The following is a 72,089-nucleotide window of genomic DNA, read 5'->3' as shown; positions in this document are numbered from 1 at the left end:
ATCAGAGACTAGATATTAGATATATCCATTTAGAAGTAGAATTGTTTGGCTTACAGTCACCTGATGACTGATATATGAAAATCATGTGTTTGGCTTAGCAAGGGAATTTCACTTGGGAGACTATATTCCTCTAATTTTTATTAAGTATCATATCCAGTGAAAATAGAAACATTGTAATTATGTGATCATGCAGTTTCCTTATAAAAACACTATGTTTCAGACAGTATTAAGAGGACATGATAACCAATCTGCAGGACATAGGAGCATAGCCTACTAGTAGAATGTTTTTCAAACCCATTGTCAACAAAATTTACTAGACATGGCAAAAGAGGGGGGTAAAGAAGAAAAGAAACAATCACAACCAAAAAGGTCTGTTGGCAAACACTTTTAGATTGCCATTTGAATAGACATTTTCTTACAATTAGAAAGAAATGAATTTAAATAAGCACGTCATTTCTTTCCCTGTAGACATCTCCATTGATTCATTTCTCGGGGTTACTAGCCAACAGCATTTCAATTGCGTTGTGCACTGTAGCATCTACAGTGCAGAACATGATAATTTGTATTATGAATGATAAAAGAAAAACTTTGAAAGAATTAAATTTATTTATTTATTTTTGAGACAGAGTCTCACTTTGTCACCTAGGCTCAAGTGCAGTGGCACGATCTTGGCTCACTGCAACCTCCACCTCCCAGGTTCAAGCAATCTTTTTGACTCCCAAGTAGCTGGAATTACAGGTGTGCACCACCACGCTCAGCTAGTTTTTGTATTTTTAGTAAAGACCTGGTTTCACCATGTTGGCCAGGCTGGTCTCAAACTCCTGACCTCAGGCTATCTGCCCACCTCAGCCTCCCAAAGTGGTGGGATTACAGGCATAAGCCACTGTGCCTGGCCAACTGAATTAAATTTTAAGGAGTTTAATTGAGCAATGAAAAATTGACGAATCAAGCAGTCTCCAGAATCACAGTAGATTCCCAGAGACGGCAGCACAGCCACTAGGTGGAAGAAGATTTATAGACAAAAAAAGGGAAATAATGCACAGAAATTGAAAGTGAGATACAGAATAGCTGGATTGGTTACAGCTTGGCATTTGCCTTATTTGAACACAGTTTGAACATCAGCAGTGTATGAATGGTTGAAGTATGGCCACTGGGATTGGCCAAGACTTAGCTATTGTTACAGCTGCATACTCCTAAGTTAAGTTTTTGATCTTCTCTATGTCAATGAAAAGTGTCCAACTGTATGTTGGAAGTAAATGCTTAGTGCCGCAAAGTGAAAATAGCACACAGGCAAAAGTTTTCTCAGCAAGGCAATTTACTTCTATAGAAGGGTGCATCTCATGATGGAGCAATGGTGAGAGCACACTGGACAAGGGAGGGGAAGGGGATCTTATTCCTAATGCAGCTAGTCCCTAGTGCTGTATCTTTCCCCTACTGGCTAGGGTTGGACCACACAGTCTAAGCTAATTCCGATTGGCTATTTTAAAGAGAGTGAGGGTATGAGCTGGAGTGACAGAGTGAGTAGTTTGGCAGGAAGGACAGTTACAGAGCAGGTGACTAAGGATGTCTAAAGACAGAGCAGGTGACTAAGGATGACTAAGGACAGAGTAGGTGATAGGGGCTAGAAGAGGATTGTTTACTGAAACTAGGGGCAAGGAGGCATAAAGAACGAGAATGTTAAACTTTAAAATGGAGAACAAAGAACAGGGAAGCTGAACATACTAACATATTGGTTCTTTGAAGAGGAACTCGGAACTCATTTTATTTAAGAATTTTTCCCCTCTAGGATTTCAAAGGGAGTTAACAGGCTAAAACCTTGAAGAGAAATTTTACTGTATCCTACAGTCTAAAATATTTGAAGAGATTTATTCTGAGCCAAATATGAGTGACCACAGTCCATGTCACAGCCCTCAGGAGCTCCTGAGAACATGTGCCCAAAGTGGTCAGGGCACAGCTTGGTTTTATACATTTTAGAGAAGCGTGAGACATCAATTAAACACATTTAAGAAATATATTGGTTTGGTCCAGAAAGGCAGGACAACTCAAAGCAGGGGCTTCCCATTTGTAGGTAAGCTTAAACATTTTCTGGTTGACAATTGGTTGAGTTTGTCTAAAGACCTGGGATCCATAGAAAGAAAATGTTCAGGTTAAGATAAGAGATTGTGGAGACAAGGTTCTTTTGAAGTCATATAGTGGCTGCCCTTAGAGACAATAGATGACAAATGTTTCCTATTCAGATCTTTAAAAGGTGCTAGACTCTTAGTTAATCTCTTTAGGATTGGGAGGGGCTGGAAGAAAAAGATCTAGCTATGTTGATAGAGATTCTTTATAGATGTAAATTTTCCCTACAAAGGTCAGCTTTGCAGGGCCATTTCAAGATATGGCAAATAAACATGTTTGGGAGGTAAAATATTTTTACTTTCTTCTTTGTCACATAATGTTATGCCAGAGTCAGACTGGAAAGTAAGTCATGATATATAAGGTTCAATAAAACCCATCTGATAATTTATGGTTTGTAGGACATGACTCTCCAGACCCCTTAGATGGGAATTTGGGCACGATAAAGAAATCAGAGCTTAGTTCTCCAGTCCTATTAAGCCAGGTTGCAGTTTGTCCACAAGGACTCAAATATAGAGGTATGGAGTCATTCTCAGGCCATATTTAGTTTGCTTTAACACTAAATTACGAAGAAAAATACAAATCGAATTAAGCTGCAGTTCTGCCTTTCACAGTAGTAGAAAACAGTAGAACATCAGGTTTGAAATGTGAGATTTGATTTTGGTCAAGTATTCTAAGGCCAAAGAGAAGCAAGTAGCTAACAATGATATAATTTTCTGAGACACATTTGGAAGTTTCAGAAAAGCTATAAAGATTGATTCATCTTGGGGAAATGAAATAGGGTGAGGATGGAAAAGAGAGAGATTTTAATTGTGTATTGGTGTTTACAAATGTTGACCCAGATTTAGAACTTTGAAAAACAGAGTTAAATTATACCAGGCCAATCTCCTGAATGGCTCTGAGCAGTGAGGTACTTGAGAAGTTGCAGAACAATGTTTCCCAAGCATTTATGGTCTTTCCTACCAAACTAGGTCAGTGTTGTTTGGATATGAAGTTTATTTTTTCATGGACATTAAAAATCCTAAAGTAATCTTTAATTTCTCTCTCCATTAAATTGTAAAGGAAGAAATAAATTTAAAGTTCTAAATTGCCCAGATTATTATCTAACTTTCTGAATTTGATAGAATACAGTTAAATATATTTTAACTCTAATTCAATGAAAGATCATGATTTGAAACCCCCAAATAATAAGTGTCTACTATGCTTTGCGCTTTGCATTAATTATCTGAATTAATCCTTACTATGTCTCCATAAGATTTACTTCTATTAGAATTCCCATTTTACAAATGAGGAAATTGAGATTTTAATTTGTTCAAAGTCACTATGCTAGCAAGTGGATGATTCAGGACTCAAATTCTGATCTGTCTTACTTCTAAACATTTTAAAACACACGCTGTAACACAAACTGGGATACTCATAAACCATTTTTTAAAAAATTAAATAAATGATACTGGAACAAATTAGAGTAGAAAAAATTAGGCAACAACACAGGTTCGTGAACTTTTCTTTGAGATGTGTGTGTATGTGCACAGTGTGTGTATGTGCACAGTATGTGCATGAGTTAGAATAAAATCATGTTTCTGACTGTACCACAGTAAAAATTGAAAAATACTGCCGTCTATACCTTGAATCAAAATGATCTGTGGCAATTATAATATGCAAAAAAAGAAAAATCTTAAAGTACTATGACTGTCAGATTTGATTGGTAACTTCCTCAGATGTAGAAGCTCTGTGGGCTATTTTTTTATTTTCTCCTTCACTAGACAGGTAAGCAGATATCTCTCAGATGGTTCTCTGGATTTTACAACTCAGAATTTGATCAGCAACTCTGGTGCTCAAGCATATACGATATCTCATTTGATGCCAAGCAGCACTGTGAGTTAGAGCTCATGCAAACATTAGAGACGAGACACAACTCACATACCTTTTTGAAATATCACCCAACTAGTACAGGACAGAAATAGGAAACAAATATGGATCCAATGATGCCAACCCCTTCTCCTCACTCTCCTCACCTGCATATGGGAAGTACTCCATCTACACACAACTTTTAAATTTAGAGCAGAAAACAGGATGGTTATGATGTGTGAGTCCTTACATCACGAGTGTAGATACGTTGCTATGGCTTTTTGTACGAGTATTAAAGGTATTTCCTTCTTTTTTTTTTTGCTTGAGACGAAGTCTTGCTCTATCACTCAGGCTGGAGTACAGTGGCACGATCTCGGCTCACTGCACCCTCCACCTCCCAGGTTCAAGTGATTCTCCTGCCGCAGCCTTCCGAGTAGCTGGGATTACAAGTGCCTGCCACCACGCCCAGCTAATTTTTGTAGTTTTAGTAGAGACAGGGTTTCCCCATGTTGTCCAGGCTGGTCTCAAACTCCTCACTTCAGGTGATCTGCTCTCCTCGGTCTCCCAAAGTGCTGAGATTACAGGCATGAGCCACTGTGCCTGAACAGGTATTCCTTCTTGATTTGACAGCATCAGGAAAATAAATCCAAAGAGTCATTCAGTTTAGAGAACAATAAGTAACACAGAGTCCTGCAGTCTGGAAATTACCAATTTGTCAGGAATGAAGAATCCTTTGATATTGCTGACCTTTGGGGTAACAGGAAATGGGAAATTAAATTGGGACTATTTTAAGTAAGATGCTAATGGATAGGCCAGGAAACTTAATTTAGCAACAATATATTTTATGAGGAGGTTCAATAGCTTATTGCTCTTTACAAATCTCTTATTCCAAATTATATAAAATGTTATTTATAATTAGAATAAAAAGTTGATTCTGATGGTCACTAGTCAATGCACTCAGTAGAGGCCATCTGATAGACAGCAGACAGGACAACTCTAGAAATATTTTGATACATTGTTTAGTGCTAAATAGGCACATATGTGAAAAGAACCTACCTGTCATTTATCTGTTCACCTAGCTCAAATATAATTAGATATACAAATAAGAAATAAACGTGATCAAATACAACCACCATGTTTAGGAAAATACAAGTGAGATAAGAATGAAATACTGTATTTTGAACACTGTTGTTGGGAATGTGTTTCCAATATGTTTCCAACTATTATGGAAAATAGTGTAGAGGTTCCTCAAGAAACTAAAAATAGAATTACCATGTGTTACAGCAATTCCATTTCTGGGTGTTTAACTGAAAGATCTGAAATCAATATGTCAAAGAGATGTCAGTACTTCCATGTTCACTGTAGCACTATCCACAATAGCCAGGTTATGGAATCAAATTAAGCATCCATCAGTGGATGAGTGGATAAAGAAAATGTGATGTATATATACACCATGGAATACTATTTAGCCCTAAAAAAAGAATGAATTCTGCCATTTGCAACAACATGGATGGAATTAGAGAACATTATGCTAAATGAAATAAGCTAGGCATGTAAAGACAAATACCACATTTTCTTACTTATATGTGGAATCTAAAGCAATTGAACTCACAGAAGCAGCAAGTACAGTGGTGGTTACCAGAGATTGGGGGATGGGGAGAATAGGGAGAGTCAAAGAGTACAAAGCTTCAGTTTGGAGGAATAAGCTTGATTTTTTAAAATCAATTTCACAACGTGATGAATATAGTTAATAATTGAGTTCTGTACATTTTAATATAACAGAGTACGTTTCTAATGTTCCCATCCCAAAAAACGTTATTTAATGTGATGAATATTAATTTGATTCAGGTTTCCTCATTGTATTCAAAAGTTATGACACCAATTTTATTTAATTTTTTTTTTTTTTTTTTTTTTTTTTGAGACGGAGTCTAGCTCTGTCGCCCAGGCTGGAGTGCAGTGGCATGATCTCCGCTCACTGCAAGCTCCACCTCCTGGGTTTACGCCATTCTCTTGCCTCAGCCTCCAAGTAGCTGGGACTACAGGCGCCCGCCATCTCGCCCGGCTAGTTTTTTGTATTTTTTAGTAGAGATGGGGTTTCACTGTGTAGACCAGGATGGTCTCGATCTCCTGACCTCGTGATCCATCCGTCTTGGCCTCCCAAAGTGCTGGGATTACAGGCTTGAGCCACCACGCCCGGCCATGACACCAATTTTAACCTCATAAATGTATATGACTATAATTTGAAAATATATAATAAAAAATAATTTTTAAAGAATAAAAAAACATATTTAGCCATAACTCACAAATTCTCAAGTGCTTTTGAGATGGCTTTTCCAAAAGTACTAATATAGTATTTAGCTACTATCAGCTTCATTTCCATTTCTAGGAGCAAGTAACCAGGAGATGGAATGCTACAATGTTATTGTTGGCAAAAGTCCAGGTCTTTCAGTTGTCAGTACTCCCTGGCAATGCATGAGTTTTATGACATTAAAGAGTTAGGAAAGTATGTCTTTGTGTTATACATAAAGTGATATCAAAATTATTTACCTATCACGAACCATCTCAAAATACAGCTGTAATATAAGATAAGACAACTGGATTTAGAATCAGAAGACTACACTCAAATAAAAAGTTAAAATGTAGTAGCTGGGTAACGTTGAAAATTACTTAGGCTTCAGTTTCTTCACCTGAAAATGATAGATGATAATTCCTTTTTACAACATGTTGTAATATTTGAGAATGAATTATATAAAATTGCCGATATTTAGTCATGTTTATGTACAAAAATGATAATTTCACTTAGATCAACCTCATAGTAATAGCTACACACTTATTAAATCTTTCTTTATTATAGGTGCTTTGCTATAGTTTACATGTTATAGTAGATTACAGTGATGATATATTAGTCTGTTTTCACACTGCTATAAAGAATTTCCTTGAGAATGAGTAATTTATAAAGGAAAGACTTTCAATTGACACAGTTTTGCATGGCTGTGGAGGTCTCAGGAAACTTACAATCATCATGGAAGGGGAAGCAGGCACATTTTACATGATGGCAGGAGAGAGACAGAGAGAAAGTGAGGGGGGAAAAGCCTCTTATAAAATCATCAGATCTCATGAGAACACACTCACTATCACATAGAACAGCATGGGGGAAACCAACCACATGATCCAATCACCTCCCACCATGCTCCTCCCTCAACACCTGAGAATTACAATTTGAGACGAGATTGGGTGGAGACACAGAGCCAAACGGTATCATTCCACCCCTGGCCCCTCCAAAATCACATGTCCCTTTCACTTTTCAAAACCAATCATGCTTTCCCAACAGTCCCCCAAAGTCTTAACTCATTCCAGCATTAACTCAAAAGTCCAAGTCCAAGGTCTCATCTGAGACAAGGAAAGTCCCTTCTACCTATAAGCCCATAAAATCAAAAGCAAGTTATTTTCTTCCAAGATACAATGGGGGTACATGCGTTGGATAAATGTTCCCATTCCAAATGGGAGTAATTGGCTAAAACAAAGGGGCTGTAGACTCCATGCAAGTCCAAAACCTAGTGGGACAGTCATTAACTCTTAAAGATCCAAAATAATCTCCGACACCATGTCCCACACTCAGGTCACACTGATGCAAGGGGTGGGCTCCTAAGGACTTGGGCAACTCTGTCCCTGTGGCTTTTCAGGCTACAGCCATTGTGGCTGCTTTCACAGGCTGGCATTGAGTGCCTGCAGCTTTTCCAGGTGTATAGTGCAAAGTGTCAGGAGATCTACCATTCTGGGTTCTGGAGGATGGTGGCCCTCCTTTACAGCTCCACTAGGCAGTGCCCCAGTGGGGACTCTGTGTAGGGGCTCCACCCCAGCATTTCCCTTCTGCACTGCCCTAGCAGAGGTTCTCCATGAGGGCTCTGCCCTTGCAGCAGACTTCTCCCTGGACATCCAGGCATTTTTATACATTCTCTGAAATCTAGGCAGATATTCCCAAACTTCAATTCTTGACTTCTGTGCACCTGAACGCCCAACACCACGTGAAAGTTGTGAAGGCCTGGGGCTTGCATCCTCTGAAGCAATGCCCCAAGCTGTACCTTGGCCTCTTTCTGCCACAGCTGGAGCTGTAGTAGCTGGGATGCAGAGCACCAAGTTCGTGGGTTGCACACAGCAGTGGGGCCCTAGGACAAGGCCAGGAAAACATTTTTCCCTCCTTGGCCTTGAGGCTTGTGATGGGAAGGGCTGCCATGAAGGTCTCTGACACGCCTGGAGACATTTCCCCCATTGTCTTGGTTATTAACATTCAGCTCCTTGTTACTCATGCAAATTTCTGCAGCAGGTTTGAATTCCTCCCCCAGAAAATGGGCTTTTCTTTTCTACCGTATTTTCTGGCTTGAAATTTTCCAAACTTATGCTCTGCTTCCCTTTTAAACATAAGTTTTAATTTCAGACCATCTCTCTCAAGTTTAAAGTTCCACAGAGCTCTCGGGCAGGGGAAAAATGCCACCAGTCTCTTTGCGAAAGCATAGCAAGAGTGACCTTTGCTCCAATTCCCAAAGAGTTCCTCATGTCCATCTGAGACTACCTCAGCCTGTACTTTATTGTTCATATCACTAACAGCATTTTGGTCAACAGCATTCAACAAGTCTCTAGGAAGTTCCAAACTTTCCTACATCTTCCTGTCTTCTTCTGAGCCTTCCAAACTGTTCCAACCTCTGCCAATTACCAAGTTCCAAAGTCACTTCCACATTTTCAGTTTATCATCACAGCAGTATGCCACTCTACTGGTACCAATTCTCTGTATTAGTACATTTTTACACTGCTATAAGGAACTTCCCTGAGACTGGGTAATTTATAAAGAAAGAGGTTCAGTTTGCCCACAGTTCCAAGTGGCTGGGGATGCCTCAGGAAACTCAGTCACGGTGAAAGAGGAAGCAGGCACATCTTATATGATGGCAGGTGAGAGAGAGAGAGAGAAAGAGAGAGAGAGAGAGACAGAGAGAGAGAAAGCGAAGGTGGAAATGACCCTTATTAAACCATCAGATCTTCTGAGAACTCACTATCATGAGAATAGCATGGGGGAAACTGCTCCCATGATCCAATCACCTCCCACCCTCCCTCAACACCTGGAGATTACAATCTGAGATGATATTTGGGTGGGGACACAAAGCCAAAGCATATCAGATGGCTTCAATTTTTATCCCTCCCTATATTTGTATATTTTGCAATTAACATTTTCAGTGTCCTCTCAACGTGAGTGGGCTGACTTACCCTGTCCCTTCAATCTGGGCTCAACAACTTGATTTCTTTTGGTCAATGGCATATTAGCATGTTTGAACAAGCAGAGGCTTGAAATGAACTCATGCAATGGGATTATCTCTCTTTTATCATTAGAATATGTCTAGGATAGACTGCTGGAGAATGAACACATATAGAAGAGAGCCAGAGACACTATGTCATCTTAACCTAGGCTATCTTAGATTAATGTATATCCAGCCAGTCTACAGACTTGTTGATGAGGCCAAGCATGATTAGCATAGCCAGCTTCTAGTCAACCACAGATATAGTTGTAGACCACTGAGGATTTATTTTGCTATACATATTATTATGAAAGTAACTAACAGATACAAATGATTATCTCATTTCATCTACCCAATGCATCTGTAGGCAGCAATGTTATCATCATTGTATAAAAGAAGACACTGAGACCCAGAGAAAAGTTCAGTAAACCACCCTGGGTCACATTACCAGACGGTAAATGACACAGGCAGGGGTGAAATTAGGGAGTCTAGCTCCAGAGGCCATATTCTAACCAGCACACTGCATAGCTTTGTTCTCGTGAAGATGAAATGAGATTATTTTTTGAAAGTACTTTGTCAATGTTAAAGCAAACTAAAAATATAAGGCATCATTATAAGGCTGCAACTCCTTTTCAAAGATGTAAAATTCCAGCTAAGTTTCTTCTTTATCTCATAAAAAAATAAACCCCAGGCAAGCACTAGATGATTTAAAATGCACTGTTCTTTGATATGCCAGTTACACAGAGAAAACTGATAAATGGTGAAATTTAACATGTCACCTTCCTTCCAAATCAATGATAGACCACTGCCATTTGCTAGGCAAATACCAAGTAAACAGAAAAATAAAGCCACGGTTTTCTTGGCAAGTGTCATTAAAAATAGATTAAGTTTACAGTAAATGTAATCTGTGATATAGATCATATAGACAAAAAAAAAAAAAAAAAAAAAAAAACCTGAAGGGGAAATGAAGGCATTAATAAGATATTTCTTAATTTTATGAAGCGTTACACACATCAGGCCACTGAACCAAAATAACCTCAGGGAATAGTAATGAAACAAGGCACTTATTCCTCAGCCTAGAGGAAGCATGCAAATACAAATGATGCAAAACAAAAAGCTGATTATGCCTTGAAATTAGAATAAACATAAAAAGAAAAGTCTGGAGATGCTAATAGGCATTAAGTTTACGAGCTGTGACTTTATTTACATGGAATATTCTCTTTGGGCATGAATTTTTAAAATTCCATTTGATTTTTCATGTTTCCTGTATTGAAATCTCCCAGAGTTATATTTTTTGGAAAAAAATAAGAATAGAATTCTGCAGTGAGTGAAATGAGTAATCAGGAACATGGCTGGTGAAGTATGGGATCTAAGCTGAGCAGGGCATGACTAGAAGAGGAACTTTTTGATCTGGAAGGTTTTTGTGTGCAGTATTCTTTTATATATAAAAAATGAAAACACAGAAATTGCCATTTTTAAAAGGGAGAAATAAAACGAATGGACTTAAAAGAAGAAGAGAGAAGATAAAACAAAAAAGAACCCAAAGAAATGTATTCCACAGAATAGGAAAAGAAAATTCTGCTTTGGAAAGGGTAACTGAGACTTAAATGATTTATACACAACCTGTTGTTTCATAAATGTTTCCAAAAAACCTTGGGTTTGATTTAACTGGTTCTTATTTTAATCATCTGCTTCTCTGGTAATTGTCACCTATTTTTTTCTGTTCTTTAAATAAAAAGGAAATTTAAGGGGAAGAGAGAAAGAGCAGAAGAGCTTTGCTTTGGAGTGTCTTTACATTCTTTAATATTCAGCTTTGAGCACAAAGCATTCACTCATTCACTCATTCACATATTCATCAACTTAACAAACATCTACTGAGTGAAAGGTTTATTTCTCATTGGTGGTTGGCATATACAAGCTCTACTTAGGGAAAACTTACTCTGCTAGATTAGATTTAGATAGCACTTTTCTTTTCTGACTTATCACACTTTGGTAATAGTCCATCACCTTTTTCAAGCGAAATTCAGTGACACTTAGTCTCCTCATACTCTACTTGGTCAGCTGGTGTAACTTTGTTTTACTCCTGCTGAATTTTACCTAGCCATCATTGCTTTATTGTCATCCTGTCAATACTTTTTAATACTGAGGCTATAATCCTATAATACTATTTAAAAATTCTTTTTTTATTATACTTTATGTTCTAGGGTACATGTGCACAACGTGCAGGTTTGTTACATATGCATACATGTGCCATGTTGGTGTGCTGCATGCATTAACTCATCATTTACATTAGTTATATCTCCTAATGCTAAGTCATTGAACAAATTTTCAACAGGCCAGATGACTAAAATATAAAAAACAAAAGAAACCAGAAAAATTGGCACTCTATTATATAGCTAGTGAGCAGGCAAATTGGTACTACCACTTTGGAAAACTGCTTGGACACATGCAAAGCTGAACATGTAAATTTCCTATTACACATCAATTTTATTTCAAGTTTTAAATATGCAAAAGAACTGTATCAACAGTTTTATCAAGGGACCTGTTCAAGAATAATTGTAGCATCAATATTTGTAATAGTCCAAACTGAGAGCAACCTGTATGTCTAACCATAGTAGGATGGATAAATAGTGGCATCTTATATAATGGAAAACTGTACATCAATGAGAATGACCAAACTATAGCTATATGCAATGACAAAGGTAAAGATCAAGAACATAATGATGAGCAAAACAAGACAGGCACAAAACAAATACTCTATGAGTCCATATTCCTAAGTTCAAAAGACCGACTTACTAAAACTGATGTATAGAAATGAAGAGTTACATGCTCAAGCTATTTTTAAAAGGTGAACAAGGAAATGATTATCTCTGGGATGAACAAAATGGAACTACAGTGATGATATGAGCATGAGAGATCTCTAAGGTGCTGGCAATTTCTGTTTCTTGATCTTCATTATGGTTAAATGAATGTTCATTTTGTGATAAATCACTGAGCTCTACATATGTATTTGTACACTTTTGTGTTTGTGTTTTATTTTACAATAATAAGATTTAAAAAAACACTAATCAGAACATCATTAAGGAAGGACCCCTTCAAGATTATCTTCCAGCTCATCTCCAGTCCTGAACCTAAGCTATGATTAAACAGCATAATTTTTTTAAATGGTTGCTTTTATAAAGAGCAAATGTTTCAAATAAACTGCTTAAAGTCTTATCTGTTTTTTTTACCATTATTATTTTTTTTAAATACATGACATATTAGCTTGGAAATGCTAGTCTGGAAACATTTCTCAGAAGATACATAGATAAGTCTCCTAAAATAAAAGACATTAAAAAATACGGACTAAGATATGTGAGACAATTGACTTCTTTTTTTTTTTCGAGGCAGTTTCGCTCTGGTTGCCCAGGCTGGAGTACAATGGTACGATCTTGGCTCACGGCAACCTTAGCCTCCTGGGTTCAGGTGATTCTCCTGCCTCAGCCTCCCAAGTAGCTGGGATTACAGGCATGCATCACCACATCTGGCTAATTTTTGCATTTTTAGTAGAGATGGGGTTTCACCATGTTGGTCAGGCTGGTCTCGAACTCTTGACCTCAGGTCATCCACGGGCATTGGCCTCCCAAAGTGCTGGGATTACAGACATGAGCCACTAAGCCGGCCAATGTACTTAAATCTCAGATATTTTAATCCTAAGAGGTAACTGTGAAGTGAAAGTCCTTTACTTAAAAATAAGTAATAACTATATTTTATCAATTCTAAAACATATTTTTACATACTGAAATCAAAGTGCATCTTATAATCAATAGTATGCTTAATTTCTGTCAGCCTAGATTGAAGTCAAGGTCTTTCAGAGAGAATTTTCACTTGCTTTGGCCAGCCAACTTCAGGTACTAGCCACCTGAGACCACTTTAAATTAAATTCTCTGCGTGAGGTGTTTTGGGTCACACTGGTAATGTGAATTCAGACCTCAAACCTGCCTAAATACTAACTAGTGGTTAAAATTTTCCACCCTATGCCAAGGTTGAGATATGAAAGTTCCCTTATTATTTCTTTCTCTGTGGCCACACTATTGGGTCATGTAGTCTTATAATGAAGGTATAGCCTTTGGTGTCCCCATTTTATTTAGGGAATTCCTGTTTGATTGCCTCTCCACAAAATCCTGGTTGCATTTTTTCTTTCTTATTGGCACATAGAATCTTACAATCACTGGTGCCTTAGTTCATACAAAATACAGGTTACAAGTAATTAGAGATTTGGTTTTGTTTCCAAAGGAAAATATTTAGCCCAGAATTGGATAGGAAGACTCAGATTGATGTTTACATGCATCATTTTGCTTAAGCACACATTAAATTTGGTCAAAATCTTGCTACATGCTCTATATTGTTAGTAAAAGCATCAGGTTGCAATAAGATTAGTGAACTTACTTTGAGAACGGTAAGTAATACCACAATAGAAGGAAGAATTGTTTCTATGTGCATACTGCATTCCCAACTTGAATTCTAAGACCCTAGAAGTCTAAGATTATATTTTTAGTAATGTCCTGCTGCCTTGTATAGTATTGGGCCCATATTAAAGATGCAATAAAACTTATTGAATGGTTGGAGAGCTGAAAAATGAACATATGAAATACAGTTGTAAGAAACACAAAAACTTCTGTAATTTGTGTGGGTGTGTGTGTGTGTACAACCAAATGCAAAGAAAAGGTCAATATCAGGACACAAGAGAAAAGACAGCTTCTGAGTCGATCTTCATTGTGAAAATGTTTTGGCCTTGCCAGGATTTGATATTATGGAAGAGTGCTTGGGAGGAGATTGGAAATCCTATCTACAATGCTTGCTCCAACAGATTCAATTCACAGCCTTAGCAGGTAATAAAAGAAGCCTCTGGACCATGTAAGAGATTGCTCTAGCATAGCTAGGTACATTGGCCATTTTATGTATTAATGCCAATCTTAGATAAATCACTTTTCTGGTCTGCTGTGGAAGGAAAGAGGATATTTCTTTCAGTAAGCGAATGGAGGATTACTGACTTGCTGACCTTTCCTGAGTGTGATAAAAGATGACTTCTTTCCTTTCAGCAATACTTCAAAAATGGAAATTTCTCTTTTAAACGTACGATGTAAGAATGAAGTAGGGAGCCTGCTATTATTCCATAAATAGATGGTGGCAGAGGGCATCCCTTGGGAAAGGGAGAGTTCTCATTAGGCCTATTTTTCTGAGAGCTGTCAGTATGCATGTATTTGCATTTAAAGATCGTGGAGAAAGGAGGAAGCAAGTCTTGACCGGATATATTTTTAAGACTCCATTCTTATTCCTGCTACACTTAAATATAGTGTGTAAAATACAGCACTCTTAAATGCCTTATGCTATGTTTGTTATGTGGATTCATATGTCATTTTCCTGATGAAGGAGTCAGGAATGCAAAATTATTTTGCCCCACATTGTTAGATCCAAATAAGAATGGAAAATAACAAGGCACGTATTTTCTTTTGACCCAGGAAATGTGACAGTTTCCTAGTATTTCAAAAACAAATAGCTTTTGCTACGCAGGCCATAGGAAAAAGGAATGGGCTAAAGGGTTAGAATTTTCATTATGTATGTCCAAGAGTCTTTTGAAGGCTTGAGAAATGTAAACAAATGAGAAAATTATAATGTAGACTACGTAGTAATATCAAATACTGACAGAACTAAAATGGCCTGTCGGAAGTCCCACCATATTGCTCAAGTCTTTTCCTGTCAATCAAGTCTTATAGGGCTCTTCTTTCCGTGGCAAAAGTTATCAAAATCATTCCTTTGTCTTGTGTTCTGAGTGTATGTGGCTTCGCTACCAAACTTGAAGATATTGTTTACAACAAAGTAGGGATGGTGTATTATACCAGTGGACATTTTCAATGATGAATCAATTTGTCTTAAGGGCCTAAGGCTATCTTCTGTCATACAGAATCAGAAAAATATCCATCAAAGCTTGATTGTCAATCAGTCAATAGAACTTTCTTTTTGGAATTAAAACTTCTCAAAGTGGAGGGAAAAAAAAACAAAACAAAACTTCTCAAAGTGGATGCTTTTCTTTGGCCCTGGAAAAAAGCTGTGGGAATGACAGATAATTTGATTGCTTATAATACACTGTGATTACAGTTATTAAAATCATTCCACCACATCATTTAAACACCTAATTTCTTTTTTTGTTTCTTTGCCAAAAAAAAAAACCTTTCCTTTTTTTGTAGGTGTTTATGTCATAGGAAGCAGTCCTTTATTTGAAGGTTTTTATCTATGTTGTAGGTGCACTTGAGGTTGAAATACATACAAGTCATAATCTTTTCACACACACACACACACACAAAAAGAATAAGTAGATTTGCCTTTAGGAAACCTGATAGCAAGAAAGTGGGATTTTACTTCCCTTCTTTTATTTAACCCCAGGCTGACTTGGGAACACAAATGTAGAGACTAGGTCCTGACCTTGGGTTCACCTGTCTGTACTTGTGTATAATCATTTTTTCATACGCATAGTCACTATGTTAGCCAAGGGATGATCTAACAATAGTTGTAACTGTTAGGCTGACTTGCTTAAGCAGTCATGTAGGTCAAGTCACCAGAGACTTGGATGAGTACAATCTTTGTCCATAGTCAATTAACATGTCTGCTTCCATAAGCTTGGTTCTACCTGGACTTGATTCACCTGAGCCCAAAGTGGCACTAGAGTGAACACAGTAGAAACCCCAGTTGGTAGTTATTTGTGTGACACATTACTGTAAAATCCTCAAGAGCAGCCGTAAGCACAAAGAAGCAGTCAACTAAACTAGCATTACTGGAGAACACACATGAATGATGCTCTCTTATAGGCCAATGCAGAATGTCGATGTATCCTAAAGATAAGATGGAGAAGAAACTACCATGAGTGATTTCAGAGATTCCAGGACAGTTTTCATGTCATCTGATAATGATTGATTTTCTCCCCTTAGCACATGACTTTGATCCAGAGAAAAATAAACACAAAAATGGAGAATTAATACTAAAATGTTTTTCACTTAGTTATATTCTACTGTAAGACAATTGGAACCCATTTTTGATGGGGGCAATAGAGAGTGTTTGGCACTCCCGGGTGGGATGGGAAGTTTGTAAACAAACCTTTGTGTACTTTTCAATTCTTGTTTGGAGAGTTAGCACAATATGAATATTGAATCATTTAAAACAAGGATCTTCATCAAGATTCTCTTGCATCCAACTAGACCTAGTTTAATCAAAACAGGAAATTATTGGAAGAACACAGGAGTATTTTATGGACTATAAGGCAACTTGACCTCACTAAGAACTGAGACCACCCACTCTTGTTCTCTCTGGGTCCTACAGGATTCTCTCTTGACTACTTCTCTGTGCATATCTATTTCATTTCTTTATTCTTCCCAGTTTGTTTTCTTTGCATCTTTGCATACCCCAAAGCCTATAGTTTATGCATTTTATTACTAGCTACATGTAGAGACCAATTCCAAATTAATAGGCAAGATAAACAGAGTGGCTAGTTAAAGGCAGGAACTATCTCTGTCTAATCGTCTATGACCAGGGGTGTAGGGTCATGTGGTACAAATGTGGCTACCTGCCAAATCTGTTTGTCTCTAAGAAACCATTATGGGTGGAGCATAAACTCCAAAGTTAATCAATTCCATCAACCAGTCAGATTTCTACTCTTTTTTTTTTTTTGAGATAGAGTTTTGCTCTTGTTGGCCAGGCTGGAGTGCAATGGCACATTCTCGGCTGACTGCAACCTCCGCCTCCCAGGTTCAAGTGATTCTCCTGCCTTAGCCTCCTGAGTAGCTGGGATTACAGGCACCCACCACCACGTCTGGCTAATGTTTTGTATTTTTAGTAGACACAGGGGGCGGGGGTTTACCACAGAGTTTTACCATGTCGGCCAGGCTGGTCTTGAACTCCTGACCTCAGGTAATCCACCAACCTCGGCCAGATTTCTTTTTCTCATACCTGCACGCTCTTATAACATATAATCATGACTAAATGGCAGCACTTGGAAGATCCAAATCTTTGACTTCCTTTTCCTATTAAATAACTTCCCCCAATCCTTCTTCTTTGTATTCCTTAAGTTATAAACAATTTTAAAAGTGCTCTCATTTCAAAATAGATACCACACAAACCATCCAAAGTACATAAATGTATGCAATTTATATCTATTTATACTTATAAATATAAACCAGCCCAACTTCAGGAAATAGCATATTACAAGTGATTTCTCCATCCAAACAGCACAATAGTCAAACAAGCCTAACTGAAGCCAAACAGCACTTTTGGTTTGAATGAGCATAAGAGGGCTTAATTGTTGTCTCATCTTTTAGAGCATTTCTGATTCAAAGATGTCATGCAATCACTGGTAGCAGTAGTTTGCTGTATTTTGGCTCATACTTGTAACATCCTCAAAGCTCACATGCCTGGCTAAATATGTACTAATGTTTATTGACTGTCTGAGACAGACAGGGAAAACTTATTTTTACTCAAGCCTGAACAATGGGGGAAGGTAACTCAAAATATTCCATGTCTCACAAGTTGGCTGGAAAGATAAGTGCTAAATACTGAAGTTTGTACAGAGAAATATACTGAGCAATGAATTTTGCAAAATTCCTCTTCATTATGAAGCAGTGGAAAACGCTAATGTCTTCAAAGAATATAATTGGAAATTTTTAATGAAACAGTATGTCCCTATAAGGATTTCTATATTGTCAAATTTATGCCAGTATATTCCAATGAGAAATGGCATTTGTACCTTGTGGTCAAATGAGAAACATACTTTTCATGATTATAAGTGTTAAATGTTTTATCACAACTTATTTTGCTGCCTTCACATAAACCTTGTGCCTCAAAGAATTAACACGACCATCATAGCTAGATAGTGTTTAAGAAATCACCTAAAAGTTAAAATAGGAAAACTTGTGCTTGATGTCAGAAGTTGTCACACCACTGAGCACTGATATAGACAAAGACGGACCTACTCTCCAAACACGCTTTGATGCAGGAGAAGTTTGCCCGGGAGAGGTTACCAAGCATGATCGTATTATCTGCCTTTCTGTTAACATACAGTATCAAAGACTAGCAAAGTAGTCATTCTTCTCCATTTAACCCTTAACAATATAACTTTCCATTCATAAGAATCTTAAGAGAAATACTTCCTGCTCAGGTTTAAAACAATTCCTTCAATGTCTTCGTTAACTATATTTTAATTTAAAAATTAAATAGAATGTAGGGATGATTTTCATTTATTTTACCCTTATGATGACAAATTCAAAGCAAGCAGAGGGGTAGCCTATGGTACCATCATTCCATATATGTAGTATTTTAGGCTTAATTCCATGACTGACTGCTCTCATCTAGTGTAAGAATGCCTTCAGGTCATCATAGACATAGCTTCATACATGCAAACGTAGCATACATAGAATTATTTTTTAGATATAATTTTCTTCATTAATCCTTGTCACGTGTAAAAATTGAAGTATTCAAGGTTTCTGGTGGTTCGATGGTATGATTTTCCAGTACTTGTTCCAAGTTTCTTTTATAACCATTATTTCTATGAAGTCATTCAACTTGGAAATAATTGCTTGCCAAAACTGAGTTTCTCTGGTGAACCACTCAACACAGCTTTAGTTTTACAAAGAACACCATTCTTTGTGTGCTGTTAATCTTGGCTTAGAAACACCACATATTTTCCTTCCCAACTGAACAGTTCAGCTCCTGTTCTTTTAGTTATACTTTGGACCATTAGAGTTACTTGTAGAATACAAATGTGAGTCACCTAGCTGATGACTCTTTGAAAAAAGATTTTCCACGTATGTGTACATATATATATATGTATAGGGACACTCTGCCCAGGACATCATTCAGTAGTTGTTAGAAATATGAGGACTTCTCAGTCCCCAAGCCTGTCTTGTATAGGAAACACTGTTGACATTTTATTACATGGGGTTTTATTATCTAGTCTGATTTTAACTTACTGGGATTAAGGTGCTACAGTACCACGACCAAACACTTGACATAGTAAAAAGTCAAATAAATTAGTGTTTCCTGTGAAAATACTCTTAACCACTGAATTCTAATTTCTGGGGGTTTTTTTTTTTTGAGATGGTGTCTTGCTTTGTCACCCAGGCTGGAGTGCAGCAGCACAATCTCGGGGTCACCGCAACTTCCACCTCCCAGGTTCAAGCGATTCTCCTGCCTCGGCCTCCTGAGTACAGGCGTGGGCAACCACGCCCGGTTAATTTTTTGTATTTTTAGTAGAGATGGGGTTTCACCATGTTGGTCAGGCTGGTCTTGAACTCCTCACCTTGTGATCTGCCGGCCTTGGCCTCCCAGAGTGCTGGGATTTCAGACGCAAGCCACTGCGCCTGGCCTAATTTGTGTTCTTTTAATCTTAGTTAACATCACACTTCTGAAAAGCTATGAACAGAAAATAATAGCATGAAAATTTGATAATTTAGGTATTCAGTGGTTTAGTCTACAGAATACAAAACAATTTCACTATCAATTTACTTTCTAACCAAAATGACTTAAAACCCATCAAAATGGAACAGTGTTGACATAGCATGTGCCTGATTTCATAATTCAAACTGCAACAGCCCATATGGCCATTATGGAAAAGTAAATTGAAATTGCTTTTCTGTTTTATGTTCACAGTGAAAGCTCTGAAGGCAAAGGATTTTTTCTTGTCAAATTCTAGTGAAACTATGTCTCCATGTCTTCCAAATTCAGAGAGACTGGGTCATGGATAATTACTAGGCAAGCCATGTTTGTAAAGGTGATTTACTCAAGAGTATGCTGTATAAAAATGAAATCACTTATACTGAAAATACAATACATCAAATGAATGCTGATACTCCATCAAATTAGAGTAAGGCCACTGAAAAGGAAAATTTCTAAAATGACAGAAAAACTGTGAAAAGGTTAGAAGTTCTAACTTAAGTATGGATACATCTGAAAGTGTGATATTAAATACATCATAGGCTTATAGGGAATTTGTAGTATTTTCTTCTTAGCAAAACAAATATACTGTGATCCTTGCAAAATGTGATGGTTCCTATGAGACATGAAAAAACGTCTTGATGACAAATACATATTTTATATTCAAACTGATTTTATCAACAAAAGCAAGTTTGCTCAACTGTGGTTCTATTTATATCTTCAAGAAAAATTTTTGGGCCAGGTACAGTGGTGCACGCCTGTAATCTCAGCACTTTGGGAGGCCAAGGCAGCAGATAGCACTAGCGGAAAAGTTTAAGACCAGCCTGGGCAACATGGCAAAACCCCATCTCTACAAATACAAAAAATTAGCCGGGCATGGTACCATGTGCCTGTGGTCCCGGTTACTTGGAAGGCTGAAGTGGGAGGATAGCTTGAACCTGGGAGGCAGAGGTTGCAGTGGGCTGAGATTGTGCCACTGCACTCCAGCCTGGGTGGTGACAGAGTGAGACCCCTTCTCAAAAAAAAAAAAAAGAAAAAGAAAAAGAAAAAGAAAAAAATATTGGCATACACGCAAGTGAATTTTATTGAATGTCTAATTTAAATTGCTTTCCACATATACTCACCATTTATATACATCAAAGGGTGATGAGTTTTATCAGTTTCTTCACACATGCACACTGGACACACACATGCTCATGCACACATACACACTGAATTTTTAGTCTTTCTAAGAAAGATAATACAGACAAGCCTGCTTTAACACTCTGCAAACATTGGAAATTACACAAAGAACAAAATACCATATCAAATCCTCTGACTAATTATTTCCAGTTGTGTGATTAGAGTCAGAATAATGGAAGCCAACACTACATCTCCTTTGTGTACCTTTTAAAACAGAAGGTTAAAAAAGATATTTAATAGTATTCCTTTATCACTGATCGCACAAAGGCTGTGGAGAATGGAAGGATCTTGGGAGATAATCTGTGATAAGAAATTTAAAAATGTTTTCAAGTAAAATCAGCATGTCATATTAAGATGTTTTCTAAATAATATACATTTTGAAGGAGAAAATGTAATGAATATATGTAATTTAGAAGCGCTGTCTAAAGAGTTTACACAACAGAGAACACACAAAGTCAAACCACATCCGTGAAATCACTTTTATTTTTATTTTTTTCCACATAGATAACTTCATGTCAACTACAAAAATCATGAAATGAAGAACTGATTGTGAAACTGCAAACTCAAAATCACTGGAGTGATAAACAGGTTTTCCCCCAGATGACTTAAAAAAAAGTAACCAGGATACCATGAATTCATGTTTAAGTAGTAAACATGTCATATATTTAAAAATATAAATATAGAATAGCAGTACAGAAACTAATAGCATAAACAGCATGAAGTATATTTTATTTTTTAAGACAGATGAAATTTCTAGGCACAGTTTTAGGCATTAAAGAGGACACAGAGGCATAGGTTAGAGTGCGCTGCTCTGTACAAAAATACAGTCTGAATAAATTACATTGCTAGCCATACAATTAGACGTCACTTACCAGTCAGTTCATTGCATGTTTAATAATATACAGGTACATGCTAATCCATATATATGATTTCTATTCAAACACATAAGTCTCTCTATATTTATGTCTTTAAAATTTACATGTTGAACTTACAAAAAGCTAAATAATTGTGCAAGAAATTGGAATAACTAGCCCTGCTGAGTATTTTATGCTATATGTGTGAGTATATATGTGTGTGTATACCGATATCTATAGATATAGCTCTATATCCATAGATATCTAACAATGGGTTTGTGGCTAACAATTCTGCTTAAGAACACATCAAACAAACCTAAAGCTGCAAAGACATCATGTTAATGTAGGTGACAATTTCACTTGTGTTTATTCTGATAGACAAAATTGTAATTCAGATGAGAAGCAACAATTTTCATGTTGTACTGAGATTGTTAGTAATGAAACACTTCCAAATATCAGTGATGGTAGAAACACAGCATAGGGCTCTTTGCTGGGAAGGGAAAAAAGTCACATAAGAAATCTAGTTTTCAGTAAACTGCAAATATGTGTGCCTCAACCTATAACATATCCTGTCACTTTGAGCTTGTCATATTGACAGAGAATGAAAACTTGATAAGACTCGAGATGTGATACTGGTTTAACAGGACACTGCATCCTCTACTAGGACCAAGAGAAGGGACTCATTGGTGTCAGCACCAAACTACTATTCTTTCATTATTCAGGAATAAAGAGATCTCAGAACAGAGAATGTTTAGTTGCTGAAATCCCTATCCAAATATCGTATTTCTCATGCTGCTCTGACAATATGCAATTAACTGCAAGACAGCCTGCCCCAAATTTTACTATTTCTCAAAAACGTGCTTCAAAAGACTCTATAATATTATCTTTCTGGAAAATTTCCACTCATAATTTCTAATGATTCTTTACAGAATCGTATATTTTTATAAAGGTTTCTGTCTATGATGTATTATTCACTTTTGTCTATCATTGCTAAAGTAAGACTAAACCTGGTACTTCATATTTGTGATTTTATAGAAAAGTCATAAGTGTGTTTTTTAGCATTTGGATAATAAAGTAGGTTTTTTTTTTTTTTTTTTGGCTGTTGTTTTGGCAACCATTCTTAAGACTAGCTGAAAGTAGAACTGTGCTTTGGGAGGTAAAACAAATTATTACATACTATCAATGTGGTCCTGGTCTTAACAGATTTTGCAATACAGTAACACATAGCTACTTTTTAAGTAATTTTTCTAATGCTTCTTTCTGCAAGAGGGCCAAAACCAGAACATACTGTTTTAGTGTCTTTGTTAACAAAAATAATTATTTATAACTTTTATATTAGAACTGTATATTTGATATAAAAATATGTTTACAATTAAGCTATCCAAATTTGTATATGAAACAGAATTAACACAAGTTTGCAGCATGAGATTAGTTGCAAACTTATTCCCTATTATTAATACTTCCTTCCATTGAACAGTCAGTAAGTAATTCCCTTAACATAAATCCACCCTAAGTGTGTGCACAAATCGGTTAGCCCATCAGTTAACTTCAGAGGACCAGGTGATAACCAGATGAATTCTACTCCTCTACTCAGACATTTAGATATTTATATAAATCTATCGCTATTCCTTTTTTTAAAAAATGAAGACATTTAAAATACTTGCAAAAAATAGCAGCCTTCTATTTTAATGAATTTTACACAAAATGATCATCCTAATTGCTATTCTCTTTTCAACTACAGTGCTTACAGAGAATCATTAATTTTCAGATTAACACCATTTCAATTTTTATTCTTAGGCAACTCTATTAACACTTTCCAGTGAAACAGTAAAGAACATAGAGCAAAAGCTTTAAGGTACCATACTTTTGTATGGTAAATAAGCATGAACAATCTAAGCCTCTTAACAATGCGTACAAGGTTAGTGTTCAAACCACTTCACTAGAGTAAATATTAATTTTATGTGTAATAGGCAAATGTATGTGGAGGGTTAAGGAACAACTAATTACCATTTATACTAATGGTTCACCTTCTATAAAAACATGGAAGCTTGTTACATATGCACACTTGTTTGCTGCAATGTTTGGCAAATGATTTAAAGGGTACAAAAGCAACTCATGCAGATTTCTTTCTGTTTGCCCCAGGAAAAACACAGATCCTCAATTTTTCCCTAGTCTAGGTAGGGCTGAGGCACCAATTTCTAACCACATAATGAGAAGCACATGTCTCCAAGTCTTGACTCTCCTCCCAGGGAGATGCTGATTGCCAAAGCATAACCTCCCATTAAAAAGAGTATTCTTGAAGGTGGAATGTGTACCATTAACCAGTTACATTCACAACTCCCATTAGATGCTGAAGGGCAGTTCATTTTTCAAGGGCTCATTCAAGCAAACAACCAACAGCCAATGTAGTCATTTGGTAGGATAAGCAGGCAGTAAGGGCTCTAACAGTGGAATCCTTGTCAGCGCAAAGGAACTTCTAAATGTTGCTTATGCCAACTGCTCCCCTGCAGGCAATAGGAGATGGAGGCAAATCTCATTCCAACTAGTTTCTCACAATGGTTGCTGTCATATAGACCCTTCATTTGTCAAGAAAAACGATATGAATATATTGGAATTTTGCAGCATTTGCCTATGTCTAATCAGCTTTCTTAATTTGTGCAGATTTCTAACATGGATGTAAAAGCTGGTTATGATGTTGACAGCCAAAAGGCAAAAAAGATTAAATCAACTGAGCAAACTGCTTGATGCTCCACAAGTGTTTTAGAAAATAGTAAGTTAGAAAAGATGCAGATGTAATCCTTTTGTTGGATGGTGGTGGTTGTTTTTACTTTGAGACTATTGGTTCTAGTAGTAGTCTTCATAGTTCTTAGGGTTCAGGCAATAAAGGATGGCACCCCCAAACGAAAATATAGTTGCACCCCAGGCCAGGCCATAACCCCAGTTGAACTCATGGTAAATTTTCAAGCTCACAGTTTCAATGAACTTGATTGGGTAAAGGACCAGGCTGCAAACCTGTAAAACAACTGAAAGCAAAGCAAATCAAAATTAGAAAATGTTATTTACAGCAAATAAAATAATATAAATATATAACTGTATATGTATGAGAGTAACTTTGTAATCAAATACACATAAAGGCCAAAAATTTTAACGATTGCTTGTTCTAGATGGTATACTTTAAAATACTAACAATGTTTTTGTTTAAATACCTTTTCCCAGTATATAAGAACTATCCTATTAATTAGTAAATCATTATTAGTATTGACGAAATAATTAGTGCAATATAATAATTATATGAGCATACAAAGTAGTGATTTTCGCCTTACAAATATAATTATCATTATTATTATGCCAAGTAGTACTAGTTAAACTAAATTGTGCCACTACTAAAACGTGTAAGTAGCTCCTCAAGAATAGTGACCCCAGCCAGGCTCAGTGGATCATGCCTGTAATCCCAGCACTTTGGAAGGCCCAGGTGGGCAGATCATGAGGTCAGGAGTTTGAGACCAGCCTGCCCAACATGGTGAAACACCGTCTCTACTGAAAACACAAAAATTAGCCCAGTGTGGTGGCATGCACCTGTAATCCCAGCTACTCAGGAGGCTAAGGCAGGAAAATCACTTGAACCCAGGAGGGGGAGGTTGCAGTGAGCTGAGACCGCGCCACTGCACTCCAGCCTGGGCGACACAGTGAGACTTCGTCTCAAAAAAAAAAAAAAAAAAGAATAGTGACCCCAATGCCAACTGAAACTCTTGTTATTTATGTATGCTATTAAGGAATTAGGAATTCAAATTAATTTCTATTGATGCAATTAGTCAACCTGTGAGTAATAATGTGCTTTTGATGTTGTTGCTACTTTGTAATACTAACTCATACCAATATGCCAGAAAGCCCTACCATGATGCCTTTGCTTACATTACTCTGATCCAAAGCTACTTTCATTATTTTCTTCTCATCCAGTCTATGCCTCTTGTCTTTAAAAAGTGTCTTAAAAGTTATTAACAGATGCTATTTTCATATCTATTTTCCACCTACTTTCAAAAAAGAATTAAGTCTCTAAAGGCAAGAGAGATAATGGCACAGGAAAACCTAGGCTAATTATGGCTACTATAACAGAGGTCAAAAGGTAGCTCTTAGTCCCTGTGAGATCCTAGTTCTGTCAGGGCTAAAGGGAAAATATGATTAGTCATCCCGAATAAAATAAACCAAAATAATCAGGAAGGGAAAGTTTATTTTGTTTTAGTTTTGTTTTGTGTTGTTTTTACTATCTAAAATAAAATGAAATTTATCTTGTGGATATGCACAAGAGATAATGTCTTCCACTTAAAAGTCTTAACTTTCTATTAGATCAATTATTATGTAATTTTATTTTAATCAGTTTAACTACAATTAGTTAACTACAGCTTCATTCTCTACCATAGGACAGCTTCCACCCTCAAGAAATAGACAATCTTTTCCCTAAAAAATACGGAGTACAGTTATATTTAACAGGGGTTGGCAAACTACCAAATCTGGTCTGCTTTTTTGTTTTTGAAAAAGTTTTATTGGAACACAGCCACACTCATTCATGTATGTATTTTCTATGCAACAATGGCAGAGTTGAGAAACTGCAAAAGAAACCACACAGCTCACAAAGCCAAAAGTATTTACTTTCTTGCCCTTAACAAAAAAGGTTTGCTAACCCCTGACATATGAAATAATTTTAGGGGGTAAAGTAATTTTTGTTTAATTCATCTGAAAAGAACAAAAATGTGAATAAAAAGGAGGGAACAAACTGACATAGTAAAACTATGTACATAAATATTGTTGATATAGCTTATATTTTTTAAAAACATTAGGATGGATAGTGTGTTTAATTAAGATGGAATTTTATGTTTTAAAATGTACTCTCATCTATTTTTAGCACATGTAAAAGATTATTACCAGTATGATGAAGCTTCCTAGAAAGTCTACATAAATAGTCATCTTTCTCTCCCATAAAACTGGTAAAATACAGCAAGTTCATGAGGAAATGAGTCCTCAACATTTCTTTCTATAAGGCTCTGGCCAGGTGTCAAAGGACCTACCTGGAACTAGATATAAAAATACCCAACATTTCTGCTGTGTAGCCCAACACTGCTCTGGGTCAGCACTGTGCCTACCATTACTACTGAGAGTGGATACATAAGTAAGTTTGTATAAGAGGATACGCTACGGATAGCCAAAACAGAAATCAGACCTTCTCAGGAAAAGTTTTGGTTGTTGTTAGGACTCAGCTGATGGCATATTATATGACCCACACTTCATCTATTTCCAGCTGGTGAGTGCTAAAATGTGCATTAATTAAAAAAAAAAGCCCAGTTGGCTCTGTGCCTTTGTGAGGAAAAGGGAGCTTTCATGTTTTAAACGTCATAAAACTAACAAGAAGTCAATTACTATCAACCATGACTACAGAAAAAAAAATTCCAAAGTTGCCAAGTACATTTGAAAAAAACAAAAAGGCACTTCTCCTTAGGTTTCTATACTCTGGTCACTTGTCAAATACGCACTGATCCTACCAGGATATGACTGAAACCAGGATGTGAGTTAGGTATAGTAATTCATTCACTCATTCAATAAATGCATCCATTCAATAAATATCTGAATGTTTCTAAAGTGATACGGTTTAAGGCATTAGTGGTATCGAAAGAGACAAAGCTGCTACTCTCATGGGTAGTCAGTCCGTTAGTAAACAAATATAAAATATAATGTCACATATTGCTAAGAGACAAGAAATGCAAGAAAGCAGACAGACACAGGGATGAGGGCTGCTCTTTTAGATCAATCGTGAGAGAAGGCTGCTCTGAAGAGGAGATACTGAGCACAGATCTGAATGAATTAGGGGTGCAGAACAACGTAGTGGGGACCGAGCATTCTGAAGTGAAAGGCACAGGCACTGCAAAACTCCCGACACCGGAGCACATCTGGTGCACTGGAACAGAAGTCAGAAGGCTGTGATTGCAGTACAGAGAGCAGGGAGGGAGAAGCATGAGATATGATGGAAGAGACAGCAGGGGCCCTTCATGGTTCATGGACAGCCTGTGAACCATAGCTAGGGTCTAGATTTTATTCTAAGTGTGACAGGCAGCTGCTAGAAGAGTTAGAGCAGAAGAGTAATAACTAATCTGAATTACTCTAAAATAATTACACTGCTTCTTTTATGAACTGACTAGTCCCTGGAGTGAGGTGTTTACCTAGGCTGCTTTTAATATTCATTTCAACGTGTTTTATTTAGCAAATATTTGGCCTCCATGGTATAATATAATGATATAATTTCCCTCTAGTGGAAAAATGGAAATACAACTCCATTAGGCTCCACTGGCATACTCTCCTGAACAGCTTTCTTAGACTTTTATTGTGTTGGAGCTCAATAAAAATTACTGTAAAACACATCGTGCCTCTGAATTATTCGACTCCCTTTGGAATCACAGAGAAAAATGAATGTAATAGCAAAACTGAGAAAAATATAATTCTGCATTTGTAAATAATTTTCTCCATGTAATAAAATTCACAGATGTAGGTAAAAATGCCTTCTTGCCTTTCATAGATTCTGTAGAGGGAAGAAAAAAAAAAAAACATAAAGAGTTCAGAAGTCAAGAAAATACCATTATACTATATTTCCATTTTACTACCAATCAACGAAACAAAATAGGCATTGGATATGGTATTCTCTATGCTCTACCTCAAAGATAACATAGGTATAGTTCTGGAACATTTTAGAATCTTAAGCGATTTGGGGTTCATTTTATGCCCCCTGCACTTTTTTGGAAACAGGCAATGAAACTATTAACCATGAAATTGTGTGGACCAGAGGCATGACGGGAATGCCTACTCATTCTTGTGTTTTATTCTAGTTTTAAGGGGATATTTTTCAGTGTTTTCAATATTAAAATATTCAAAGCATTGATACTGAAATATCATTATTTTCTTCTAAGGAGGATATTTCAATATTTTGACAAACACATATTGGGTGCCTACTGTGTGCTAGATGAAGGGGATAAGATAGATAAGACATGGCCCTCACCCTTTGATAATTCATACTCTGATAGTGCAGACAGGCACACAAGTAATTACAAATGAATGCGTTCAACAGCAATAGTAGAGGCATGTTTACTTATAATACGTTCAACATACATTTACTGAGCTCGAACATTGTGCCAAGTACTGATTCAGCTTAGAGAAAGAAAGGAGGGCTTCAGAGGGACATCATTTGAATTGTTTCTTAAGGATGGATGAAAGTTGGTCAGAAGAGGCAGAGGAAAGAAAAGACCTCTAGGAAGATGAAGCAGATTATATAGCACTTATAGGTATAAGAGAGTATGGCTAGAAGCAATTCGCATGGGTAAAATGAAGGGCGCATGCACAAGGCTGTTTAGTTCATACTATAATAGCATAGTGTTTCATAAAGTAATAAACTTTCGTTTCTCTAGGGAGACCATCTGAGAGGTTATTGTAATTGTATATGCGGTTGGTGTCCTATTCATATATTTTTATCCTCACCACTTCAGTACATGCTAGCCTGACTTCCAAATGCCAGCACCTGCATTTCTTTGCCTGAGTTTCCTCTGACCATTAAAGCTACTTAAGCTGCCTATGGGGCAGGCCAGGTCCAGAAAATTAACACTTCTCCCCCTTGATCATAACCGACATTTCTCAACCAATGACTCTCCAAATTTGCTGTATTAATACCCCAGCTCTGTAGTCCTCCGAATGAGATAATTCTCGAGGTGTGTGTTCTACACCGGTTTTCAAAGTTTCCCCAAGAAGACTACGCTCCAGCTGCTTCAAGTGACAACTGGCTTGATAATGTAACCTTTTAATGGCTGCTTTCCCATCCCTGTCTCATTTTTCCATACACCTTATCATATCCCTTCTTTTACCTTGCAAATAAAGTATATGCACTTGATTTCTTGTCTCGGGGTTTGCTTCTGAGGAATCAAAGGGACAAGTGACAAGACCAGATGTTTGTTTATGTCACAAGGAGACCTCATGTGTTGTATCCAAGACAGATTACATGGGGAAGAGACTAGAGAAGGACAGGCCCCTAGGAGGTCATTCAGTTTGTGGGGACCTGTGGGCAGTGATGACTAAGGTGTCCTCAGTGGGAAAGAAAAGCCAGGGAATCTAAAGAAAGACTAAAACGAAAAAACTGAAAAACTAGATTCTCAAGAAGGCAAAAGAAAGGAGTCACATGAACATCTTAAAACAGTCAGATATTGCCATAGAAAAACAAAACCAAGTAAGGGAAGACCAAATTTGGGGACTGAGACGTTCCATTTAGGGAAAAATTGTGGCCTTGACTAAGGAAATAATGATGGTGTATGAAAAAAAAGGTATAAAATTAGAAGATAATTTAAAGGCAAAGGTTGATAGGCCCTACCAGCCAGGTTGGTCCCTAAATATAAAATTGACATAAAAGAAACAATAATTTGGAGAATAAAAGCATTTGCCAGTGAAAAGTTAACATGAAGGTATCAATTTATTTTCTTTTTGAAATTCAATTTGTAACTACTAATGGTAGCAGTATGAAATTAATTATTGGGTTGTGATACTGTAAATTGTTCTAGCCAAAGTGTAGTTTGATAATGGTACAGGGAAATTAACATGGAATCTAAATATTGTGAATAGAAGAACTCCCTTTCAGTTTGAAATCTAAACTGAACACTGATTTTTCTACCAAAATCTAGACTTGAAATGGCTCCACAGTATCTCACTGTGACTTATAGGATGGTGATGAGGGCTGTAAAACACAAGTCTCTAATCAGAGATAGCTCAGACATGGAAATCAGTTGCAGGTCCCTGAAAAAAAAAAAAATCACCTTTCTATATAAACAATCCTTATAGGAGGCTTTCTGCAGATATAACATAAAGGAATCATCCTTAATAACATAATAAATGGGGATTCTGTATGTAAAATCATATTATAAAAGAGAATTTTCTGCAATTTGTTTTAAAGGTCTTGGGAAGAAAGAAAACACTCATCCTACATTCCTGTGGGACATACAAATGACCTGCGGATAGTTCAAAACCAGACAGTGAAAGAAGAGAACCTGGAAAGAGGCAGTTCCTCTAATTTCACCAAGTCTTTAGTGAGAACTGGATGCCAGTTATCAGAATCACATCATATATTACCTATCACTGCCAGTTACACAAAAAGGAATATGCTGTAGTCAACTACTGGAAATGTGCATAGCTTTCATTATGTGCTACGGTTTAGCCATGCTGCACTCATCAGTTTGTGGTCTTTGTGACATCTCAAGGTACTGAATTCCTTCAGCTGTTGCTCCCAAGAAACGGAGTAACTGGAGTTACACAATGGACTCCAACTGTAGTGCACAGTTGGCAACTGAATTCAAAATCAAGGCTGATTCTGCACTGATTTTTCCTACATGTGATATGTACTGAAGTAAAGATAACTGGGGAATCCTCATTCGGGCTTTCAAGTCAGATAGGTATCCTGAATTTAAACCCTAGATGTACAACTTACTAGTTAAAATAACCCTGGGAAATTACTTAGTTTTTCTGAACCCTGTTTCTTCATTGATAATATGGAGAAAATAAATAGCTAACTTTAAGACTGTTATATCTGAGACAGTGTATGTTAAGTGTCTAGCACTGTGACGTATGACAGGTGCTTAATTAATCATTCTTATCAGCATTATTATTATAAAAGTATCTAATTCTGAAGTCTAGATTTCTAGGACTGGTGAGAAAGAGGGTTGTGGAAAAAAGGACAGTATTTTAGATGGGCTACAGCAATGGCTAGCTCTTAGCTCTTCTAGCAACTATTCAAGAAGGTAATAAGGCCACCCTAAATAAAAGACCTCAGAGAAAAAAAGAAGACAAAATCTTTAAAATCTGTTTGGCTATCTTTATGAGACTTAATGATCAGTTTTCAGTAAAAACCCTTAGAGTGGCCGGGCGCTGTGGCTCACACCTGTAATCCCAGTACTTTGGAAGGCCGAGGTGGGTGGATCATGAGGTCAGGAGATCAAGACCATCCTGGCTAACATGGTGAAACCCTGTCTCTACTAACAGTGCAAAAAAATTAGCCGGACGTGGTGGCGGGTGCCTGTATTCCCAGCTACTCGGGAGGCTGAGGCAGGAGAATGACGTGAACCCGGGAGGCGGAGCTTGCAGTGAGCAGAGATTGCGCCGCCGCACTCCAGCCTGGGCGACAGAGCGAGACTCGGTCCCAAAAAATGAACAAACAAACAAACAAAAAAAACCCTTGAGTATATGTAATACCACCAAGATTGTCTACTTGTATAGTGTAGGGGCCCAACATATTAAATAAGTAAAAACATAAATATATGAAAAAACATCCTTTTGATAATTATTACTTTTTTGAGCTCTTTTGGTCTTACCTTTGTAGTCACGTGAAACTAGCTGCTTCCTAAGACTCCAAAAGAGAAATGGCTTAAATAAAAAAACCTGAATTACAGTTACTTATTTGTTTACATGTCTGTTTTACCCCACCAGATTATGAGCTACGTGCCTTAGTCATTTTTATATCATTCATTCAAAAACTATTTATTGCGTGTATATGAGTACCAGGCATAGCACAGAGTACTAAATCAAGTAAGTGTGAAGTCTCAGACAGAGAAGTTTCCAAGCGGTAGTAGCAATATGTCTGTTTTGATTTTATGTACTGCACGTGTCTCGGCAGAAAAAAAGACTTTTTATTTTATTTTTTTCCTTGAGACAGAGTCTTACTCTGTTGCCCAGGCGGGAATGCAATGGTGTGCTCTCGGCTCACTGTAGTCTCGAGCTCCCAGACTCCAGTGATTCTCCCATCTCAGCATCCTGAATAACTGGGACTAAGACTTCAAAGCTTTTTACTCTATTAGTGAGTATCTGTGGTGATACTGTGGCCAGTTTTATAGGTGTCTGCTACTGTGTTTAGCCTGTAATAATAGGCACCTAAGAAATAGTTGCATAAATGAGGGAGTCAGTGGTTAATGAACCACTAGATTAAGATTCAGAAGCCTCCCAGGCCCAGGTCTGCCAGTAGCTACTAGGCAATCTTGAGCAAGTCACTTAAAGATTTGAATTAGATGTACTTCTGGATTCCTTCAGCCCTTTGGACCTTCGTTTTTATGACACCCCCAATTCTGACCAGCCTTCATGGGTATAAGAAAATGAACACAAACAGTAGGGGGCAGCAGAACACTTCTGTTTTGTATTTTTAGCTCAAACTACCCTTTAAATCCTGAGAAATTTAATCTATTTCAATCTTGAAACAGCTTTTAAAAATCCATCTAACAGCCTAGATGGTTTTGTCAGTGTCTTCATTATTGACAGTCACAGAAGCTTATTTTGCAGTCTTCAAATCAGATATGACTGACAGGGTAAATTGAAGGCACCATAGAATGCTGCAGTTTGAGTCAAAAAGAACAATATATTCAAAGGTATTTTTATAAATGAAAATTAAAGCTCACATCAAATCATGTATTGAATCATGTATTGGGCTTTTAGTCTGCAAGCCCCTTTTCTAAACAGTCCCCTCTCTTTTCATTTCATTGGTTGATACTTTAATCCAAGCTTTGCTTCATAGAATGATGGTTGATAAATTAATTAACATACAATTGACTTCATATAATTGACTTGTCTAATGGTTGGAGTTATACATCACACATTTTCAGGATAACTATGTTTATTTTCAAAGAGATATACAGCTTTAAGGGTACACATTTTGGAATTTGTTTTCAGTTCCTTATCAGAAAAAATAATGCTGCCTTAAGATCACCAGGGAAGCAGTAAAAAATGGGGAAAAAACTGGATGTAAAAAAAGACTGTTAGTAAATACACCTGCTGCAATTTCTAAGGTAATAGCCCTGTCAGGCAGTATTATTTATTCATGCTTTAGTTAGAGGTTTAGAGACTGCCATTGTGTTCTGTGAAATGCTTAACACACTGAAAACTTATAATCTGATAAAGCTTTAGCCAAGTTACCTTAAAAATATAGTAAATGCCTCTCAATTTTTATGTAATACAGCAAACACATACCTCTTCTGCATAAGAAAGGAGGATGGTAGAAAGGTTCATGAAACTTTAATGCTCATTTAAAAGGAATAAATCTGTTTACCTGCTGCAAAAAGCATGACCGCAACAGGTCTATAGAAACGCCTTCGAGATCCCACGCAGATAGAAATCAAACCCACCAGGAATGCAATGAGAATGATGGCAGCACCGCCCAGGAGTAAAGCCAGAGTAGCAATCTGCCAATCTGGAAAGAAAAAAGAAATTGTTTTTGAGTGGTAAGTCCTCAAAGAATCAACATAACTATATTCAGCAGCCTTCACCTTGCAGTGGCTCAACAGATGTGATTTTACCGCATGCTAAGCATCCTTTGGCGTTTCAAATGTTTTGCAACAAAAATGAATAGGAAATGTACTTATTCAGAAAAGTCTCCTATGCTAAGCTCAGCAGAGTTTTTAGACCAGGGGTTTGCTAGGATTTTCTTCCAAGGACTCTATTACGTATTCATGTTAAATCAAGTGTCCCCTCCATGACCTATTTTCAATATTATTATGATTTAAATTTTTATTGAGCAATAAAGTTCACAAATCTTAAGTATAGAAAGTAGAGAAGTAGATGAATTTTTATAGATATTTATACACCATCCAGATTAAAATACAGGACATTTCTATCACCCAGATTGTTCTCTTGCGCCCCTTCCCCAGTCAATAATGACCCTCCCACCTGGGCTACTGAGGACATCCGTCACCACAGATGGAGTTTTGCCTATTCTTAAACTTCATATAAATGGTATCAACTATTTTGCGTCTGGTTTTTAAGTTTCTCATATTCATCCATGTTGTTGCATGCGACAGTAGTATATTCTTTTTTTATTGCTATTTCTTAGAAAGCCTTCCTTAATCACATAAAAATCTCCAAAGTTTTTATTTGTCTCTCCTCCACTCCCTCTAAAACAACTCCCCATCAAATTAGCATCAGGAATATTGTTTGTTTTTTCCACTTCTTTTTTATTTGATTCTAGTCTCACTGTTGTATTTACCACCACGGGTGTAGTTTCTAAAATTAAGTATTCCCAGGGAGCCAGAAGGGACTCTGAATGGCTGCTCAGCCCCTTCATTCATACACGGAAACAGTAAGCATATACTGATCACTTGTTATGTGCAGGCCTCTGTTCTCACACTCTTAGTGACACATAAACCTTATTGAAATGCACTCATTTCTTATAAAACAAAAATGTAGAAATAATATGATGAAAAACTGGCTCATTTTCCATTCATAAGAATGGTAAAATAATCTCTCAAAAGAGACAAAGGGAATCTATGAAAGTACTATATAGGTTGGAAAACATCATATAAAACTATACTATGGAGAGCAGCAGTTGTTTAAAAGCCCCAAGTGCCTCTTCTGGCCCTCAATTTAATGTAAGTGCAGAAAATGCAAGTGGATTTTAATCTATCATTAAATTGCAATAGATTCTATCCTAAGTCCAGAAGTCATGGTATTTTGATGCTTCCCTCTGAAATTATCCCCCCAGAAAGCTTCCAAAATACACTCTTTGTTATGGTAGGATAAACGATGAGCAGAGGAATTGCCAATACCCTAAGATTTTCTTTTATTTATATTTGTATATCCCTGCCTCAAGCATCCTCTTCCACATCCTCTCCTCCTACGAAATTGTGGATGCTTCACAGGCTCTCAGCTAGAACTTGCACTGCAATCAAGAAACAAACAAGGGGAAAATAGAACAAATCCAAACTTCTTAAAATATAAAGATGAATCACAACAAAGTGGAGAGCATCTTTTTAATGCCATCTATTTGTAACAAAGCGATACAACTTCAAACAAAAGTATATCTGCCTTTTAAGTAGAAGTTAAAAGGATAGCCATACTGGGCTTTTTTATTCCATAACAGCATGTAGCATTGAATTAAAAAGCCAAAAAATATATATATATATATATATAGTCCTTACATTTGAAGTCTCTAAATTTCTTGGGAAAAGTTTATACAAGTAAACAATTATATTGCACTTTGGCATGATGGAAATTCTTCTAAAAACAGGTGTGTAAATTGAAATTTCTGCATTAAAAAAGTCAAAGTTTAATTATATAAAAGTGTACAATGAAAAAAATAAAATCCATCCATCCATCCATCCAGTTCCTGGAGAGTTTAAGAAAGCCTATGCCGAATATGTTCTAGTTGGTCTATTATTTTATAGAATGATTATTACTGTTAGCAACTTATCCTAAATTATTTTACATAAGTAAAAACTTTAAAGCATTGGCTTCATTTAAATCAAAATGTGACTATCTACCCATATAAAATATCTTAAACTGAAAGTGCAACAGATCTCTTTTTCCTGATAAGCTCTTTCATATAGCTCAATGCGAAAAAAAAAAAATGCCACACATTTGACTGTTCACTTTCAGCCATAATTCAAACAGGAATTAATTTTGATCACTTTTCTCTATTTTAAACATCCTCAAAAAAATAGCTAAAATACACGTTGTTTTGCATTTTGTAAAGATAGACTAAGGTAGAAAATGATTAGCAAACTTTCCGTATAAAGGGTCAGATGAGAAATATTTTTGGATTTATGATTTATGGTCTCTGTTGTACCCACTCAACTCTGCACGATAGTGTGAAAGGAGCCATAGACAATGTGTAAACAAGCTGGCTGTGTCCCAATAAAACTTATTTATTTATTTTTTTGAGACAGAGTCTCACTCTGTCACCCAGGCTGGAGTGCAGTGGCACGATCTCGGCTCACTGCAACGTCCGTCTCCTGGGTTCAAGTGATTCTCATGCCTCAGCCTCCCAAGTAGCAGGGATTACAGGAATGCACCACCACGCCCAGCTAATTTTTGTATTTTTAGTAGAGACCGGGTTCGCCATGTTGGTCAGGCTGGTCTCAAACTCCTGACTTCAAGTGATCCACCCGCCATGTCCTCCCAAAGTGCTGGGATTACAGGCATGAGCCACTGAGCCCGGAACCAATAAAACTTAATCTACAAAAACAGGTGGTGGGTTGTTTTGGACTCCATGGCTGAGCTGCTGTTTGCTAACCACTATACTTCATATAGCATTTCAAATGTTGAACTTTTTTCTAGGTAAAGATCTCTTAAACTACAAAACACACAATGAAGTTAATTTAATAAATGAATAATACAGGAGTGCAAAGTGATGCTTAACCAATATAGCGACAGAAAATTCCAAAAAATTCCTAATCGCATTTTTTACATTTCCTCAATATAGTAATTCTTCATTTCATTTGGAAAACGAGTAAAATGCTATAGTAGAAAGCACCAGGAGAATAAAAGTTAGTAAAAGGGACTAGAACCTAATTAGAAAAAGAACCTCCTATCGCATAGGAGATACTTCTAAAATGTAGATAAATGTAACCAGTTCTGGATTTTCTTCTAAATGTCCTATGTTTATTTTCAGCACTGAGGTTGTAGCTAATGACAAAGTTATCCTAGATGTAAAGTCAACAAGGAGAAGCCTCAGCATTACCACTGTTGTGATACTTCTACCTTTCCTTTGGTTCACAACCAGAGATATGCCTGCTCAAACAGAAAAGTCATTTTATTTTCCAAAAGAAACTAGAAATGGGCCATGACTGCCACTGTTCTGGCCAAAACCTGGGGCTTAGACTGGATTATTGAGACTATATCCCTGGCGAATGGTGCCAAATTTTAGAATTGTTGTCATTATATCCATTTGGAATGATTCACTCAGGCCAGTTGCCCAGAACCAAAACTTTAAATTGCTGATCAGTTTAACCTCAATCAGGAAGCTGAAAAAGTGGTTCGATATGGCTGTCATAGTCAAGGAGGTCCGAGGTGCATTTCAAGGTTCAGTGTGGGTACTTTGGAGCTGCAAACAGGGCCTGTGGCATCATATCTCTTTCAGTAAACAACTAGAATCCATTGCCCAAATAATAGCGCCAGCCTAAGAGGTGAACTAAAATCAGGGACTGTGTAAATCAGCCAGTTACCATTTCCCTCTCTCTTACTGAACAAGACTAAAGTATGGGGAGTGAAAATAAAAAGCGAAAAATATTTTATAGACACCTACTAATGGCCATTAAAATAATAGGCTGGGCTTTATATTGACACAGTTGGACAGATATTTACTTACCATCCGAAATCCAATACTAGATTTAGCAAGAATATATACATAAGACTTGGACAATTTTACAGTAATATTGTAAGTGACCAGAAAACTTGTTCTACCCTGACTTTTCCACTAAAAGATTTGCATGCCACAAATATTTGCTAACCTACACTCAGTGTTTGCAAAACAAATTAAAATTTCATAAAATTCTCTGTTTCCAGCACCATTTATTCAAAAAAGTCATGCATTTTAAGTTTTCACAATCAGTTAATTTCTATATCAATCTCAGTTGTCCAATTATAGCCTTCACGGTATTTAGTCAGATCAGGTGTTAAGAGTCTATAAAGATTTATTACTCCGCATTAGTTTTCTACGTTTCTATAAATAATATACCAATACTATAGTGGAACAGTAAACATAAACCAGACCTGCAGAACATCAGTGACCATGGTGCTGTTTTACAAATTGCAGTGCTCTGCACAATTAAAACGGGCCATTGTTCAATGTCAGGCCAGCTGATTGGAAATCTGAGTTTGATTTCTGAGACCACAGAGAACAGGTGAAATCAGTTTTGAGGAAATAACATACATCCTTGTTTGATAAATTGGTGAGAGTTCGAATGGGCCGGGAGGCGTGTTTTGGATCTGAAGAGCAAACCTGAAATCAGGCTGCCATGTTACGTGTCAGGTTCTCGCAAGAGAATTTTGGCAAAACTGACACAGTGACACACTGGGGGCATTCAAACTGCACCCAAAGAAGTGGAAGCTCAAAATAAGTGTACCCTTCTCTACTAGTGTTTTCTATAACAGAAAAAAAAAAAAAGTAAAATGAAAAAACAAACAAAAAAAAGCCAGGAAAATATATATGCATAATGTTATATTCCTCTTGCAGTTACAGGATAAAAATCAGGCAGTCCCTATACTACACCATCGAGTTCAACATTAAGATGCAACTCAGGAACTGATTTCAAGTCCTCTTTCAAGGTATTTTTATTAGGTGGCATCAGAGTTTCCAATGTCTATAAATGGTTTAGTATTCTGCAGAATCGTGCTGACTTACTTTAGCAGTGTAACATATGAGACTGGTCTGAAATCGCCACTGCATTATGAAAATTCTATGGACCACATTATAATTGTCCAAATGGAGAATTGTCATTCCCTTGGGGAATTCATGATCAAAAGTCACTTCCAATTTTCAGAAAGGACAGAATTTTAACGAGGATACGTTTTCCATATTTTCGAGCCAAGGGCAACACACAAAACCAGTTCCTAAAGCTTTCTGCCTCCACTCACCTCATTTAGAAAAATTTCACTTGTCAAACACTGGCTAATTTATTTACCTCTGTAGCTATTGGTTATATGCTGAGATTCATTCTAGTATATGTAAATCCCTGAGCACACAATGGCTATTTCCTTTAGAAAATTAGATACAATTTAAAAGCAATGGAAAAATATGTTTTTAACCTTAGAAACAGAAGTCCTACTGTTTAGGTGGGTAGTATTTCCCTCAATGTATTCTGTTGTTTTTATGGATGATTCTCCCTTTTCTATAATTCTCATCACAAATTAAAACACTGATTTTTAAATCACGTTCTCATTTGTCAGACTGGCACTTGTATTTTCATTTTTGAACGCCCACAAAAGGAAATTATATTATCCAAAATGATATCTATAACTGTAATAAAATAATTCGCTAGACAAGTTAGAACAATGATTTTTCCCTATCATCTTGAATTACAAGTTATATACAAATTCTCCCTAATTCACCCACACAGACTGGATTATTTTCGCTCATTCCCATTAAACATTCAGCTTTTCTAAATACTTGTATTCATTTGTAGGACATATTTATAGCAAAACATTTAAATTATATTGTTGAGAACTTAGTTAAGTTAGTATTGCTAATCCCATTCTATCATCAGAAACTGGAAATAGTGGGATGGTTTAGTACTAAAGGCAAAAAAACAAAAAAGCTCAGATACAGAAGAATATTTCAAACTCACATTCCCTAAATTATCCATCTATTCACCAAAGACTATGTCTTTTTCCCAACTAGCTCACTTTGTCAGAAATTATGGCATTTAATTATTTTCACCAAATGTAACTAAAGATTTTTTCTTAATATTAATGCTACATATTTCTGAGTTTGGATAGGAAGGCTGTATCCTCACGTACAAAGAATGAATGCTATTTTGTGTAGAAATATAAACTTAGCCTAACTACTTCTAAAGGTATCAAATGATCTACTTAACTTTTAAAAGTTAGTCTGCATGTGACTAATGAAGTGGAAAACTGAAACCGTTACTGAGGCAGTTTAAATCTTGGTTTGTTGGCTAAGTTGCATTCCGACCTAAATTTGTCGATACTGCATTAATTTTCCACCACTCTGTGATGTAGACACAAAGAAAGGCAGCCAAATGAATTCCGGTTCTAATTTCAATAATTAAAATGACCACTTCTTTTATTAAAACAACTGATATCAAAACTATAATTTTTCTTAGGCAAAGAAATATTTCTTTGTATATGAGGATACAGCCTTTCTATCCGATATAAGGCAAGTAACTATTTGTATTTTATACATTTACGATATAAATACTATGTGTGTTGTGACACACAAAACAAAATAGATGTTTGCAAAAGCAACTATGTTAGGTATCCATAGTAGTAATCAGGCTGGCAACAATTTGATTTCAAAAGCTACCCTTTAGGCCCATTCACAGATACAGACTGCCTCCAAAGTATGGTGCTAACCTGATTTTAAACTACAGACATAAATGACCCCAGGTAACCATCCAAACAGATGATGCAATTACCCTAATGACCAAAATGCATGTTAATTTTGCCAAATTTTGGAAAATCCCGGTTGTCCAAAATGCCAGACGGGTGTTACTAGTGTTTAACAATGACAATTTCATTCAAGATCTTGGAGCTGTTTTATGTTGATGTTAGAAAAAAAAATACACATACTTTTTATTTTTAACAAATAAAGGAACATTTTAGCTGCTTCATAGAATTCTTAGACAATTCAGTGGAAATGTAATTAATAATCTAACCACAATAACATATGGTGTTTTTTCCTCAAATAAAACCATTTGAATACAGTATTTAGCAAAGAGCCTTGCTATTAAGGCAAGTTCCAGTATGTGGACAAAAAGAAAGACACTATCATCTCTAATGACTGCTGTTTCTTACCATACACCATCTTTGAAAGCTTTCATTAGCATTTGATGGTAACTAGTGTTATCTAACAGGTACTGGTATTTTTCAATAATAATTTCTCATCATGGTATTTCTACCAAGTTGTGATGACTTTGGTATTTTGAACATTGCTCTTTTTTCACTCTTTGAATAAAAACCGAATTAGGTTACAACTAGGAAAACTTGATTATTTTGAAAAGCACAAAGAAAACCTACTACTCCAGGATTAGGAGTGGGTGAAACTTCCTTTAAGCAACTAAAGTTACTGTGATGGGTTTAGGGGAGCTAAGAATAATCAAAGAGTAGAATGAAGAAAGCCAGCCAGCCGGCCACGATGAGTATTAAGATATTCCTTTAGTAAATACAGAGGAATAAAACTGGCAAAGCTACTACTCCCATCAGCTCCTTCTTAATGCCCCGCTGCAAAAATAGAACCTTTGTTTCCTCCTTCACAGCACTTTGCACATTTATTTAATTATTAATAATTTGTTTAAAACACACCATTTGTTTCACTCATCATTTTATTCTCACTACCTTCCACAATGCCTGGAACACTGACTAACTGGCTGACATTGTATCAGAATAATGTCTACCCCCTGCTAGAAAATCAATGACTATGTTTCAATGAAGTTAACTCATTGAGTACATGTGAGAAGATGGGAAAATAGAGGGAAGCACTCGAATGTACCTCCCTTTAAGTTACCCAGAGGAGCTAAGAATTGATTCTAGGCTTCATTCACAGAGTATCATGGCAGCATTCTGGTGAATATTTGGTTTAGGGACCTTAAACATGATGGCAATAAAATCTTCTTTGATGAAAATTTGAGTTATTTTGTGTCTGTCCCTTTTTATGTACAGAGAGTAAGTAATTCAGGGGTCTCAACTTCTATTTTTTTAACATGGTTTTGCCTGATAAACACACATTTTGAACAGAAAGCATAAATATTTGTGATCTTTTGAAACATGTCTCATTAAAATATCATTTTAAACCTCATAACAGTCAATAAGCTGATAGAGACAAAGGTAATATAGATATTTTTTCCTGGTTCTTTGGAAGAGCATGGATGTTTCGTTATACATTTTTAAGTGAGAGTCCTTGGTGTCCATGATTAGAATAGAAAATTGATGATCTACAAGTGTCCCCAAATCACACATAAACCTAGGAGTAAAAATGTTAAGGAAAGGTGTCCTTGTCTAATTTTCAAGGGAGGTGAACCAATAGTTTGAAAAGATTAGTAAAATTTAACTGTCAGTGCCTTTAATGTGAGAGGCTGAAATTCTGCTGAAAGAACATTCTATCTTTTTTGATAAATTAATACATATTTTTAATAAAGCCAGAATGCAATTAAGTTGTTGAATGAAAAATTAATATTCATTTAATCAATTTAAGAAACTTAACATAGTTGACTTCCACATAATTTTGGGAACTCTTATTCAACTTAAAATTAAGCTATTGTTAGCCAAGCCGAGAGCCAAATCATGAAGGCAATCCCATTTGCAATTGCCACAAAAAAATAAAAATAAAATAAAATATCTAGGAATGCAGCTAACCAGGGGCGAGAAATATCTACAGGGATAATTATAAAACACTGCTCAAATAAAGCACAGAAGACACAAACAAATGGAAAAACATTCCATGCTCATGGATAGGAAGAATCAATAGCATTAACATGGCCATACTGCCCAAAGGAATCTACAGATTCAATGCTATTCCTATCAAATTACCTATGGCATTCTTCACAGAACTAGAAAACCTATTTTCAAATTCATATGGAACCAAAAAAAGAGCCCGAATAGCAAAGGCAATCCTATACAAAAAGAACAAAGTCGGTGGCATCACATTACCTGACTTCAAACTATATAACAGGGCTACAGTAACTAAAACAGCATGGTACTAGTAGTACAAAAACAGGTATACAGACCAATGGAACAGAATAGAGAGCCCAGAAATAAGGCTGCACACCTACAACCATGTGAACTTAGACAAAATTGACAAAAACAAGCAATGGAGAAAAGACTCCTTATTCAACAAATGATGCTGGGATAACTGGCTAGGCATATACAGAAGATTGACCCTTTTCTTACACCACATACAAAATCAATTCAAGGTGGGTTAAAGATTTAAATGTAAAACCCAAAACCATAAACTATAAACTACGTTGTCAACCCTAGAAGACAAGGTAGGCAATACCATCCTGGACACAGGAATGGACGGAGATTTCATAACAAAGACACCAAAAGCAATTGCAACAAAAGTAATAATTGAAAAATTGGATCAATGAAAGTTAAGAGTTTCTGCACAGCAAAAGCAACTATCAACAGAGTACACAACCTACAAAATGGGATAAATATTTGCAAGCTATACATCTGACAAAGGTCTAATAGCCAGCATCTATAAAGAACTTAAATGAATTTACAAGAGAAAAATAAACAACCCCATTAAGAACGGGCAAATGACATGAACAGACGCTTTTTTTTTTTTTTTTTTTTGAGATGGAGTCTCGCTCTGTCGCCCAGGCTGGAGTGCAGTGGCCGGATCTCAGCTCACTGCAAGCTCTGCCTCCCGGGTTTACGCCATTCTCCTGCCTCAGCCTCCCGAGTAGCTGGGACTACAGGCGCCCGCCACCTCGCCCGGCTAGTTTTTTGTATTTTTTTTAGTAGAGACGGGGTTTCACCATGTTAGCCAGGATGGTCTCGATCTCCTGACCTCTTGATCCGCCCATCTCGGCCTTCCAAAGTGCTGGGATTACAGGCTTGAGCCACCGTGCCCAGCCTCTATGTGAATTCAAATCATGGATGATAATCTTACAAAGAGTGGGCGGCTATTTCACATGCAGTCCTTCACCTCTTCATCCAAACTGCCATACATGACATCATTCAACAATCCTTCAAACACCAAGTGACAGTTACCTACAATATTACAGAACATTTTAAAAACCAACCCTCCAAAAATACTATGGCAAAATGTACCCTCTCTACTGAGTCTTTAACATTGTATCCTTCCTCATTTTCCTTAATCATGTAATAAATGTGATTAGACTGGGTTATGTTAAAAATCTTGTCTATTTTAAACATGTTACAACTCTGTGATTCAATACATGGACAGTAGTCAAGAGAAGAGTTATGTTATTAAAACAAAGGAAAAGGAAACAAACAAAAAATAACTCTAACACTTCTCTGGCACTATAAAACTTGGCTTCTGTCTGGAATCTTAATGTTTTAGTGTTCATGTACCAAGCATATCATCAGATACATTCACAACTTTCTAAAAAAAGAGTAAAATCTTATCATACAACATAAAGTAGCAAATTACAGTCCAGATTCATAATCAGTTTGAGCCTTGGTTGTATGAGACTAAACCAAAGATTCCGGAAGGTTTTATATGTATCTCTCTGTTTGTGGAAAAGTTAGGTTCTTGAGTTCATTCCATCTCCTATCCAAAATACAAGTAACCAGTCATTAAAGCCATATGCTGGCTGAGGGAAGTTTCTGTCCCAGTCAGACATTATTTATATAATCAATTCAAAGTTCTTAAGTACAGAAGCTACAAAGCACAGACAAGTTGGTTGGCTATTTGTTGTTGTTGTTCTTCAAAGGCAATAAAGAATGCAGATTTGCATTTAGACTCAGCGTCAGACAGTATGCTCCAAACATAGCCCAACAGCAACTCCTATCCCACATTCTCTTCTACAATGTGACCTTGCCACTGCTCCATCAAAAGGTGGCATTCAATTGTCCTTCCCTTAAATCCAAGCTAGCCATATGGCTCCTTTGTAACCAACTGAATGTGGTAGAAGAGATGTGTGATTTCTCAGCCTAGGTCAGAGAGAGTCTGGCTCTCTTATGACTCTTGCCCTGCAGGACTCACTCAATTTGTAAGAATTCCAACTATCCTAAGACCACAATGCTAGAAAGGCCACCTGTAGGCATTCCAGGGAGAGTCACAGCTTTGCCCAGTATCTCACGGCTTTCCCCACCAAGGTGCCAAACCTGTGAGCGAAATCATTTGGAAAATGACCCTACAGTTCCAGACGTTCCGGTTCCTAGCCATTCAAGCTATCTTCAGCAAGGGCTCCAGACATCCATCCTCACTATGTCCTATCTGAATTCCTGACCCACAGAATTCATCAGTATAATAAAATGGCTATTTTGTATGACTAACTTTTTTTGTGGTTAGTTTCCCGGCATTAGCAACTGGAATACTCTTGGTAAGAATCTGTCTTTACCACCAGTTAATTGAGACCCTGGTAATCTTAACAAAAATCCAAAGTTTCCTCAATAATATATAGGGATAACTTTAGCTACCTTGCAAGTCTATTGTGACACTGGGGATAACTGAGGTGTCTGGCCTGTAATAGTACTGAATAAAAGGATAATAAATTTGTGATCAACCAAGAGCATTGTTACATGCTAGGTAATGCATATCAAAATTTAAATTTAAAATTAACAAGGTACTTCATTATGCAATGCATTATGCAATGCAGAGACTTTACTCCTTAAAGGGGAAAAATCTTCAATTGTTGAAAAAAAGTATCACTGGGTTTTACTGAATATATAACTAGGAAGAAACATAACACTAACAAACAGGCACTTTCCTATATTTAATCTTTATGATAAACCAGACATTAAGTTGTATGAGGTCACATGATTGGTAAGTGGCCAAGTTCAGGTCAGTTAGAACCCAATGTCTCGTGAATTCTCCAAAATACTACTCTACTCTGACACAGAATTACATTATAATTTAGCATAGCTCACATGGAAGTTTGTTGTGGTATTTATTTATTTATTCAGTTAGTTATTTGGGGGTAGCCCTCAGAACCAGAAGAGGTTCAGGGAGCTCCCTGCTGTGGTATTTAGGTTAGCTATTCCAGAGACATATTTTGAAGCGTCTATATCCATTTCACTAACACGTCTAGTAGCACTGACTATACCTGTGGTCTCTGTAAGTGGTCTTACTATTAAACAAAAACTTGCAGGAAATTTCTTGAAATGTATTCCCGGCAGCAGGTGAAATCTATTGCTTGAGATATGCTTTTGTTTGTTTTTGTTTGGTTTTGAAATGTTTTATTAAAGGCCAGGCTTTTCCCACACCCATCAAATCCCTTAGCTGCCAAGATTCAGCTAAGTGGCTCCCTGGGGATTACAATCCTTCTAAGAATGTGAGCAAAAGAAAAATTATATCTGTTCACAAATTGAAATGTCCTTTGTAAAAGTAAATCTAAGGAACTTGAAAATTTAAAAGACAGTAACAGAAAGTCATCAGGAAAATCTTGAAATAAGTTATACTTGGTTTTCTCTGGCTTATCAGTAGAGAAAGTTTTGGTGCTCTCTGGTACTCCTAACTGTCCACCCGTCTATGCTGTCTAGGTTAAAGAAAACTGCATTTATTCTTCTTATGTTCTTTTCAAGGAAGTTAGAAGTGGGTATAATGATGGTGACTTCCAGGCTTGCTGGGCTATTTGTGAAAATGCATCAATACTAACACATTTCAAGCAACAAGCTGAACCTTCCCTGGAGCAAATCACATTGTGAGGTTTCCTAATGAAACCGTGTTTTTGAATTAAGGAATAAATGCAAAATATGAACAGGTGAAACATGTTTGAACTCAGAATCACTATATCTCAGATTTGCTAAGACTTGCAGGTGGTTAGGCAGTTCCATTTATCTTTAACACCTAAGATAGGCTTTCTTATAAATTCCTTTTAAAGTAGCTTTTTATACTGAAGTTAAAAAAAGATCTACATATAAAGCACCCTAAAAAGAATTTCTTGTCAATTAGAATAATAATATTCACCTGTGATTAGCATACGGTATACTGCCATTTCAAAACTACCAGTGACTCATGTTACAAATGCAGCTATTTTTAGGATAGTATGTGAATGATGTTAACAATATCCCTTGAAAAAGGTACTATTTGATCAAGTATTTTGTGGATGATAAAACAGAAAAATGAATGTGTTATATCCCTAAATGACTGTTAGTAAAAGTATTCATTTGGCCATGTGTATGTCCTTGCTTTTTGCTTAGTCAACAAATTACAGACACGAAAAAGCAATATGCTTTATATGAAATAGCTATGTATTTACACATTGTAAAGAAGAAACGTAAAGTCTCCTTAGAGGTTATACAGCACATTTGATATCAAATTTAGGGCATCAGCATTCTGTATACACTTGTGCCTATCCTATTTACACTAAGGATTCTTGTAATTGCTGTGAAACCCTAGCAACTATGTCCTAGAAATAAAGTTAGCAAACTAAATGTGACTAAGCAGAAGTGTAAAATATTACTATGATTTGTGTAAGATTTAAGGTTTATTAAAAGGTTCCCCAAAACAGTACCAGGGAAAACTATCCTAAGAAAGAATTCTGTGGCCGGCAGCCATGTGAGTACTGCGTATTCTAAACTTCCTAACAAGCACACTTTATTTTTTTTTCTTTCCACCATTAATCACAGTCAATTAGCCGCTTTCTCATATGTCTTTTTGGAACACTTAGAACTTAAGATGAGTGCCTCAACTGTCCTCCATACATTGAATTGGGACACCAGAGAAAAGCATTACGGCTGACTGACAACCGGATTACTGGTTCGTACTAGAAGAGCTGACGCAACCTTCAATACACCAGAACACAAGAGGCATGGTTCTACTTTTGCTTAAAATCATAAAACAGGTTATAAACAGCAAACGATGCACATTTGGTACCAAAATTAAAATGCAAGTTTAAAAATAATGGCTTAGGGGAAAGTTTCAGTGGAAACTGGGTCTAAGTAGGGCATACTATTGTGAGTAGAAACATTCCTGAAATGCTCCTTCAGTAAATACAGGCCTGCCTTTTCACAGCAGTTTTAATTCTAATTAAGACAAACATTTTTAATTAAGCCTTAAATATCCTGGTGAAGGGCCTTCAGTAAAATTGTCCTTGGTGGTTCCTCCCAAGGTAATTTATTTTGAAAGACAAAGATGTGGATCTCTTAATATCTTCACAGAAGACATTTCCCTCCCTGTTTTCTGCTCCTCCACACAGCAAACAGACTGAAAAAAGCTGCTTGCCCTTTGGAACAGACAAGAAAAGCACTGCTGGTTTTGATTCGGGCATTCCCCTTCCTTTCAAAACACTGGTGGAGAGAAGCTTCAAGTTCACATAACATAAGAAAGCACATTTTGTAAAGTGGGGACACAGAGCAATTTTCCATATCTTGTTTCCTTTCCTCCACCCCCGCCCTGCGTCCCACCATCACCGTGGAGAGCAAAAAATGAACTGCTATTATATATACAGAAAGTCAAGAACTTGTTCCAGAAAACCTCTAACAAAACCATCTCTACTTTTTACCCATTTGCTTATGAATTCTACTTTATCTGGGCTGAAAACTATTTTTTTTAAGGCAAGATAGGATGAAAGTTGATTTTCAGAAACACAAATAAAAATATACACTGGGCTATGACTTTCAGCAAGGGGGTAGAATAAACGGGGAAAAATCCCAAACTGGGCCTGCCTTTGATTTTTACTCTGCAGAGTGATATTACCGCTATATTTGCATTAGGCTTGTGTCTCCATATTTCCTTGACTAGAGAGGAAAAAAGCTGAGATAAATGGGTATGGAGGCAATTAAGAAAAGGTTAGCAAACACTGTATGTTGCTCTACAAACTCGAGCTGGCTTCTCCCCATTCCCTACATTCCTGGCCAAGAAAAATGGATACTGGCCTAAAAGCAAATGTGAGTTGAAACTGGTTTCTCTAACCTATCTGAAAAGTCTTTATGCCATCAGGGGGCTATTATTTCAGGAGACAGAGAGAAAGGGGCAAAACATTCACGTTGCTAAGGAGACGTGCAGAAACTGTCATTCCTACATAAATTTTATTATTGAAGAGGGGAAAGGAGATATTTTCGCCAAAGTTTATTTGGATCCCCTGGTTACCAAAGAAAGAAATTCTGCCGATTTATTTTATCTTTAGTTGTAAACAGCCAACCCTGAAAGAATTGAGGGACCTAAATGTTGACCTCCTGCTGCCAACCAGTTCCCTCCACAGTGAATTAACCAACAAAGAGGAAACCCTTCAATGGGAATTTTGAGGTAGTATCAAAGAAAAAGCCTTTTTTAAACACAAAATTAAATTTACAGAAGAAACTTAATCAAATGAACTAATCTGTGTTATAACAGGAAACCAAAGACAAAGGAAAATCAGATTTTTGCGGCTTTTTGTGCTATTTCAACTTTGTTACAACTTGAAACGTTTCCAGGAAAGCTTTATAAATAGTCCCGAGAAGACATGAAACTGGAAGGAATGTAATGAGTTTCTCAGGTGTCTATGTGTGTGTGGGGGTGTGTGTGTGTGAGTGTGTGTGTGTGTGTGTGTGTGAGAGAGAGAGAGAGAGAGAGGGAGAGAAAGAAAATCGCCGGCAGGTCCTCTCCCTTTATTCCCCTTTCTCTGCGCTGACACCAGCAGTTGAAGAATCAAAATTAGAAAGGAAGGGATGTGTAGCAAGAAATCATAAGTTGACAGATTTCTGCTAAGGGCATAACTGGGGCGCCAGGGAAGGCAACTGGAGGGTCAGGGAGGGCGTAAAGCCGTAAAGCCCCCTGGAGACTGGTAACCTCAGTAGCTACCTTACTCTCCACTTACCACCCCCATCTTATCCGTTTGCAGCTTTCAGCGCTGGCGGAATAAAGCACAACTTTCTAGGCATCTGTGAGTAGCTCATGGAGAAAAGAAAGGTCTGGAGGAGAGAAGAGTTACTCAGAGTGGCAGAGAAAGAAAGGCAACTCACAATCAACGGCGGCGTCACCAAAAAAGGAAAGGAAAATAAGCCTGTCCCTCTCCCAACTCTTCATATCCATCAAAAACGTAAGGAAATAAAATCCAAACGGTAATACATTGGTGAAAATGCAGATAAGGTGGAATGAAACCGGCAGAAATGTGAACACTAGGCAAATTCGTCCTCGAGAGAGGAGGGAAAAAAGAGTGGGGAAGACCGAACAGAGAACCCCCGCAGCATCTCGGTGGAGTTGGGGAGTTTTTGCCTGCTTCTTTTTTAACGGGGGTGTGGAAGGCGTCGCATTTTTTACACAGCCACATGGCTCTCGCCTCAAATGATAACAAATACCCAAAATAGCGTACGTGTTACTCCAGAACAGGAGGAATGGCCACGGGGGAGGGAGAGGGCGTGGGCTGTCGCTTTAGGTTTGGCGACCAGGGATGTGGAGGGAAGAGGGATGGAGGCCAGGAAGGTGGCTGGAGCCCCAGGATCCGAGAAGGGCCTGGACGGGGTGGGACGGGCCAGGGCACGGGACGCGGGGAGGTGGGGACAGGTGGTGACTGTCCTGGCAGTGGGACGCGAGGCAGTCCCGGGCGGGAGGCAGGGGTCGCGGCGCGCCGGGCCCTCACCGCTGCTGAGCGTGGACTCGCAGTGCCAGATGTCCAAGCTGGCGGGTTTCCGGCAGGACTCCCACAAGGACAGGTAGTACTGGTGGTCAGCCGTGACCCAGGCCGGGCTCAGCACCGCCCCCAGGTCCAGACACAGCGCCAGAAAGATGCACACCAGCCCGACCAGCTTCAAGGGGGTCAGCACCGACACGCGCACCTCCTCCATGCCGCTGCCCGCCGAAGCCATTCCTGGGAGCCGCTGTCGACTGCCCCGCCGCAGGCGAGGACGCCAGGAGAGTCCGGAGAGCCGGGAGCCGGACCTCCCAAGGGGGGAAGCCGCCGAGCCGCCAAGCGCGGGGACTCGCTCCCTCGGGGCTCTGCGCGCCCCCTGCCGCGCGGCCAAGGTGGGTCGGCGGAGGCGGCCGACTGGGTGGGGGTCGTCGGCAGCCGCAGAGACGTCGATACCACCCCGGACCTTCGCCGCCGGCCCCGCGCCGCGCTCTGCCCGCGCCCGCAGCCGCTCCGCCCGGCTCGGCCGGGCTCGCTCCGCCCCGGCCCCTCCCCGGGCTGCGGGAGGCGGTGCCGAACGGGGAGGGGCGGAGGGCCAGCACTTGGTGGCTTAGGCTCCAGTTCCCAGTGCCGGAGGCTCGCGCCTGTCCCGCCCCTACCCCGCCTTTGGCCCGCGGGCGGAGCCCAGTGCTAGCCCGCGCCCCCGAGCGCGCGGCAGTTCCTTGAAGCAGCCCAGCGCCCCGCCCGGCTCTCGCCCGGCCCTGGCCCGGCCCCCAGCCTCGCTGACTCCAGGTCGCCGGGCTCTCCCCCTTCGCCCAGTCACGTGGGTTTCCTTTTCTTAAGGAGCAAGAGTGGGCCGTTTTCTAGAAGGCGCCAGAAGTGGATTCCTAGGTTTCCTAAGCTGTGCCTCTTGGAGCAAGGACAGGTCCTCTGTCTCAGTGATGTAACACGCCCCTCCCCGGCCAATTTCACATCCTGAGAGATTTGGAGGAAGGAGAAGAAAAGTGACTAAATGCATTTCGCCCTCTTTTCAAAACCAGGACGGGCCCAGGGGTCCCCTGGTTTTACCTATTTCCTCACTTCTCCGCTAGCCTGCTGCCACTTCTGTTCTCCGGGCTCACCTGCTTTTGCTCCCCCCCCCCCACCCATGAAGGGCATTTGCTCTGAAAACGCAAGCGCTAAAAAGGAAATGAGAGCTACTGCAAAATATGAAGTAAATTTTATTTGCGTCTCCACTGCTCTGCCCTTTGGGTGTTGGCTAAAGCCTTTATTAATTCCGCTTTGCATTATGCCAAGCTGGATCTAATTCCCCTCCTGGGTATTAAGATGTCCTTGTCCTTAGCAAGATCTAGCCCAGGACCTGCAATAGGAAAAGTGATGTGTATATTTCCTGAATGGGAAACTAAGCAATCTACAAATATTTGTTGAGCATCTAAGGTCTAAGGATTCAGCACAATAGGACATCGTCCTGTTCTTAAGTAGATGCACCGTATTTTCCCCCTATATGTAAGGACTAAACACCTCTTGAAATTGAAATTCTGTTAATTGCCTGGTTCAGTATGTGATTTGTGGGTTATCTGTCTTTTGTAGCTCTTTAACTCATCTCCATCTTCTCTATAAAAGAAATAATTTACTGAATAGATTAGTGGGGAGGGCGATGTTTCCAGATCTTTAGTCATCCCAAAAATTTGGTGAGGCTCCCAAGACAGTGATTAAGAGCTGAAGAATGCAAGAAACACATTCTCTCTTTTATGAAACACAATCCTCAGTGTTGCAAGATTTCATACTTTTTGTTGATAAAAATTATTTTCCCCCAACCACATCTCTCCATACGTTGAACACATGTTGACTGCAGCAACACTTTGGGTGTAAGAAACAATCGAGTTAGTGTCAAATGAAAACGAACCTAATATAAAATAAAAACGCCCGGGCTTTTCTTATATTTACAATTTCGGGAACTTTTCTCCCACCTCTCAATCATTACCATGATAATTATTGCAGGACCCTTAACAAAGAATGCCTAGAGCATCCAGAGCTCACTAACCTCCAAATCCCAAAGGGCTTATTGGTTTCTCAACTAGAAAGAAGCCTAAGTGCATCTTCTCCTTAAAAACTTAGGGAACACTGAAAAATTTACAAACCGGGACAATCAATAGGTGACCAGGATTGTGTGACTGTTCTTTTATCTAGATTTATAATGTGTATTCAGAAGTAATAAGAAAATGTCTTGAGTATGTTTTCAAAGATATAAAGAAATCTTTATTGTGTCTTCAGTTTCTATCATCTTCTCTTTAATAAGCTTATTTTCCAATCAGCCAATAGTTTTCTTTATTCTCTTCGATGTAGGCTTTCTTTCCCCTCTACCCCTACCCCAACCCCCACCTCCACCACATTTTTGCTTAATTTTTTTCTGGCTTGTTCTCAACTGCTTACTTGAGTTACTCCATCCTTCTTTATGCTGCCTAAAAAATTATCTCTATGCTTTCTCCAAAACTAGAAAAGTAAACCATTTTTAACAAAAAGTCAAATTCTCCTAAAAACTCTATTCCTCTATTAATAATTTATAGAATTTTGCACAACATAAGGCCCATCAGCCACCCCGAATCCTCAATTTCAAAATACAACAAACTCTCAGAAGTATTTTTTTTTCTTTTCATAGATTTGTAGCAAACTCAAGGGCACAGGGACACTTCCTCTCCACCTGCTGAAGGTTCACTGAAAATGAACTGAGAAAAGGCAGATTATTTGGAGAAAAAAATGCATATAAAATTTATTTTATGTGCAGAGGGGAAAAAATCACAGGAGTGTGATTACCCAATAACCCAATGAGGTCCAGATGCTTATATACCCTTCTTCATAGAAAGAGAAATGGGGGTGTAGGAGCAAATGATTGCCAGGGGAAACTGGGCCCAAAGAACAGTGGCCTGAAACAAAGTTTTTCTGAGCTCTCGGGAAAGTGGTGGTAAGGTGAGGAGCAGAATGTCACTGTGAGCAAAGGTTGTCTTGTAATGCAGATTGGAGCTCCCAGGTAATTTCTGAACTACCCTGGAAAGAATAGATGAAAAGTCAGGCCTGACATGGTGAGAACTCCCAGTCTCTTCTGGGTGGTTAATCTTGCCTGGTTATTTGATGAGATTCCAAGGGAAAGGGTCTTAAGATAACTGCATTTTTTTGGAAAGGAGTTTTCTTAGTTAGATAAGGAAATTCCAGAGGGAATTCCTCCTGGTGCTTCAGGAAACAATGAGAGTCAGAGGGACAGAGAGGCAGGGAAAAGTCAGAGAGACCTTGAGGCTGATTCTTGAGTTCAGCTTGTCAAAGCACCATATTTGGGGGTTTTGTTTTATCGTCCAAAAGACCACCAGGATGGTTAAATATTAGAAAGAAGAGCTTTATTGTCGATATTAGTTTTCAAACTGGGAAGAGAAGGTCTCTGGCAGGAGCCAAAGGTGCTCTCTCTTTGAATAGGGGAAGGACAGGTTGGGTTTTATACCTCACGGGGTCCATATTACAAAATATAATCATACATATTCAGCAAGTTTGGAAGAAAAGCTATACAGATTTATTAGAGGAGAAGAACACATGCCCAATGGGCAAACATATATGTAACATCCCATGTTCACTTTGGGACAGGGTCTTAGCACTCAAATGAGGTGGAATTTGGCTCTTTACATCAAAAGGTGAACTGTAGGACACAAAGACAGTTTCTGTGCAGCCTCTATAAGCTGGCTGCAATTTGCTTAAGGTCTGTAATCACTTATCAGAAGAGAATGTTTCTAAGGCCCATACTATGTCCAATCAGAGTTGCAGTGGTCTTGGTCGTAAATTAGTTAGTAGGAATCTGATAAATCCTATTGTTTGGAAGTTCAGAGCAATAGGAATCTGCAAATTTGCCATGCTAGCTAGGCCCCAAACCCTAGACCCATAAGTCATTTTGTTCCCTTAACCATAGAATTCATATTAGCTAATAGAGGGACATCTGTTTCTCAGATTAGAGCTTTATGATCCCCAACAGTGGGAAAACATATTTCAAACTGATGTGAGGCTCTCTGTGGTTTCAATGTATCCCGTTTAGTGTGAAGAAATATGTAGGCAGAGATCCTGTTGTAAAATTTAGTGTATGCACCATAGTATTCTTCAAATATCTGAAAAGTCATGAATTGCCCAACATAGCTGGCCCCAAAAGTTTTATATAAAAGACAGTAGACTTGGCCGGGAGTGGTGGCTCATGCTTGTAATCCCAGCACTTTGGGAGGATGAGGCAGGTGGATCACCTGAGGTCAGGAGTTTGAGACCAGACTGGCCAACAGGGCGAAACCCCGTCTCTACTAAAAATACAAAAATTAGCCAGGCGTGGTCATGCATGCCCATCATCCCAGCTACTGGGGAGGCTGATGCAGGAGAATCACGTGAACTCAGGAGGCAGAGGTGGCGATGAGCCAAGATTGCACCATTGCACTCTGGCCTGGGCAACAGAGCAAGGCTCTGTCTCAAAAAAAAAAAAAAAAAAAAAAAACAAGATGATAAACTTGTATTTATCCTAAAGATGGGAAAAGTAGAATGGGAGATTCCAAAATTAGCAAACACTGAATGAAAACCTACCCCCAAAAAAGTATCTGACTGGAAGTGGGTGGTAGTTGGGGTGGGAAGTGACAGTTAAGATTTATGTATATATCTTATATATGTATCATATATGTGAATATATATATGTGTACGTGTGTGTGTGTGTGTGTGTGTGTGTGTGTCTGGCAGAAACAAAAATTAAAATAGACCCAGATTTGAGAAATGAGATTGAACTGTGAAGAAAATTCAAGTCCCTAGTCAAGAAGATTTAAGATCTCTTGAAAGGGATGGCTTTGTTGGCACATTCTGTTTCATTTCTGGGATTTCTTATTGCGATGTTGCAAATTTTTTCGCTTAAAATGATCATAAATGATGGTGATTGATAGTTGCTGTTTCTGCTTTTATTTAAAAAATAACGTTTATAAAAATTAATAATCCTGCATCTAAAAATCAAAATTTTATCATTTTCTAATGTCTTTTCTATTTTAAAAATGTACTATACTGTTGAATTAGTTAGATTTCAGTCAATAATATCACTTAATTTACTATTCACATTAGATGCTGTTTTGATTTCAAAGTAATTGATGTTTCACAGTAGGATCTATGACCGTAATAATATAGTAGTCCACAAAAAAAGAAAACAAATCATGGAATTGGAAACACTAAAGGACATGAGAGGGAAAGGATGATTAGTTTTAAAATAAATGTGTTCATTGTAATGAAAGAAGTGTGCGTCAGATGACCAGGAGGTAGGAATATGAGAAACTTAGACTATTCTCTTTGGGACCAATTCTAAATGCCTTTTCCATTTCCTTGTCAAGTATTCATTTCCTTAACAATGGTTACATATAGGGACAACTCTTCCTCCACATTTATATTGTATTTGTATTCATTTAAAGCTATGTGAAGAAATGACCAGGTGTATGTATATCAAGCACATCATTACTGCAGTTTTAATCTTTCTGGCTCCTTGTTTTTACAACTACAAGTTGAAACTTCTGGTTACCCTGAAGCAAGTGCGTGCCTACCAACTTACTCTCATCATGGTGGAATTTTGGTTATCCTTGGACATCATCATCATCATACATCATTCTATATCTGTTTTGGATTGTCCTGTGCTTGGGAACTAAATGGAAAATGGAACACCATAGCCTCAGAAATAGTTACCCTGAATAGCTGAAACATTGGTAGGATGAGCAGGCTTAGTTGATTCTTGCTGGAGCTTGGAGGGCTAAGTGTAGAATCATGACTTATGTGTTGACTAAGACACAGATCAAGCGGTCAGAGTAGAGAAGGAAGGCATCAGGAAGTTATTTGTCCTCCCCCACTGCTCTTCGTGGAGCTGGCTAGTTAAGCTTTATCTGTGACTTTAAATTTTAGTCAAATCCATCTTTGTGGACTTCTTGGTGAATTTTCATAGACAATCTTCATAGAAACGTTTTGTCCTTGTGCCTTTGAATGAAGATGCTTGCAGATAGATGGAAAAAGTCTAAGAATTTCCAGCTTAGACACCCCCTTCCTGAATTTGAGTCCTGTTTTGTCAGTTTCCCACCTTAGCAATAGATTCTGATTGAACAGATGACCAGCACTGTTGTGTTCACTGCCATGTGCTTATTTTTTGTAATATAGAAAATCTCAAAACTGTTGTAGCTGGGAGCCCTTCCCCAGTGTTCGCCTGATGGACACTGTATCTGTAGTGTCAGAAAATTCTCCTTCATAAGGAAGTATGGGTACCTCCTCTCTTTTATGGTCAAGGACTCGCACTTGCAATGGGGACAAAAGTGACCCCAAATCATACATCTGAAGTATAGTGATGGCTTAATGTCAACTAAAGGAAAAGCTGGAATTAAAAAGCATTAAGTAGAAAGAATACCTACAACAGTTTATACTCACATTCCAACTTAGAAGAATGTAGCTAAGCTATTTCTCTTGAGTTTCCAAAAGCTGGTCTTAAATGTCAGCAGTACCAGGGGATTGAGGATAGTGGAATAAAGATTCTCTTGGGAATTTTATTTCAGTGTAGCTCTCGCCTTTAGATTTCACCTTTTAAAATTAGTCTGTAAAGTGAGTATTACTGCATGGTATGTCTACAGTCTGTCAAAATTCAAAATGTCAGTTGATTCGTGTCCAAACAAACATAGGTGGAAAAATATTAGAACAATATGAAGATCTGTGCTTATGTCATTTCTGAATCATTTTCTTTTCCACTTTAGTCTACATGTTTCACACTTTCCCCCCTCTCCTTTCAAGCTTTCTTATCTTTGGCAAATAAGAATTGGAATCTCTTTAAATTCATCAAGACCAAGGTTAAAATACTCACTTTGAAACCTACTGACTGTATGGCTTTGAGCACGACATGAACCTCAGTTCCCTCCTTTATAAAATGATATGATGTGTCACTGGGTTGTTGTGAGGATTAATGGGGTAATTTACATAAGGTGTAATGTCTGGCATATGGTATGCACGAACTGTGATTATTACATTATTATAATCCAGATGTCAACGAGGGCCTCCTGATCTCTGGGAGATTTAGGTAAACTTTGCTCAAATCTCCAATTTCATGATCCTTCAGAGTACAAAGTCCTTTCCAAAATTCTTGCTTCTTCTGTTCTCTGTATTTGGCTCTGCATCTTACACTGAATTCTTCCCCTTGAAAACCTGGGTGCAAATGTCAGTCCCTTTACCAATTTCTGGGAAAAAAAAAAATCAAACGGCACTGTTTAGTTTTGAGTTAATACAAGACTTTTCTAACTGCTTGAGAAGTCATAAGAAAGGGGTGCTACACAATGAAGAGGAAAGACTTCCATATCTTGCTTGCCTCATCAGAACCCACATCTGCGCCCTCTTCTCTCCCTGTCAGTCTTCTCCCTCCTTTCTTTCTGCAGTGCTCATTCAGTAGTTTCTATCCCTAGTGCTGTAAACTCTTGCTACATGAAGTGCATATGCCATTATTACTGGCATCACCTGGAAGTTTGATGGAAAATGCAGATTTCTGGCCCCACCAGAAATTCAGACCTACTGAATCAAAATCTGTAGTTTAAATGGGATTCCTAGTGACTCTTGTACAGGTTGAAGATTGAAAAGTGCTGATCCACGTCATCTTCTCAGGCCTCTTAGGGCTCAACATCTACCCCAGTAACTGTATCAAAGTTAAGAGAATAAAAATTCACTATTTTACACCCTACCCTTCAACACATTATGTGGTGACTGGGTGAATGGTGTTTCTTTCATGTCCACTTCTCAGCAGGCTCTATTTGTCACTGATTTTGGTCCCATTGACAATGGTGAGTCAGCTTTGTTTTAGCTGACGTAAGTGTATTCTTCACTCAATTGTTCTAAACCACCTTGTTTGTTATGCTCCCACTACTGGGGGCTGTGATTCTCAGTGCAGCCCATAATTCTGACAATGTATTAATTGGCTGATAAAGATAAATGAGGATGTCTCTCTAGGTACACCTTAAACACCAACTTTTATGACAAAGGAATAAAAAGAGTGACATATGGCTTCTGTGAATTCAGTTTGTGACATTCATACAGCTTCACAATGCATAAATAAACTACTAGAGATTTAGAAATAAAAAGCTAAAGTTCATTTACCCAAGTCATCTGAAAGAACATCATGAAACAAAGTAAAAAAAGCTACTAATCCCCACCGATAAAAACTATCAAATAGGAAGAGTCACAGACTTGGAAATGATATCTCTAGTGAAAGTAAGAGAATGAAGCTGCATTGTGGTTTCGAACTGTGGCCACGTTGACATTTGCTCTCTGAGCTCTTTTTAAATCCCTTATCTTTAGCCAACCCAGTTGTCAGATTTTCGAATAGTCTTCTTAGTTGACAAACAAAAAAATGGTGTGCCCATGAACAGTGCTGTGAATAGAAGCTGCTTATGGAAGCCAAAGCAAGTTAGAGATGGCATTTGGAAAAATGGATCCAGGTGACATGATGTACAGAGATAGTGGATATAGGGTTTATAGAATAATGGCGAGAAAGTTAAAGTGGAAGACAAGTGTAATTTACTTTAAATAGAATTAGAAAAGTTCAATTATATATGAATGGTTGATAGGTTAGGAGAAAAAATAGAAGGGAAATAAAACATTGATTACTAGAGTTGATCATTAAGACTAAAGGACAGGCTAGTTACCTTTGTAGGGATCAACTTTTCATGGCTGACATTGAATCAGAATGATTGACACCATCATTCTGTGTTTTGACACCACTGCCCTACAGTGAACTAAGTAAAGCTGTGATATCTGATAACCATTTATTATTTCTTGACAAGGTATCACCAATTTTGATAAAGCTAGACAGATAAAGCAGATTCCTAAATATATTCAGAGAAATACATTTTTCCTATAGATTCTATTCAATGCCAATTACAATTTTTCTCATAAGGTTTTGAACCTTTTTATCAATTCACTGTCACTTTCATTTCAATCTCTGGGCATTCCTTTGTCATGCATTTTAACACTTTGAGTGTGCCCAGGAAGGAAGCACATAATGTGTGTGTGTGCATGCATGCCTTCGGTCTTCTTATTTTTTAAAACATTAGTTTTTCAGTGACTGAACTAGTATGCATTTTGCTCATGCCTTCCCTGGAATATGTTTCTTTCTTAGAAACAGGCTTCCTTTTAAGAGAAAAAAAACAAATCTGGTTTTCATTATTTGCTCAAGTTTCTGAATGCAGGATCAAATAATGTGAAAGAAAATAAATACATTAAAGTTTTGCTTTAAAGCCAGCAAAACCAAAGTGGTAATCATTTTAAAGGATATGGTTATAATTATAGACTTGCTGCAAAATAGTTTTAGTTATTCCATGCTTAATTCTATATTCATTTATTATATCATTTTACATTTATGGTATTTTCCTGATAGTTTTCAATGTTTACTACCATTTTCCAAATCAAAAATGAGAGACACAGAGACAGAAAGAGATAAAAACAATCAAAACGCATTCCTAAAGTATGTATACAAATTTACAATTTTTCCATTTAGAAAAATCGTACTCCTTTTTATTTCTTTTTCTGCTCTTATTTTATTTAGTCTCTCACATGATCCACATTTTTTGGAATAAGAAAGCAGTAAATCAAATTGTGTGAAAACACACACACACACATTCACAGGCACACCCATACACACACACACACACACACACACACACACACACACACACCATACACACAGACCATACTGTATTATTTTATGACATCCCATCCTTGTGAATATTCTTGTGTTGCCCCAGGAAAGAAGTAGAACCATCTTTCTCTGAAGTATAGTCACATTTCATCAAACTAAAAACTATCTGCATATTTGGGGATACTATTTCTACTGCCATTTTACTGAATATAGTGCTTGTTTTGCCATTGCCAAGCCAGATCCATGCCAACCAGTATGTTTATCAAACGCAAATTTGGGACACAAGGTGTGACAAACTAGACAAGGTATTCTGAAGGAACAACTAGACAAAAATATTAAAAATCAGGCATGTCTTGCCAAATTTGCAACATAGGATTGCTAAATCTGCAGTGCAAAGTATTCCCTCTGTCCTTGATCTCTCCTCTCAAACTTCTTTACCGTTGAAGCCAAACATTTAAATGGCTTTGTCCTCAGCTTCATTTTTTCTTCACACTTCCAAATGTTTTTCTGACCATGCCCAAGTTTATCATCATATGCATTAATGCTGCACTCTTTAGTCTTGGAAGGTATTTCTTGCCTTATCATCATCCTTCTGGAAGAATAAGGATAATGTAAGATAGTAGTAGAATATGTGCATAAAAGAGGATACTTTTGGTGGTGATCATTAATGATGCTGTAAATGCAAAGAGGTCAGAAATAGAGAAGTTAGTCTAGATTGAGCAGAGTTCACTGAACACTGAATAATTGATATGGTAGTGATTCTATAAGAATGAGACATTAGGAAAAGCATTGCATAGGAAAAAATGCAAAACCTCTTTGGAAACAATCAAGATATGTGAATGCTAAAGAGTGAAGAATTGGAAATGATTCCACAATGTTTAGGTAATCAGTCTGTTTGAAAAAAAAAAAAAAAAACTGATTCAAAAGGCAACTTTATTTTTTGCTCTCTCTCAAGGTCACTTGAAACATTTTTAGTATGGGCTAATTTTTCTTCACTCCTACTTGAAATGTCTTACAGAGCTCATGGGTTCTGTTCACTTTCAGGTAATAGAGTTAATAATAAACTTTAGTTTGCAAATACAATTTCAATTCATTGATTAGAATGGCCAGCTGCAATACACTAATCAAAACTTCAAACTTGATTTAGCATTAAATCTTCTTTGTAGCTCAGGCCTGATCCAGGTCAGACATATAAAGCTGAGCCTTTCTTTAAGGGGTGCTGCTTCCCTTCTAGGGATATTTTTATGTCTTTGTTCAGGCTGAGGGGTTCAATAAATATGAAATTGGTCCCACTTTGTTTTGCTTATAAATTCAGCAACTGGAAAAAGGGGGTCTGTTTCACCTTTATCAAGACACTCTGGTGTCTTGGTATCTGTTCTATATGGCACCTCCCTTAAATTTGAGGAAAGGGGAGTTCCGTTATGACACCCAGTTACAATGTGCTGCCAAACTTGGCCAGGAGGTTGACAAAGAGAGGGGACGGTGTGAACATTATTCAGATGGCTGGTCAAGAACTGTCAGAGATTTAAATCTTATCACACTGTGTATTAATAACATCATTTGAGATCTAAATAGCTCCTAATAAGATTTTACTGCATGTTATTTTACTAATATCATTTTTTATAACTTACTGAATGCCTACTATGTGCCATCATTTTCTAGGTGTTCTACACATGTGCTTGTATTTATTAAATGAACACAAGTACACTAGATGCTAGCCCTTCTTTTCAGGTTAGGGAACCAAATCGCACAAAATTTGAGTTACTTCCCTAAGGCCACATAATTAAGTAGTAAAGCTGAAATTTTAATCTTATGTCATCTGAAATTGATAAAACACAAAAGCTATGTTATACAGAGGGAACAAGGATTGACAAGCACTGCTAATTGCCTTTTGTTTTATTCCTACAACTACAGTAGACCAGCTCAGGACTGACTCCCATCACTCCCCCTTTTCCCCTTGGTATTGCTAATTGCCTTTCTCTCCACCTTGAGACTGAGTCTGTTAGACTAAGCAGTATTTACAAAAAACACATACCAAGTTAATTTTATGTAAAGCATGATCTGAATACACATACAAAGAAAAAATTTGTAAGACTACTACAGTTTTAATATCCTTTATCCAACGTGCTTAGGACTAGAAGTGTTTGGGATTTTGGATTGTTTTTTAGATTTTGGAATATTCACATATATATAATGAGATATCTTGGGGATGAGACCCAGGTCTAAACATGAAATTCATTCATGTTTTATGTATATCTCTTCCACCCATAGCCTGAAGGTAATTTTGCACAGTGTTTTTAAATAATCTGGTGCATGAAATAAAGTGTTGACTACTTTTTGACTGTCACCTGTCACATGATATCAGGAGTAGAATTTTCCACTTCTGGTGACATGTTGCTGCCCAAGAAGACTCAGATTTCACGCATTTTTGATTTAGTATTTTCTGATTAAGGATGCTTAATCTGCATATTAACCAGAGATGAATGGATGTGTCTCAAGTGAGAGATAATAGATGTCAGTACACTATTGTTTCCTAGTTCAGATTTCTTTTGTACTATAATACTTTATATATCATTTTGATGTATCATGATCTCATGTAAGGAATCTATTCTACTTATCCAGCTCACCAACTTAACATTCTGCACTCTGTCTGTAAAGCAAGCCAAGACATACTAATGCAAGACTCATGGTTAGTAGATCACATTATTGTTGACCCACTCATGTATGAAGATATTTACCAGGAAGGGTTTGTGTTTGCTGTGATACCTCATTGTGATACTGCACATGTTCTATTAATTGTTAAATTAACTGTGGCAAAAGAAATGGTAGAGCTTTGGAAATAATTGGACAAAAATCTAGATGCAGCCCAAATCCAGAATAACTCCAAATGATCTAAGTTTTCTTTCTTTTTAAAAATCAAACAAACAAATGAACAAAAAGGATAATAATTGATTCATGAAAGATATTAGGGAACTTCTATCCGTGGACCTTTATTCAAAGGAAGTCTCTTGAGCCTGTATCACATGATTGGTCAATTGATGCTTATACTCTGAGAAAGTCTCATTTTATGTTGAAGAACAAGGGTTGAGAATGTTTGAGTGTGACATGAAACACACACACATACACACAAACACACACACAACCCAATGATAAAGCTGGAGCCCTTGACCAGGGTACCCCTGTGTCCCATGAAGGGTCCAAACCACCAAAAGCCTGGGTCAGGCAGTCATCATACTTTAGAGAACCAGAGTTAAACTAGAATCCTTATGGCAACAACACAGTGTCATTAGAACAGGACTTTCTAGCCCTCTATATGGATAACTTTTGGAGGAAAAAAGATTTATTGGGATCAAGTAAATTATCTTTTTGCTTAATGCAAGCTAAAGGGCTTAAAAAGAAGAAACTGGATGCTCTGCTAGTAAAGACATGTGAAGTTTTAAACAATACATTAGAAAAATAAAAGAGATGTGACTGTGTTTACATCTCAACCTACTGAAAAAGGTCATACACATTAAACCTGATTTTAGGACATATTATTAAATTGAATATAAATCATCTAGTTATCTTTACAAAGATTATTTAGTATCACTTTATTTGCAAATGGAGGAAGCTACAGACTTAGAGAAACAATGATTTTATTAAAAATAATTATAGATTGAGCATCCCAAATCTGAACATTTGAAATTTGTAATGCTTCAAAATCCAAAACTTTTGAACAGCCCTAACAAGGTGCTCAAAGAAAATGCTCACTGGAACATTTCAGATTTTGTATTTTTGGATTTGAGATGATCATTAAAGTATAATGCAACTATTCTAAAACCCCCCAAAGTCTGAAATCTGAAACATTTTTGGTCCCAAGCATTTTGGATAAGGGATACGCAACCTGTATAATGTCTTGCATTTAACATTATTTTCTTGCTTTTGGTTTATCCAATAATTCCACTTATAGGTACATGCCCTAGAAATACTCTTTATAGTTAAAACACAGATTTTCTTGCTTTGGCTACTGCAGTGAGCTAATGTTTGTACTTAGTTCCATCCAGGTTATTTGTTTTTAGCATTATAAATATTCCGTAAATATGTAGTTAAAACACCTAAGCTAAAGTAGGTGCTTATACCCCTCCTTCCCTCATGAAAAAAGAGGAAAAGAAGTATGATAGAGCTCTGGCACGGGGCCAGAGCATTACTTCTTCATGAGCAGTACAATGAATGCAGCTAATTCAAGACATGTATGGGACTGCATGCTGGGGAGAAACCCGGCAAACCACATCAACAGATTTTCAACCCTAAAGTGCAGACCAGGAAGTAAAATCCAGGCCTATGGCAACCAGATGGGACTGAGGGAATAAGATGATATCTAGAGGGCCCACAGTGAAAAGTGGAGAGGTAGAATACTGAGAAGTCCTCTGAGAAGAAGCAGTAGCTGCCATGGATTTTTACAAGATATACAAGGCTTCACACTTGTTCAGGAGGGAGCTGTCACCAGCTCTCACATGGCTTGGACAGTAGTGGGTAATTTCTCAGCTGAAGACATTTTTTTTTTCAGTTTCCACTGGATTCATACACAGTGTTCTAACTTTGTGAAAACACCAGTGGGCATGGGATGGGGTTGGGATGGGTATTGCAACCTGGTGTAGGTAGGTCCTCAAAGGTTGTTACACTAAATCGCCATATAGATGGTAAATGAGTTCCTCCACACCAGAGAAGCAAGTTCACATTGGGCAGCTTCTGCCTCTGAGCAAATTACCAACTCTAAATCCATGTTTCTTCCCAATTAGTTCTTAATATGAAGTACAACATACTTATAACAAAGGGTATATAAATATAAGCAACAACAATTAACTGAACACTCATGTGCCCAACCCACATTTAGAATAGAATTATAATCAGCACCTTAAAGCCCCTATATGGTCTTCTTCATCTTCCCCTCTCTATTCAGCTTAGATGTTCCACAGTACAAAATTTTATATTCATTTTCTCTTGCTTTTACTGTGCATTTTTCCCACAAGAACAATCTGCTATTTAGCTTTACTTCATTTAGTGCTTTATGAATGTAATTGTACAGCATGCATTTTTCTGTGACCCTTTTCTGAGTGTCTTCCATAATGATACAGGTAGTTGCTATCCACTCATTTCTTCTGTTGTGTAATATTCCAATGTATATTCATACAATGAGTGAATATGTGTCCTCTCTTCTGTGGAAGGCCATTTGAGCTAGTTCCATTTATTGCTTTTAAGAACAATGCTGCTAAGATATTCTTTTTTTTTTTTTTTTTTTTTTGAGACGGAGTCTCGCTCTGTCGCCCAGGCTGGAGTGCAGTGGCCGGATCTCAGCTTACTGCAAGCTCCGCCTCCCGGGTTCACGCCATTCTCCTGCCTCAGCCTCCCGAGCAGCTGGGACTACAGGCGCCCGCCACCACGCCCGGCTAGTTTTTTGTATTTTTAGTAGAGACGGGGTTTCACTGTGTTAGCCAGGATGGTCTCGATCTCCTGACCTCGTGATCCGCCCGTCTCGGCCTCCCAAGTGCTGGGATTACAGGCTTGAGCCACCGCGCCCGGCCCTCTTTTCTTCTTAACAATTTGCTGTTTAACTATCAAATTTTTAATTTTAATTATTATGGTTTTCATTTCTACAAATGCCCTTGATCCTACTTCAAATATGCTTTTGTATTTTTTATTGTTTCTTATTCATTGTTAAATTTTCAAACCTCTATTTTATGTTTTGAAGTATATGAACGTAGTTATTTTGTATTATGGATTTGATGATTCCAACATTGGGATTCATTGCACATCATATTCTCTCTCTCAGTTATAGTAACTGGCTTCTTGTGGCTTTTGTATTTTTGTTTCTGTAAACTCATGTTCCTTAGATTATTACCTCTGGAAATTATTTGAGAATTGGGTTGCAATTGTTTCCCTCAAAGAGGATTTGTTTTATTATTTCAGTCATTTGGGGGTTCAGAACAGTTATCTTAAATACACTTCTCGAGGTTTCTGTTTACATGAATTTAGGCTGCAAACTTGTGTGAGACTAGTTTGTGTTTAAAAATTCTCAGGGGAGATTGTTTCCTCCCTTTGTACAAGGTGAATGTCAAGACAACAAGTTTTCTTGCTGTCTTATTGGTGTGTCAGGTTTATTTCTTATTACTGTTACATGGAAGGTCTTTCCCTCTTGGGTCCTAGCTTTATTCTCAGTTGTATTAGACTCCTGCCTTGAGCAAGCCTTAAACTCTTGTTTTGTCCCCGTGCCTTCTGTAGCAGCAAATAATACTCTGCTCAAGGTTGCCAAGGTTTACAGACGCCCTGTGGACAAAGGATTCCTTATGTATCTCTTACATTCTGATATTTATGCTTTCATTTTATTTTTTTGTCATATTTTCATTGTTTATTTCTTGCCAAATCAGTGGTGACATTTAAAAAAAGTTCATATTTTTGCAACTTTTTATTGTTTTTCTTAGAAGGGATGCTCAGGGTTTGAAGTCAGCCTCATGGCTTCTAATAGAGCCACTTTACAAACTCTTTCTCTTCATGTACATTATTTTCCTCTTTTATGTGTACGGTATTGTTTAGGTATTGTTTAACCTTTACCATCTCCCAGAAGATTACTTTGAAGAGAGAAAACTGTGATAAGAATTAATCCTGATAATTTGATAATTGTTGATAAAATTGGAAACAAACAATATTTTAGTATGTCACAGAAAAATATTCAATTATATTATCACTCAAGTCTACTAGAAACCAGCCAAATGTAAACCACAGTTATTAGTATAAAATGTGGACAACCATTTTCCAAGTTGGGAATCTGAAAGCTATAAGCAAAAACCACTCAATATAATCTCTATTTTAGGGTTATATTTCTTCTAACTTTCACCAGCAATGCTAGGTAATTGGACAGGTACTATGAAAGAGAGATGGATAAAATGCAATCCCTGAACTTCTTTCTAATTTCTGTCAAGTCATTGACATCATTCTGATAACCAGGGGATATATGCCTAAAAGAGCATAGAATTATATCAGTAAAAATAAGTCTTTTATAAAATAATAAGCTCCTTGATAAGAAAAATCTATTAATATTGTTAAAATTTCAAATTATCTATAATGATACACAGATCCAATGCAATTTCTACCAAAATTACAAAGGCATTTTTCACAGAAATAGAACAAATTCTTATAAAATTTGTATGGAGCCACAAAAGACCCCGAGTGGCCAAAACAAACTTGATAAAGAAAAACAAAGCTGAAGGCATCATACTTCCTGATTTCAAATTATATTACAAAGCAATAATAGTCAGAAATGTATAGTGTTAGAACCAAAATAGAAATATAGACTGATGGTAAAAAGTAGAGAGCCCAGAGATAAATCCAAGCATATATGGTCAATCAGTTTTTGGTAAGGCCACAAACAAGACACAATGAAGAAGTATTAGCTTCTTCAATAAATGCTTTTGGGAAAATGGGACATCCACATGCAAAAAATGAAACTGGATCCTTGCATTTTATGCATTTATCATTTATGTATTTATTTAAAATTTTAATTGAAAAATAAAAATTGTATATATTTTTGTGTACAGCAATGTATTTTGAAATATGTATGTATTGTGGAATGACTCAATTGAGCTCATAAACATATGTATTACCTCACTTAACTTTTATCGTGGTGAAAACACTTAATATCTATTATCTTAGCAATTTTTCAGAATACAATACATTGAAACCATAAAGCTCTGACAAGAAAACAGAGGAAAAGCTCCTTGATATTGGCCTTGGCAAAGATTTTTGGATACAGCACCAAAAGCACAGGTAAAAATAAACAAGTGGGACTATATCAAACCCACACACACAAATGCTAACTATGTGGGGTTGTATAGGATAATTAGCTTGACTGTAGTAATCAGTTCACTATGAGCATCTGCATCAAAATATCACATTGTACACCTTAAATATTTATAATTTTTATTAAATATTTAAAAGAGGTGAAATTAGAAGAAAAATAAAAATTATCTCTATATTCAAGGAGATCATTGGGTGGTAGTTTAGCCTGACTGACAAAAACATAAATTATATGGGTACAGTGAACAGATTTATAAAAAGCATCATGGAATCACATGAAAAAGACCCTTGATCTGGTATGCTGAGACAAAGGGGTTGAGCCGTGATAGACTTTTTCAGAAAAATTGGAGGTTAGGTAGGTGAGAAACAGTTGGTGCTTGCCAGTTATCCCATCTATATTTTACAACCTGCTTTGCAGTTAGGTTTGACCATATTACTAGTTCTGGCCAATAGACAATGAGTGAGAGTAGCATAAGTCACTTCTTACTAAGGCAGTTAGAATGGGGAATGCCTCTGTAGTAGTCTGTTTTCATACCGCTATAAAGGTACTACCTGATACTGGGTAATTATAAATAAAAGAGGTTTAGTTGACTCACAGGGGTGGCCTCAGGAAACTTACAATCATGGTGGAAGGCAAAGGTGAAGCAAGCAGCTTCTTCACAAGGCATCAGGAGAGAGAGAGAGTGCAGGGGAAATTGCCACTTTTAAACCACCAGATCTTATGAGAACTCCTTCACTATCTTGAGAACAGCATGGAGGAAACTGCCCCCAGATCCAGTTACCTCCCACCAGATCCCTCCCTTGACATGTGGGGATTACAGCTCGAGATGAGATTTGGGTGGGGACACAGAGCCAAACCTCATCACCTCTTCCATCCCATTCTGCCCCCAGACATGCCCTAGGAAATTGTGCATGTGATGGTGCTCCATATGGAGGACTGACCAGTCTTGATTTGACTTTACAAAAGTGAGAAACAAACATTGTGTTTAGTGATGAGATTTTTGAACCCTGGCTTTAGTGGTAGGTAATGTAAATTACCTAGATTAATGCAGTAGGTTTTAGGTTTGAGATCCCCCAGGAACAGATGCCAACACTAGGATTCAAGAACAAGTAGTTTATTTGGGAAGTGACAGCAGGACATGCCAGATAGGAAGTAAGATGATGATCAGATAGCAGCCAATAGAAAATTAATTTTCAAGCATTTATTATTGGTAATTTGAACTTGATTCTGCTAGGGAGTTCTGGGGAACAGTGTAGAATATGCACTTTTGAGTTATTCTTCAGTGTTTGATAGGGTTGAGGGAGCTGGAGTTGTATACACCAGTTCTTGTTAGTCAGTGATTGAAAGTTTCTCCTGGGAAGTGTTAATTCCCCAGCACTTTTACTTACTATGTAGATGAAAAAATGGGCCTTAGTGGCTAGAGAAAACATTAAAAAAAAGTGCAGCTGGAAACAGCATGGTTTCACTTATATGAAGGCATGATACATGACATTTTTGGGAACCATAAATACTTGACTGCAGTTGGAATGTAATGTGAGTGGCTGGATGGCATGAAATAGGGCTGAAGAGACAATATGCCAACTAGTCATGGAAGCACTTGTTTGCCATGTCAGGACATTTTGTCTTTTGTCTTGTCAGTGACAGAAAACTGTGAATTGATTATAAGTGTGGGAGTGATGTGGTCAGATTTGCATTCCAGATGAGTCACTCAAGAAGGTATTTGGAGATGGAATCGAAGTGGACTAATTCAGAGACTGTTGTATAGCTTCAGTGATGAGCTCACGAAACTGGAAACGACAATAATGATAATACAGACAATATTGATAGTAGCTAATATTATTTAGCAGTGTGTATGTGCCAAACTCATTTTTAGCTTCTTATATAATAAGTCACTTACTACAACAATGGTATCAATAGCAATTACTTTTATATCCATTTTTGGGAAACTGGCACAAAAATTTTAAGTACAATGCTGAAAATCAGTTCAGCAAACTGAACTGAATGAGATGGATGGACTTGGACACATCCCAGCATATGTTGTTCCAGAGTCTACACTCTTAATGTAACAACACTAACTGATCGAAAAGAATGGATTTCATAATGTTATTTGATAAAATCACCAGATCGTGATGATTTGTAAGAGAAAGTGTGAAGGACGATTAAATTTCTACCATGGGTAAAAGATAAGATGCACATATATAAACAATATTTTTAAAAGAAGAGAAAATTCTTGATTGCATAAAATGCTGCTAAAATGCATGTATTTTAGCAACAACAAAAAAAGCCTCTGAAGTTTATTTTATCCCTACAGTTATAATAAAAGAAATGACCCTGAACTGCACTAATTTCTTCCAAGAAACCGGCACATTAATTTGTGGCCCAAGAGCTAAAATATTAAATAGCTCATTTGCAGGGAGTATAGCATTTTGTTTACCAGCAATTTGGCAGATAGATAGGGTTTTCCGACCTAGGAATAAACATCCCTATATGCAGAAGGGGCTGATTTTTGTCAGGATGTAAAAAGCAGACCTAATCACGAATAAGACTAGTAGCCTATAGTGGTCATTTTACCTATAGTGGTCGTTTCACATATACTTAAATTAAAAAAAAAAATGCTTAAGGACAAAGATATGTCATGCTTCAATCTAAAGATAGCTAAAATTGTATGGAAAATGAACTTGCATGTTACTCTTGGTGGTTCAGACAGCAAAATAACCACTGTAAGTGGTGGTGTAGAGCTACTCTATATGCCAAGGAAATAATCATTCACTTTTTCATTTGAAAGTACATTTCCTGAGATCAATGATCTAAAAATATATTTCACAGCCTAGGTGAGTGCTATAGGTGAAACTTAATTTAACCTTTTGTTTTTTGAGACAGGGTCTCACTCTCTCACCCAGGCTGGAGTGCAGTGGTGCAACCATGGCTCACTGCAGCCTCAACCAACTAGACTCAAGCAATCCTCCTACCTCATCCTCCTAAGTAGTTGGGACTACAGTTGTGCACCACCATGCGCGGCTAAATTTTCATTTATTTATTTATTTTTTATAGAGACAAAGTCTCCTTATATCTCCAAGGCTGATCTTGAACTTCTGGTCTCAAGGGATCGTCTCACCTCGGCTTCCCAAAGTGTTGGGATTACAGGCAGAAGCCACCATGACTGGTCTTATTAAATGCTGTTAGCAACTATATTCTCTTGTAAGACGATTGTGGAGTTGACAATACTCTTATTGAACTACTCTACATGTAATGTGTGTGTTTTTTTTTTAATGTGGTAAAAAACACAACACAAAATTGTATCATTTTAACCATTTTAAGTTTACAGTTCAGTAATCTTAAGTATATTCACATTGTTGTAAGACAGACCTCCAGACATTTTTCAGCTTGCAGATCTGAAACGCTATACCCATTGAGTAATAATTCCCCATTTTCCCCTCTGCCCAGCCCCTGGTAACCAGCATTCTACTTTCTGTTTCTATGAATTTATTTTAGATGGCTCATATAAGTAGAATCATACAGTATTTGTCTTTTTGTCACTGACATTTCATTTGGCATAATTTCCTCAGGGATCATCCATGTTGTAGCCTGTGACAATATTTTCTTCCTTTTTACAAAAAAGTTATAGCAAACTGTTTAATAACTAAAAAATTTAATTAATCAACAGCAACCAATTCCTTAAGCATTCTGGTTGTTATTATCCTATGCTGTTTAAATGCTTTTCCAATTGAATTGAATTGTAGTTCCCATAATTCCCACATGTCATGGGAGGAACGCGGTGGGAGGTAATTGAATCATGGGGTTAGTTACTCCCATGCTGTTGTTCTCCTGATAGTGAATAAGTTCTCATGAGATCTGATGGTTTTAAAAGGGGCTTTTCCCCCGGTTGCTCAGCTTATTTATCCGTGCTGCCACCATGTGAAGAAGGTGTGTTTGCTTCCCCTTCCACCATGATGGTAAGTTTCATGAGGCCTCCCCAGCCATGTTGAACGGTGAGTCAATTAAACCTCTTTTCTTTATAAATTACCCAGTCTTGGATATGTCCTTATTAGCAGTGTGAGAAGGTACTAATACACATGAAATTTAGAATTGTTTTTTTCTTATTCTGTGAAGAATGTCATTAGTAGTTCGACAGAA

The 72,089-nt window shown here is 37.5% G+C and overlaps 1 protein-coding gene across 1 annotated transcript; it reads right to left on the bottom strand.

The window, feature by feature from the left end:
• Positions 1-21,356: 21,356 nt before the first annotated feature.
• Positions 21,357-51,119, bottom strand: TMEM47 (transmembrane protein 47). The gene is made up of 3 exons (XM_033201334.1): positions 50,440-51,119; positions 33,849-33,989; positions 21,357-24,768 (listed from the first exon to the last, which is right to left on the bottom strand). The coding sequence occupies exons 1-3, from the start codon at positions 50,663-50,665 to the stop codon at positions 24,590-24,592; spliced, it is 546 nt and encodes a 181-aa protein (XP_033057225.1). The 5' UTR covers positions 50,666-51,119; the 3' UTR covers positions 21,357-24,589.
• Positions 51,120-72,089: the final 20,970 nt, after the last annotated feature.

This window comes from Trachypithecus francoisi, unplaced genomic scaffold (genome assembly GCF_009764315.1).
Source record: "Trachypithecus francoisi isolate TF-2019V2 unplaced genomic scaffold, Tfra_2.0 Lachesis_group6, whole genome shotgun sequence".
Taxonomy (NCBI): domain Eukaryota; kingdom Metazoa; phylum Chordata; class Mammalia; order Primates; family Cercopithecidae; genus Trachypithecus; species Trachypithecus francoisi.
Note: the sequence above shows the minus strand (reverse complement) of the source record. Positions and strands in the feature narration are given on the sequence as shown.

Excerpts from the sequence above, each read along its gene's own strand:
- TMEM47 (XM_033201334.1), bottom strand. The coding sequence starts at position 50,665 with ATGGCTTCGGCGGGCAGCGGCATGGAGGAGGTGCGCGTGTCGGTGCTG. Across the intron at positions 33,990-50,439 it reads CGAGTCCACGCTCAGCAGCG|ATTGGCAGATTGCTACTCTG; the intron begins GTGAGGGCCCGG and ends TTTTCTTTCCAG. Across the intron at positions 24,769-33,848 it reads GGTCATGCTTTTTGCAGCAG|TTGTTTTACAGGTTTGCAGC; the intron begins GTAAACAGATTT and ends CTTTGCTTTCAG.